General features: G+C 40.8%; 2 protein-coding genes across 3 annotated transcripts; one reads left to right on the plus strand and one right to left on the minus strand.

The window, feature by feature from the left end:
• Positions 1-1,697: 1,697 nt before the first annotated feature.
• On the plus strand, positions 1,698-15,709 carry tspan3b (tetraspanin 3b). 2 transcript variants are annotated; one of them, XM_080729620.1, is made up of 7 exons: positions 1,698-1,834; positions 6,517-6,708; positions 7,506-7,580; positions 7,878-7,979; positions 8,532-8,684; positions 10,513-10,596; positions 11,984-15,709. In XM_080729620.1, the coding sequence occupies exons 1-7, from the start codon at positions 1,772-1,774 to the stop codon at positions 12,020-12,022; spliced, it is 708 nt and encodes a 235-aa protein (XP_080585746.1). In that variant the 5' UTR covers positions 1,698-1,771; the 3' UTR covers positions 12,023-15,709. The 2 variants fall into 2 exon arrangements, with proteins under 2 accessions (XP_080585746.1, XP_080585747.1); XM_080729621.1 differs by having other exon boundaries at positions 14,035-15,709.
• Positions 15,710-18,723: 3,014 nt separating this feature from the next.
• On the minus strand, positions 18,724-41,869 carry pstpip1b (proline-serine-threonine phosphatase interacting protein 1b; the record flags this gene model as incomplete). The annotated part of the gene is made up of 15 exons (XM_080730235.1): positions 41,832-41,869; positions 40,483-40,583; positions 38,633-38,707; positions 37,828-37,862; positions 37,581-37,687; positions 36,688-36,750; positions 34,836-34,928; positions 32,477-32,522; positions 31,177-31,256; positions 29,235-29,333; positions 21,819-21,915; positions 21,548-21,641; positions 20,259-20,371; positions 19,654-19,790; positions 18,724-18,870 (listed from the first exon to the last, which is right to left on the minus strand). Exons 1-15 carry the CDS (start codon positions 41,862-41,864, stop codon positions 18,724-18,726), a joined length of 1,320 nt encoding a protein of 439 aa, XP_080586361.1. The 5' UTR covers positions 41,865-41,869.
• Positions 41,870-72,089: the final 30,220 nt, after the last annotated feature.

A 72,089-nucleotide genomic window follows, 5' to 3' on the forward strand; every position in this document is an offset into this window, starting at 1 on the left:
TTATCATGCAAGCACCAGTTAAAGTTACTTTCCATCCCTCATATACTGTATGCACAGTGCACATCCCATAACCCACACACTGCACATCATTTTGGAGCTCATATCTTTGAACGGGTAAGGGCTAGTCTATTATAAATCCTTGTTTTGAGTGGTCTTGTGTAATATTGTAATATTTTGAAATATGGACTTTTGATATTCCATTCCATCCATATGCCATAAAAATTCAAAATATTAACAAAAAAGGTTTGGAATAATTCACTACATGCAATGTATCTAATTATATTTACATTAAAGAAGACAATTTTACACAGTAGTAGGCCTATTCTACTTGTTTTTAGATGGATCTGTATTTGAGGCCAGGAACATTCTCATACAGAACTTAGTTAAATTCCAAAAAGTCAGAAAAGGAAAATCACCTTTTATTTATAGGATGTGTAAACAGCCTTGTGAAGTGGTGAATGGTATTTTCTTAGCGATTATTCTATTGATTAATCGAATACTCAATTAATCGATTAATTAATTACTACTTAATTAATCGAATACTCAAGAAGCGTGAATTAAATGTTTTACTAAACACATTTCTTGTTTTCTTTTTTTTCCCTTCTATTTTGACCATTGATTATTTTATTTAAATCAAATAGTTTAAATAATTGTTTAAATCAATTGATTCGGTTTACAACCATGAATGCATGCTTTATGCTACAAGGTTTGATTGATTGATTGAAGACTTTATTAGAAGTTTGCATAGGAAAAAGTACAGTTTCATGACGGTACAGTTCACTGGTACAAGGTCTACTAAAAGGAGATCCATGAAAAGACTAAGCTTATTTCCACAGGAAACCATTAAAGTATCTCATATAACATTGAATGACAGACAAATAGAACACAGTCTAACAGGTCTAACTTATATGCAAAGGATTCCATGTTGAAGGATGATATCATCATCATCATCATCATCATCATCATCATCATGCATCATCATCATCGTCGTCGTCGTCACCTGTTTGTTTTGAATGATGACCTCAACCGGCTAGCGAGGTGGACACAGAGCAATTGTTTGAGCTACAGACGTCAGATTTAAAAAATAAAGTGCTTACCCAAGTCTCATTTCGGTCAGAAATGATGCCGTTTAACCAGAATTACATGCCGCTCCCGGATTGTTTAATTAAAAGCATTTCTATCCTGTTTTCCCTAGTATTTCCTGGTTTTTCTTGGTTTTCCCCTTGGTTTTCCCAGAGCCCTCTAGTGGATCGAGTCTCTCCACCATAGAGTTATAATAAGAAGCTCTCCACTAGAGGGCTCTGTGAAAACCAGGAAATACAATTGAAAGCAGAAATATGTCGGATAAAAATGCATTTTATTAAACAATCCGGGAGCGGCATTTAATTCTGTTTGAACGGCATCATTTCTGACCAAAATGAGACTTGGGTAAGCACTTTATTTTTGAAATCTGTCGTTTGTAACTCAAACCGTTGCTCTTTGTCCACTTCGCTAAAAGCCAGGTTGAGGTGGAAACACGACGGTCATATCTATGGCCCGATATGGCCGTCATGTATTCAGGGCTACGGGGACACGTGACTCCATGGCAGCGCTCTGGTTGGTTCGACGCGAGCAGAACAGGTCAGAAGGGGGCGGGGCCACGCCGGGGCCATTTTATTATGAATATTAATATTATTATTATTCTAAGAACAGAGAGAGGCTGCAGGTGCATCGGTCATTTTTGTTGTTTTTTGTTTTGTTTTTGCCATTCCCAGCCCTGACGCAACGCACCATGGGGCAGTGTGGGATTACGTCATCTAAAACCGTGCTGGTGTTTCTAAATCTTATATTTTGGGTAAGTATTATTTTGTTTTTCCTCCAATGAAAATGGATTCATTTGATATAACGGTATGGATGCTAGTGGCGAAATGCGCCACAGAGCTGCTGGCTGCATGGGGATCTGCAGAGATCCAGCTGTCATTAAAACACAAACCATCTGTTTTCTTTTTGTATTTGCAGTTATCAATGCTGTCTGATTATAGCAGAATGACAGATCTATATTGTGAACATGCGGCCTATATGAAAACAGTGGTTCTCAAACAAAGGAAACCAAAATGATTTGGCCGCGGACCCCTACCCGGGACAACCAGGGACCCTCTTATAAGAGGATTTGTATTTAAAATGTTCTAAATTATTATTCCATATTTGTAATAAAATAATAATAATAATTGATAATAGCCTATTTCAAGATGCAGATGGTTGAGATGGCTTGGTGATGGCTGCCTGCTGCGCACACAGCCCTGCACCTAGTGACGTTATGCCAGTTCATGGCTGGCATTGATGCAGGCAGAGTGCAGACAGTTGTGTAAAGCAGTGCTTCTCAAACCTTGTCATGTCCAGGAATTTACATTTACTCAAGCACTGTACTTAACTTTACTATAGCCTACTCCAAATTTCAGTAGCCTATTTTATAGCCTATAGGCTAATAGCCTACTAGGCTACTCCACATATAGGTCTACATCCCAGGCAAATATTGTAGGCTAAGCTACTTTTACTCCACTACAATTATTTGAAAACTTTAGTTACTAGTTACTTTGTAGATTTGTATTATTATTACAACACATAGGCCTACATTACCCACTTCAGCCCTGGCCCCTATCGTCTACATTTCGGCCATTTGAAAATAGATCTACAAGCTCGCAATGCGACTCATTGAAATGGGTCATTCTGCATAATGAGCACTTTATATCTATTTTTATACCAATATTCTTATACTTTAACTCAAGTAAATTTTGAATATACCACACTTGGACTTGCACAGATGATTTACAACATACAATAGGGCATTACTACATTTACTTAAGTAAAACATGTGAGTACTTCATCACTGCATGCAGGCTAGAATCTTCACCTACCTTTTGTATTTTATGTGTATTTTATTTGATTTTTGTGCATGTTTATTTGTCTGTTTGTCTATCGTTTAAGGATTTCATGAATTGAGTACAAAAGGACCCCAATGCAAACAAGCCATTGCGCTTTCTTGTGGTTTAAATCCTTTTAGTAGACCTTGCATCTGAACTGTACTGTCCTGTACTATTCCTATGCAAAGCAAACTTATAATAAAGTATTCAATCAATAATCAACCATGCAGGCTATAGAATCTGCACCTGCCTATAGTTGCCACGCAGTGATGATACTAGACCTTTTTTTATTGTTATATCAAGGACTCCAGTTTGTTATACATTTGATTAGACCAGTGTTTCTCAAACCTTTCTTTTAATGTCAAGGACCTCTAAATGTATGTATTTTGAACATGGACCCCCATCTGGAAATATGTTGTACCAGGGACCTCCATGCAAGATTTGTGTTAAAAACTTTCAAAAAGATTCAAAATGTATCAAATTTCTTTCAAGTTTAAAAAAAGAAAAGAAAACTAATACAAAAAAATCTACAAGCTCAAAACGCATTACGCATCACTTGTAGATCTGCTATTTTCAAATAGCCAATGTATATATAGGGTTAAAGTGGTTAACCCCCTGGAACCCTCAGGCTAGCTAGCTGCACAGCCCTGTCTGCTTATTCACGTAAACCCTCTAGACCAGGGGTCTTCAACAGGGGGTCCGGGACCCCTAGGGGGTCCTCAGAGTTACTACAGGGAGTCCTCCAATTCTTTGTGTGATAGAAACTTGTTTTTTCCCCCCTTTTTTATATTAAACATTTGAACCCTAGCTTCCATATTCGCAGAACTTTAGCTGCGAGGCGTTGTGAGCTTGTAGATTGGCTATTTTTGGCAAAGAGCTTTGGAGTGGGAAAAGAGCAGACTAAGTACAGTGAAAGGTCAAGTTTATTAAGTATTGACGGTTCAAGTGGTTAAATATCTGAAAACACAAATTGACATGAATCCAAAATATACTGATGATTGTGCTGTCAAACAATGAAACTATATGGAATCTATGAAAAGGTTGTGGGGGGTCCCTGCTTCATCTCTCTCTCAACTATTGGGGTCCTTGGCCAGAAAACATTGAAGACCCCTGCTCTAGACTTCGTAAACTGGACCTGAGTTGTCCCTGTAGCTGCTGGACCCCTTCTTTCTGTAAATCTCGTTGCCAAAAATAACAGGACCTATAGCTCACAAGAGCTTGTAGATCTGCAGGGTTCCCACGGTCATGACATTCCTGGAAATATTTTGAAATTAGAATTGTTTTTCCAGTACTGGAAAAGTTTTGGAATTGATCAAGGGTCCTGGAAAGTCATAGGAAAATATTTAGCTATGCATAGCTTTTGGCTATTGATTTGTTACAAACATTTTCTAAAACATGTATAACATTACACAAAATATGTAACATATACTAGTTTCTTGCCGAACGGGCTGCGTGATTGCAGCCGAATGTATGCAACTAGAAGTTCTATAGGCTCGCATCCTTTGGGTGCTGGCAGCTGTCGCTTGATGCAAACATGCACGGCTGCCATAACTGTCTGTACAGTTCCATTTGATCCCATTCTATGCTTTATTTTATCCATAATACCATTCTATACTTTATTTTTGCTACAATGCCTGTCTTTGGGCATTACTCAAAGGAGTAAGAGACTCATTTATTGCGCTGAATGACTTATATAGGCCTGGAAATTTGTTTAAATATTCTGGAAAAGTTTTGGAAATTCATTGGTAAAAATATGTGGGAACTAGGCCTGGGGCGGTATGGACATTTTGTTACCGCGATTACCGTCTTCCCATTTACCGTCGGTACTGCGGTAATTACCGCACCCCCGTATCTATTAATTAAGGTTCGGCGATAAGCCAAAATATTGCAATCATCTTCCCAAAAGTCGCCTCTCCACAGCATAGAGTATAGCTCCACAGCCTGACTGCCCGAGTTATACTTCTCCGTACAGCACAGCGGGTATGGCTTTCAAAGGAGCAGATCTACAAGCTCACAACACATCGCATCCGCGACGTGTTCTGAGCTTTTAGATCTGCACTGTCGGGTTACCATAGTAACGTAGGCTAGCTACTTGGGCTTTTCAGACACAAACAGCTGTGTGAACAAACCAGAGGAGACGGGTAGTCAGATCGTGTACAGTGATTCTGTAAACTCACGTCACGTCTCAACTCTCAAATCGCAGTGATTGAGTGCTGCTATATACAGGTTTTAGTTACAAGACTTGACAGAAAAGGTTATAAAATCGCCGACGCGACGGACGGGGGCACAACGTGCGACGCATGGAAAAAGTAAAATTGTTTCATTTTCGGTTTTAGTCCACGCGGCCCGCGCTCAGCCAGTAATCCGTATGAATAAAAAAATATATGCCACAACACAAGATATGTATTAACATCCTTGTGTCGAGTGGATTACAGAAAGTTTATGCTGCTCCGTCATAAGAGTTGTGCTCCGTACTCTCCTGCCCTGCATGTGCACTGTGTGCAGGGTCTGTGACTGAGTGACGTATGTGGCTTCCAACGTGTGGTACACGGCCCAGAGCAGAGCGGCATGGAGCGCATGCGGTCCTCGCTTCTCCCCCGTTTTAAAACTCGCTTGTTTTCCAATAAAAAATATACTTTTTTTTTTGTCTTTTTACCGCGGTAAGCACACTGACACCGCGGTAGACCTCGGTATACCGCGGTACGGCGGTTACCGCCTCCAACCCTAGTGGGAACCCTGGATCTGCTATGTTTGGCCAATGTTCCCCCCAGAATATGGATGCTGGGGTTCAGCTGATTAATGTTGTTGTCAGTGAATGCATCAAAACAACTGTTTTTAATGCATACAGTATGTCATGCATTAATTAATGCATTTAATACATGATGCATTAAAACAATTTGTTTTTGTCAGCGAATGCATCATTGCATGCAGCACTTTTTGGTAAACATAGGGTCAAAACGGGCATGACATTTATTTTTAACCTGTCCTTCAATATGTATTTCTATTTTGTTGTATCTATTTTCTTAAAAAAAGAATCGGAAAAATTAAAAACATTTTCAGATCCACCCTAAAAAAAATAGGGCTCAAGTGATTCATTCATAACGCTTTCTTGGGTGTTTAAGTCCCAGGGAGACACCACATTTCTGATTTGGTTCTCAAGCTGAAAAATCACACCCGTGTGAACTGAGCGGTGGTTTACCCCCCCCCCCCCCCCCCCCCCCTTCCCCCCTGTGTGTGTGTGTGTGTGTGTGTGTGTGTGTGTGTGTGTGTGTGTGTGTGTGTGTGTGTGTGTGCGCGTGTGTGTGTGTGTGCCTGGTCTGGCCTGGCCTGAACAACAGCGCCCCTCCCTTAACATGTGTGGTCATAAAAGGTACTGCAGGCCTGCAGGCTACATACAGACACACACGCACACACACACGCACACACACACACACGCATACACACACGGCCACGTATAGGAGACGGTGTAACCACCGCTCAAAAATTGCTCTACTGGGAAGAAATATAGCCTACTGTATATTAACATCTGTCTCTGTCTCTGTCTCTCTCTCTCTCTCTCTCTCTCTCTCTCTCTCTCTCTCTCTCTCTCTCTCTCTCTCTCTCTCTGTGTGTACAGGCAGCAGCAGGTATTCTGTGTTACATCGGGGCATATGTTTTCATCACCTATGATGACTATGAGCATTTCTTTGAGGACGTGTACACGCTGGTCCCCGCAGTGGTCATCATCGCAGCGGGGACGCTGCTCTTCATCATCGGGGTGATCGGATGCTGCGCCACCATACGTGAAAGCTCCTGTGGACTAGCAACGGTTAGTATGACCATGATGTCACCTGCATCTATGAAATACGCTGCATTTTATGACTGATGCTGCTTGTTATGGGGAACCAGAGGCGGACAGGTTAATAAACCAAACTGGTGCTAATACACCCATTATGAATTGATAATAAGCCTGCTATAAAGAACAGTCCACATCAATGATTCGCAATCTAACTAAATTAGTCACAACTTGCAGCCACTTGCAAGTTGAAACAAAACCGTTTGCAACTGGACAGTCCACACCCAGGCACAGAGCTATGACGTTTCCAAAGCAATACTGTATGTGATAAACAACAGATCCCCTCTCGGCAGAGGCAAGTGGCGTTAGTACCGTTAGTTTGGGCAAGAACCGGTAAGGATGCGCTGCGATTGGCCTGCAGTCGTTGTGATTGACAGCAACTATGCCTAACCCAAACTTTTTTCCTAACCATAACCTCTGTAAAACTATGCTTAACCCTAACCTTATTCCTAAACGTACAGTAACCTCACAAAAAGTAGTGTTCTATCTGAGAAAATAAATAGTTTGTGGCGAGATTCGAACCCGAGGCCTGTGAATTGAATGTGACGCCGATCTGTCTGGGAAGTGACGCGAGTGACATGTTTTCAATCTGCTGCAGTTTTGAACCTGAACTGGAAAAAAAACTACAAAGTCAGCCTAATGACAGTGTTACATGCTAAAAATAGCCAATCTTCAAGGTCACAACGCGCTGAGCAGCTTCTAATGTCACGCGGCACTGCCGTACAACAGAGTCTAAACAAGGTGACAAGGTGCATGTGTTTTCATTTCAGTTTGCAGCCATCCTTCTGCTGGTGTTTGTAACGGAGTGTGTGGTGGTGGTGCTGGGATACATATACAGAGCAAAGGTAACACACACAACACACATACTGTACACATGCACACATACGCACGCATGCACACACACAAACCTATGTGGTGGTGGTTCAAGCCAGACCCATTTAAGGAGAGTTGCGTCACCCCCGTTCATTTCATCTGGCTATGTATTGTACATAGACGATGTTGATAGCAACATGTTAATGTGTTCACAGATTATGTATTGTACATAGAAAATGTTAATGTGTTCACAGAGTATGTATTGTACATAGAAGATGTTAATGTATTGTACATAGATGTTAATAGCAACATGTTGATGTGTATTTAAGGTGGAGGATGAGGTGAATCACTCCATTCAGAAGGTTTATGATGAATACAACGGCACCAACACTGATGCTCCCAGCCGTGCTATTGACTATGTGCAGAGACAGGTGAGAAGTGAACACACGCTAATACTGTGTGTGTGTGTGTGTGTGTGTGTGTGTGTGTGTGTGTGTGTGTGTGTGTGTGTGTGTGTGTGTGTGTGTGTGTGTGTGTGTGTGTGTGTAAAATAAGTATAGTACCTGAAGTGTGTAACATAGATAGATTTAACATGAGTGTTTTAAATTTGTTGATGATATTGGTATGCTATAATACTATGTTGATGAATTGAATACTTAGGACCACAATGGAAACAAGTCCTCAGGACTTGTGTTATCCTTTTATCTCAAATATCTGTACCTCGTGCTGTTTACATTTCTGTCTATTAAAATATTTACTTGTGACCCATAAAAGTGGGTCCTGACCCATCTTGTTTGGGAAACACTGACATAGAGTGTGTTTTCCATGGTGTGTGTGTGCGCGTGATGTGTGTGTGTGTGTGTGTGTGTGTGTGTGTGTGTGTGTGTGTGTTTGTGTGTGTGTGTGTGTGTGTGTGTGTGTGTGTGTGTGTGTGTGTGTGTGCGTGTGCGTGTGTGTGCGTGTGTGTGTGCGTGTCCTTGCAGCTTCATTGCTGTGGCATTCACAACTACTCTGACTGGAGGAACACGCGCTGGTTCAAACAGGCCAGGAACGGCAGCGTCCCGCTCAGCTGCTGTCTGCCTGACATCAGCAACTGTACCGGCACCCTGACCCGACCCCACGACCTCTACCAGGAGGTAACCCTAATCCTAACCCAACCACCTCTACCAGGAGCTAACCCTAATCCTAACCCAACCACATCTATCAGGAGCTAACCCTAATCCTAACCCAACCACCTCTATCAGGAGCTAACCCTAATCCTAACCCAACCACCTCTATCAGGAGCTAACTCTAATCCTAACCCAACCACCTCTATCAGGAGCTAATCCTAACCCAACAACCTCTATCAGGAGCTAACCCTAATCCTAACCCAACCACCTCTATCAGGAGCTAACTCTAATCCTAACCCAACCACCTCTACCAGGAGCTAATCCTAACCCAACCACCTCTATCAGGAGCTAACCCTAATCCTAACCCAACCACCTCTATCAGGAGCTAATCCTAATCCTAACCCAACCACCTCTATCAGGAGCTAATCCTAATCCTAACCCAACCACCTCTATCAGGAGCTAACCCTAACCCTATAGTCTAATCGAGCACTGTGCATTCCATGGAGGTAAATGGCCATGTCCCTCCCCCCAAACACTTTATACCAGTAAGACTCCCTAATCGGGAGATAAGCGACCGTCAGGTCGCAGCGTGATTTTAGGGCAAAATGTGTAGGAGCAGTGTCCAAAAATGTGTTTGAAAAAATTGGCCAGATGGTGGCGCTATATGGGACAGATCCATGTTGATGACATGAGTGTAGACATACTATGTACCGATTTGCATGATTTTACGGCAAAATCTGTAGGAGCAGTGTCCAAAAATGTTTTTTGAAAAAAATGGGACAGATTCATGTTGATGGCTCTCTTGGCGCCGCAGAGGCGGACGCGTGGGTACCGGCCCGGCTCTCCCGGTCGCTCCTAGCCCAAGTTACAGCATTTTATGTGCGCTGCAGTGGCGGGGGTCCTCCACTAGGGGCATCCATGCTGGAGCACCAGGAGTCGGTGGTCCCTTGGAATTCCCCGTGAACAGCCCCGTTTGGGTGGTCATTTGGTAATTTTTGCAGTTTTTGGTGGTGGCAGAAGGGGGTCCCTGGGGGTCCCTGGAGCTCGGGGGGTCCCTGGTGGGGTGGAGGTTGTGGTCTGGCAGGCAAGGAGTGTGTGTGCAAAGTTTGGCATGGATTGGGGCAACGGTGGCGGAGATATGAGTTGGGGAAAAGTGTGACACGACGGACAGACTGACAGACTGACTGACAGACAGCCGGTGGAGGTTTTGGTAGTAACTGCGACCTGACAGTCGCAATTATTATTTATTTATTTGATTGGTTCAGGCTATGTAGCAACACAATGACTGGCGCTCCAAATGCGGACAGTATTTTGCGTTGTGACGCTCGCTCGCGCGCAGTGCGGATGAGGTGTAACCCTGACCCGACCCAACCAGGCAACGACCTCTATCAGGAGGTAATCCTAACCATAACCCTGCCCAGACCCAACAACCTCATCCCACCAGAGCCCCTTTGATTGGCTCAGAAGCAGATTTGAACCGGAAACACATTGTGAAGGTTTTCTTGTAACATACATTTTTGTAACCCCAAAACCCCATTGAGTTCAATGGACTTTTTCTGTCCCTTTTTTGATTGGACAATATAATATAAAGGATTGGTCAAGCGGATTCCTTGCGACTCGTGTCAATGCAAACACACTTGCAATTTCCCAGAATTGCATCTTTCTACTTTAAATCTGATCAAATGAAGCTATATGGAAAACTGACATGGAACAGGAAATTTGTATACTGTATGCCACCTTCTGGAAAAGGAACAACAATTATACACAGAGCGGGCCCATATCAAACTGCTGTATGTATTTTTTCAAATGTGAAATAACTAGTGTCAGTAAATGGCTTTGTGTTTGATTCCATCAGGGCTGTGAGGCTCTGGTTGTGAAGAAGTTGAAGGAGATCATGATGTACGTCATCTGGGCTGCTCTGACCTTCGCATCCATCCAGGTAAACACAATGTCAACACGATGCACATGCATGATCTGTGTACGCTTAAAATATGACATAGATCAGCGGTTCTCAACCTGTGGACCGGGGCCCACTGGCGGGCCGTGAGGATATTGCCAGTCGGCCCCCAAACACCTGGCTAAAACAATAAGATGATGATGATAATATAACATATTTCATGGTATTTTGTCTTATAACCTTGGAATAAATAGAGTTTTCATGTTGTCATTGTTATAACGATAAATAGGAACTTAAAGTATACTACATTGACCCAAGCCCGGACACAATTGATTGATCATTAAAATAAACATGATCTACAAAAATGCACTTTCAAGATTTTCAAGCGAGCCCGGATCCAGAAGAGGTTGTGAACCACTGGCGTAGACTTACAGTAAATGGTTAATGTCTGTAATACTGTATGCATGCTGTTGATAATACTGTCATTCTAAAACCAAAAGGATTGAATTAACCACATATTAGAGACAGGGACAGGGAGACCCCTGTTACTCTATTGCAATGATTACTATCAGAATATCATTAACAAAGCCTTAACGATATACGCTATACTTTTTCAAGGATATTCTTTTCAGGGCTTTTCAACATCTGTATTAGATAGGACAGTGTAGTGATACAGGAAAGGGATAGAGAGATGGAGAAACACGGCAGTCATGACAGGAACCTCGCGAGAGTTGCGACACACAAGGAGTTCTTGTACTGGCAGCGCGGCCAGGCACCCCATCATACGAAACACTCTTGGTATGTTCTGTATTTATTTTGCTGCAGCAGGTGCATTCAGTCTAAGAGACCGTATAAGGGTTTGAAGGGTTAAAGGGATACTTCACAGCAAAAACCCCACCCCGTGGAGCCTTGAATCCGTAAAGAATTTGTGTTTTTTGCCCCAGACAAACAGACAGACAGACAGACAGAGAAACAAGTGTCTGTCTGAGGCTGTAAAAAGTCATTGTATCTTGTTTGTCATTGTCTAACTACAATGCTGTGTGTCTAAAATGCAATTAACGTCTTGCTGGGTTTAAATACTTATGACCCATAGAACAGTGGTTCTCAAACTTGGGGTCGGGACCCCAAGTGGGGCCCCCAAATTATTTTGTGGGGTCCCCAGATGATTAGTGTAATGCTTAATACCAAACTGGCCAAACTGTCAAATATTAAGTAAGCAAGAGGAGGACATTGTGAAAATAGCCGTTGCGAGGCGTTGTGAGCATGTAGATCTGCTATTTTCACAATATTCATCTGTGGAACCGAGTCACATTAAATGCAATACCTACAATTCCAAGTGCTTATATGTTCATTTTGGGGGTCACGGCCTAAAAAGTTTTGAGAACCCCTGCCATAGAACAGTGGGTAATGAAGCGCCCTTCTTCCATAGATTCAGCAGCATACTGTGCCTTGCTGGATGACCCGATGAGTGACAGCCGATGACATGCCGACACATCAGTGGGCAGAGCAGAGATGATGACGTGCGGGTGCTGGTGACAGTTGAATAAAAACCACATCTGCTTCTGTAGCTGGAACACGTCATCTCAAGATAGTTCTGTGTGGCGATGTTTTCATGATGCTGTGCATTACATCACCTCAGCTTCTCTGTGTCCCTTTTAATGGGACGAGGAGTGTGTGTTTTTTGGTGGTATTGAAAGCTTCAGGAATTCTGAATACCCTAGTGTACCGTAATAACCTTTATAGCCTACCTACTGTAGCCCCATCTGTTACCTTACCCACAATCTGGGTACCCATTGGCAAAAAAAAATCTTTGGCTGCCAAATCTTTGTGTGATAGGAATCATAGGATCATGTTTTTACATTAACCATGTGAACCCTAGCATCCCTATTCTGGAGTGGAACATTAGCCAAAAATAGCAGATCTACAAGCTTACAACGCCTCACGCTGCAAGGCGTTGTAAGCTCGTAGATCGGCTATTTTTGGCAAAGAGGTTTGTAGAGTATTTGTATTTGCCGGTTCAAGTATTTGCCGGTTCAAGTATTTGACGGTTCAAGCGGTTAAATGTCTGAAGTGCTGTCAAACAAGCCTAAGCTGTCTAAGAAATCTATGAACATTTTTAATCTGCAACACAATTTTATACAATATGTAGTGGGGGTCCCTGCTTCATCTCTCTCTCAGCTAAGGGGTCCTTGGCCGGAAAACGTTGAAGACCCCTGGTTTACATTCCTAACATCCCTAACTCTACACATTTTAACTGGAGCTGCTGACAGATTCAGATGCGGAGCTCTGAATCTGTCTTGAGAGATTACCTTACCCATCACTGTACTTTAGCTCAGGACTCATCACTCGTCACATAGCGTTGCCATCCAGGACTGGGGGTGCCGGGCGAATAAGTGTATTTCTTTACCTATTTTCCAAAGTTGTGTCGCAAATTTGAAGGTATTGACATGTTCCTACAGCTGTCTGTAGTAAAGAAGGAGGGCAAAATACCATTCCGCTGTGAAATAACTGTTTAAATCAGGGTTTTTGACAGCCTGTGCAGAATTTCACTTTCAAAAATACAGACACAAGCTCGTCCTCACTGGCTGGACGCTGCTGCTGATCGGGATTTCACTGCTTGTGTGCAATTCTGCACTGGCTGTCAGTAAACCACATTTATTGTTCTGTTGTTTCACAACGGAATATCATTTTACCAGGCCGGGAGGTTGCAAGTACCTGTACTCCTACTATACACTATACAGCCTTGGGAATGTTGAACGGAAGGAGTAGGACGGAGGTGCTACTGTACGTCCTCCCGGTGGGGGCTCCTCACCGGCAGGTGAGCCAGTAATGACAACACAGGAATGTGTGGGGAGGAAATTAATTGGCATAACGACACAGATGGTCACAGACGGGGCTAGGTGGAATATACAGCTAACCACGTGATATTGTGATGATAGTGCTACTGTCTGTTAATCCATATTAACCATGTTTTGTACTTAATCATATTGTACTTGCGTGTTGTTGAGTGCTGTAAATAGCCAATCTACAAGCTCGGCTGTTACAGTACTGGTGCGTGACATCGTTGTACGACAAAGTATAAGTCAAGCAAGGTGTCTGACTGTCTGTTTAGCAGTGCACTGTATGTGCTGGATACATACTGTACACTTCAACCAAAAAGGTTATGTATCCAGAAATCATGAAATGCAATTCAAGCAGTTTTATGATTTCCCAACATTGTGACATTTCCCATCAATGTGGGTGAATGAGCTTCGATATACTGTAGATGCTCTTCACAGGCACATTCTGCGTTTCAGTTGCCAACGAGAGAGTGTGTGTGTGTGCGTGCGTGCGTGCGTGCGTGCGTTTGTGTCACGAATAGAAAAAGCTTTAACATCTGTTGCACTTTTCAGTCGAAATGTTGAGCGTTTCTCTGTCCTATGCGTGTGCTTGTGTGTTTGTGCGTGTGTGTGTGTGTGCGTGCGTGCGTGCGTCTTGCAGATGCTGGGGATGATATGTGCGTGTGTGGTGTTGTGCAGAAGGACTCACGACCCGGCGTACGAGCTACTGGTCACATCCAACAGTTACGCATGAGGACCGCCTCACCAGCCACCAACCAACCAATCAGCTGAGCCTCACTGGGACATGTAGTTTTCAGCTGTAGTTCTTTAAAGCTCAATCACTCCTTGCACAGTTCATGATCCACTAAGTACTGGAGATGCTCCGAAAAGGGTGCAAATGGAACCAGGTGGACCTGTAATTCCAAAGAGAGTACAAGTGGAACCAGGTCCACTTTGTTCCATCTATACTCTCTTCAGAGTTAAATTAACACTGAGAATATTACTGTGTAGAAAGACAGGATACTTTTTGGGGGGTTTGCAGGGGAGGGGGGCAATATAAGTTATTTATTGACATGCTTTGTAAGTTATTTTAAAAGTTTTTAAACACACTAAAAAAAAAGGCCAAAGTTATATACTGTACGGCTGATTGATATTATTGATGTTACATTTTTAATTGTTGCAGTTCTTGAATGAAAACAGGCTTTTCTCCATATGAGGAACGTGGAGGTTCATTTAGTGAAAATCAAGGATCATTCGTGTGTGAGTTTGCACTATGCTGGAAGACTAGAGAAATCTTGGGAGACAATTAAAAGGAGAATCAAAGCTAAAATACATCACAATATGCTACTCTTGGTTGGTTTGGTTTATATTCGAGAATGTGAGCGATTGAGACTCCCGCATACACAATCTGTGGCCATTTTGCTAATTGTGAGTTTGGAGAATAATTCTGTTTTAGCACCGCAGTACAGTAAACCTCTTTGACTCAAACTAAACACTACGTGTCCGCCTAGACAGTTTCCAAGTTCTCCTCCTTGTACTGTATCTTGTTCACAAAATTGCCATTGGTAATTTTTCCCTTTGTTACTCACAAATGTTAGATTTGTACAATCTCAGAGTTAAATTTACTCTTGTATTCAGTATTTTACTTGAGTAACAGTGCAAAAGTATTGGCATCAAAACATTCTTAGCTTACCAAAGTAAAAGTGTTTGTGATGCAAAATTAAAAATGAATCGAGTTTTCAAAGTTAAAAGTATTTTGAAAATAGCAGATCTAGAAGTTTACATTGCGCATATGCTTTGTGAGCTTGTAGATGTGATATTTTTAAATAGCCAAAATATAAACCAGAGCTAAGTTCATTGTTTAATGTATCTTTTGTAATAAAGTTGTAACTAAAGTTTTGAAATAATTGTAGTGGAGTAAAAAGTACAATATTTGTCTCTGAGATAGTAGTGGAGTATAGCAGTATTTAAACTATTGAAAAATGTACATACTCAATTAAAGTTAAAGTACCTCAAAATTTTACTTATGTTACTTTCCACCACTGCATAGAAGTGCTATGCGAATATTATCAGTGTTACTTAAAGAGTGTGTATGTGTGTGCGTGCGTGTGTGCGTGCGTGCGTGTGTGCGTGCGTGTGTGTGTGTGTGTGTGAGTGAGAGAGAGAGATGTTTATACAGCAATGTTTCCATGCGAACAATTTCTTTACCATTTTGTTTAAATGTAATACTTGCTATAAACGGTTTTGAGTTACCGCTTTTGTGGCATCATGTACTGTTTTTTTATTTTGTATTTTTTTAGATGTTAAGTTGATTAAGTTGATGGTATTTAGCTACAGTAGCACAGCTGAAGAAGTACATGGAAATAAATCATGTAAGTACGTATGTACGGGGGAGCACACAAAAGTCTGATTGAAATAAACTACATTTCAACTGCAACTGAAGTGTTGTATTTCTGTCATCTGTTATTAAATGAAGTACAATGCTCCCACACAGAATGAATCATAAAATAATATTGATTGATTGATTGATTGATTGATTGATTGATTGGCTGTACAGTGATGTTCATAGATAGATAGATAGATAGATAGATAGAGGTTTTTATTAAAGTGTCCTGCACCAGACGATGCCCAGCCCGCAAGGGCTTACAAGACACTCACAAACATAGTACATACATACACCAAGATAAACCACAAACAAAAACGTAATGGTTGTCCATGCTGTTATTTACGGATACAATGTTCTCCAACGCAACTGCCATGCCTTCTCTATGAATTTTGCTAAAACAAAAACTTCCTTAGTGAACAACCAGCGTAACATGGAACATTCAGACATCCAAAACAAATCTGGATTTTTGGCTTGCATTTTTTCAAATAACACATTTCTTAAGTCATGATACAGTGGACAGTGAAAAACAAAATGAAAATCAACTGGCACCAGTTCTACCAATTTAACCTTAAATGTGAAACGTCAGAATAGCTTTGGTGGTCAAACATTTATCGTAATTACAACTACACAGAAAAAACATGAAATAATAAATAAAATCATATGAATATATACATAATGATATACTGTATGCCAAATAAATTAAGTTAATTTGCATTAAAAATACTTTATTTCTATTGATTACTCATGCCATGGAGACTTGAGATCAATAATATGTTTAGTTTTTTTGTGCCACTGTTAATTTAAAAAATATTATAATAAATGTACCCCCATTGATTACGGATGGGGACCCAAATGCATTCGGGTCCCCATCCGGAATCAATGCGGGTACATTTATTGTAATCAAAAAGATATAATTGAACTCAAGTCTCCATGGCATGAGTAATCAATAGAAATAAAGTCATTTTGGGGGTGAACTACTCCTTTAACCACTTGGGCATGTAACTACAGGAATACTGTGGCAAACACTTAAATTTACAAAAATATCCGATCTGCAAGCTCACAACACTACTTTTGCCGTGTAGACAGACAGACAGAGTTCCATGATAAAGCAGGAAATGTTCGATATTCTATCCCAGTGGTTCTCAAAGTGGGGTCCGGGGGTTCCAGAGGGAGTTCCGGAGGGTCCCCAGCTAAATTAGTTACCGGTAATATAGCATCAAAATCAGTTCACAAGCCCAAATTAATTTGAGGGTCCTTGACATGAAGATATTGGAGAACCGCTGTTCTATCCATCATAATGCAATGGATGCTGTGAAAATGTGAGCAGAGTAACACAGGGTGACATGTTCATGCCATGCTGTGACTCATCGTCACATGAGTCACAGTGTCCGGCAGTCTATTTCTGGAAAGCCTTACAATTAATGATTGAATCTATATTTAAAAGTATGTGTCACATATCTGTGTCAGTGCACACTCTCATTAGAAATACTAATCAGTGATTATATTAATGTAATATTTAACAGTCATTGGTTAAAGTTTAGTTTGAATTCTGGGCTGTTCTGAGGTTGCCAACATTGAAAAGAAAAGGGAAGGGCCACAAAGCATGACTAAAGATTACAGCAGCAAATACGGTTATTTCCTTAGTGATTATTCCTAGCGATTACTTCGAGAAGCCCAGTTTTTGTTACATATATTTTTAAAATGTATAACAAATCGATTAACCACTAGTACAGTAGATCTACACACAAGCTACACATAAGCTCTCAACGCGTTGCATTGTGACGCGTTGTGAGCTTGTAGGTGACCTTGTAGGTGAGCTCTTCACTTATAATGACAAGCCCAAAATAGGGATTGATTACTATTAGATTATTTACAAAAGTATCGATTATCTTTTATAATTGATGAAAACGACTGTCTTTGTAGTTATTTATATAGTAGTTTACATAGTTGGCCATCGGGTGGTCCACAGTCAAATATACAAATGAATTTAATTTGTTTGAGAACCACTGGTCTAATGCATATCAAACTGTGAGTCATTGAATTTGAAAAGGTTGAGAGTGAAAGGTTGGTTCTTCAGATAGTATGTTTGCCCAGGTAGGATCATTTTGAAATGTCAACACAATGGGACAATGTCAGACTCAAGCTCCAGCGCAGAGTCTGAAATTCAAACTCATTTGAAGCTCTAGTCAGCAAGCTCTGACATCACTGTGCTAATTACAACTCAACATCAACCAGCTGAGCTGTCTCCCCCATGCTTACTTGGCAGCAAATCTGTACTGTGTGTAACTATTCGCCCATATCTTAGTACCACTCCTTATATGACCATGTTAGAATAGCATCTCTGTTAATATGGACTATAAGAAGTGTCAGGAAGGGGACTGATGAGGGTTGTGCCCCGACAGGGCAGCCGGGAGCAGGCCAGGAGGCCTGGCTCTACTCATCTGTAATGCTGTTACTCTGCTCGACTCTCTAATCCAAGGGTCTTCGACAGGGGGTCCGGGACCCCTAGGGGGTCCTCAGAGTTACTACAGGGGGTCCTCCAAATCTTTGTGTGATAGAAGCTTTTTTTCCCTCCTTTTTTATATTAACCACTTGAACCCTAGCATCCATATTCTGAGAACTTTAGTCGAAAATAGCCGATCTACAAGCTCACAACGCCTCGCAGCGTTGTGAGCTTGTAGATCGGCTATTTTTTGGTATAAAAAGAGAGTGAAAGGTCAAGTTTATTAAGTATTGACGGTTCAAGTGGTTAAATATCTGAAAACACAAATTGACATGAATCCAAAATACACTGATGATTGTGCTGTCGAACGATGAAACTATATGGAATCTAAGAAAAGGTTGTGGGGGTCCCTGCTTCATCTCTCTCTGAGTCTGAACTAAGGGGTCCTTGGCCTGAAACGTTGAAGACCCCTGCTTTAATCTTTAAATAAAACTTTGTCAATCCTTCATCCCTGTGGAACATCACAGGGTCAGACCAGCATGTTTCTCCAGGTAGGATCCGGGCACCAGGCCGGTCTGTCCGTCCCGGTCCACGGTCCACCAGCCATCACCCCCCTGCTCCAGGACCACCACCATCTCTCCCACCAGCACAGACAGCTCCTCTGGGTCCTAGTGCACACACACACAAAGAGTCAGCTTTATTGTCACACATCACAGTCCACAGGTGTAAACAAAAAGTGTGTGGAGTTTGTTTTCATTGCTTTTGTTACTTTCATAAAGAAGAAAAGAAAATAATAGGGGGGGGGGGAACAGACAGTTTAAGGAAGTATGTCAAGGAGAGAAAAAACACGTAAAATATCCCCATTTATGCACATAGATCAGTGGTTCTCAAGCTGTGGGTCGGGACCCCCAGGGGGGTCCCCAAATTATTTTGGGGGGGTCCCCGGATGATCAGCTTAATGTGCAACATTGTTTTCTCACTCAACAGTAAACAAACTAACATAAAGTTTAAGTGCATAGAGCGTATCTGCAGATTCTGCACATTTGACAATTTAAGGACATTTTAATACTTCTGAAATGACAAATTAAACATTGGCCAAATTGTCAAATATTAGAGGCAGAAATTGCGAGGCGTTGTGAGCATGTAGATCTGCTATTTTCACAATAGAAACAAAATGTAATGCCTCAAATCTTGGTGCTCCTCAGGGTGGGGGGTCCCCAGTAAAAATATGATTATTGTGGGGGTCGCGGCCTGAAAAGGTTGAGAACCACTGGCATAGACCAGCAGGTACAGTATGTACATGAGGAGAGAGGTGGTAACAACGAGGCGACAATGAGAGTGAGTAGACAGAAATTGTGCCATCTTATAATGAGATATGCTTAGAAATGGGTGAAGTGCTCCTTTAAGCATGATGTATCATTTATAACCAGAGGTTATAACAGTGTTATTACCTGTGTATAGTAGTCATAAAGAACCACATAGCTGTTGTCCTCTTCAGGTACAATAGTGCCCCCTGTGGCTGTTTGCTGGAATTCAACTATGTTTGCATATCCTCCACCTGCATTCTCCACTGAGCTCAGCAGTGATACTGTAGATAGGAAAATTATAATAATATATATCATATAAGATAATTTTACAGCTGTAAGTCAAACATTTTCATTTAATAAAATGTAAATTCCCATCGAAAGGAGGTATCATTCACTACCATTCTTTTTCCTTTTCCTCCTTTGTACATTGTTTATGACATGTATTATTGTCTTCTTTTTGTATGCTATGTTGATTAATTGAATACATACTGTAGGACAAGTCCCCAGGTCTTATATCAATCAATCAATCAATAAATCAAACAATCAATCAATCACATTAACCCTTGGCTGGCATATATATTTTGGGAATGTTATTGTGGGCGACAATTAAAAAATGTAAAAAAAAGTATTTTTAACATTTAAAAATAAATGGTAAAAAATGGCCAGTCTACATGCTCACAACATGTTGTGATGCAATATCTTGTGAGCTTGTTGATCTGCTATTTTTGCTCAAATGTTTTATGACTTACATTGACCAGTAGATGATGTCTGTGATTGTGTTACTGTTGAGTGTGAATATGGAGAAATGTCGTTAACATTGATGGTTGAACCTCCACAGCTTCCTTGTAGTAGCAGAGAGAACCTGTGTGCATCCATGGCATGAATGAGTTAAAACAACAACAACAACAACAACAGTGTTTGTACAAACATTAAAGCACTATATTATAATAGTAATAATTGCTATAAAGTAACAGGGGTCTCTCCGTTTCTCCAGCTCTTTAGAAAACGAAAAAATACATTTTCAGCTGGGTTTCCAATTTGATCCAATTAGGAGAGTACCGATCATGTTAGTGTCAGTGTCAGTGTGTCTGCTCAGTTTTTTTGGTTTAAACACTTCCAAATTCTCTTGTTTATCGTGTATCCTATATGAGTTCTCTCTGGGTCCTGATTGTAAAAATGCATTTTCTGTTTACTAAAGACAAAGAGGTGGAGACACAGGGAGACCCTTGTTGTTACTGAACAAACACTGAGTCTATGGTCTATACCAGCGCTATTCAACCTGCGGCCCCAGAAGCATGTCTATGCGGCCCGCCATGGTCATACCAATAAAAAAATATTTTGTCTACTTTCAGTGTGGACAAATAATTTCGGATAGTTTTTCTCTCCAAAACCACTAAGAAACATTCTTCATACTTCATTAATCATTTCTTCTTTTTGTTCTTTGAGGTTTGTCCTTACAGATGGAAATGTGGCTGTTTTCTAGTGCATTTCCTTATTTTTTAGACCACTCATGCAATGTGTTACAAAATCTTTGTCTAGACTAAATGTCCAAAATATGACCGTCATTTTTATCTTGCAGCCCTCTGACCTTTTGTATTTTGCTGAGTGGCCCCTGAGCCATCTTAAGTTGAGTAGCCCTGGTCTATACTCTACAGCAATGGTTATCAGACTATCAGACTGATTTGAACCAAAAGATATCTCTGCATGTTTAATGAGAGGCAGCCTGGGAAACAGGAGGTCCCACGTTTGATTCCAGGCCCTAGCAATGTGTCGAGGTGTCACTGAACAAGACTCTTAACTTAACACCAAAAATGATTGTGAATGTTGTGTCTCAGATCCTGACATGTCATAACTATTTTACAATGCTTAAGGTTTTGTGTAAATCCTTGTTGTTGAAATGTGCTATAGGTATACAAATCTGTTGTATTGCTTAGTGAGGCAAATACACTTCATGAAGGACATTATTGAGTGTTGTCCTGTTTCTCTTTTCATAACGATATGATACCACTAGGTGGTGCTGTGTGCAGTGTTTTCTGACCTCCTCATGACATTTCCTGCCCCAATGGAGTTAGTGCTTCCATTTCTGTCTGCAGGTGATTCCCGTTGGTAGTAGTTTTTAAATACAATGGGTTCTGTGAGCAGGAGAGAACACACACACACGCACACGCACACACACGCACACGCACACACACACACACACACACACACACACACACACACACACATATATATATATATATATATAGGCTATATATATATATACTGTATATATCAGAGCTGGAATTAAGTAAAGTTAACTGATGAATTACCAGGTGGACTGGAGCCTGTAGTTTTCATCTCAATGAAACAGTTGTTGTCTGTGTCAATGTCACACTTTTCCAGAATCTTCCTCACCTCCTCGTAAACCTGATGACAAAAGAAAGGAGAATGGGTTAGGGTTGTATTTTGACAGTGTTTTCTCATTCTGCACTCCAACAGTGGAAGTACAGTAGTGATGACCATTCTCAGTCAGAATGGGTTTGAGGAACAGACAAACAAAAAACGGAAGCAACTGATGTTTTATGAAAACGGAAACAGTAATGACCAAAAACCAGTCCTTCCTTGTAAGACATCATTTCTGTCCAAACTACCAAATGTGTCTTTATCACATGTTCATTGCATTTCTGATTAATGTATTGCCTCCACCTTGGGCCCTAGTAACCCAGTCCCACTTTTCCCCCCTCTTATTGGAGGACAACAAATGATTTTCCTACAAAAATATGGACTGTGGGCTTCCTCTATAGAACTGCCTTTCTATCTGTATTTTTGATATGATGAAGTCACATATTAATGTGAAATTTAGCACACTACTATTTATGTGCAACTCTGTGATTATATACAATGGTATGTTTGTCTGAATGAGTTCATCTTAAAAGATTAATGAATGAATGTAATTCATAATGAGTGAACATTATTAGCCTATCTGTATTTCTGTTCTTTCTGCAGCCTACATTATTTTGAAGCGTGTTCTTAATCTTGTGTTTCCTGTCTTCCCTTGATTGTTAAATGTAATCACCTGTGTCCTGTTTGCCTCAGACTACCCTGTGCTGATGATTGTCCTTTTAAGTTCACCTGTGTCTAGTTGTTTTTTTCTGAACTACAAATCTTTATAAATCAGTATACCTTGTCTGTCTGTTTCTATGTCTGTCAGATCATTGTGTAGCCTAGTTGCTTGTGTGTGTGCTGCCAGCCTGCCACCTGACCTTATGTGAGTAATGGATAATAAAACATTGATTTTCAACAACTCCTGATAGTCAGGGGATAGCTTAAAGGAGCTATAGTCAACTTTTTCTTGAAAAACGGATGCTAAAATAAAAATGTTTCGAAAATATTTTATAAAAAATAAGCTTCATATATGTGTTTCAATTAAAATATGACCACAAAAAGCGTAAAATAACGATAAAATAATAATTTTGGCCATTGTCGGGCAGACACTTTGTTTACATCCTAGTCTAACACTATCAAAAAATAGACTAGAATGTAAACAGTGTCGGTCTGACAATGGCCAAAATTATTATTTTATCATTTTACGTGGTCATTTTTTGAATAGAAACACATGTATGAAGCTTATTTTTTTATAAAATATTTTCAAAACATTATTTTTATTTTGGCATCCGTTTTTCTAGAAAAAGTTGACTATAGCTCCTTTAAGAAGTCCAGGAATAAATTCCTTAACAAAAACTTTCTTCACCAATGTGTTTGTAAAGGTGTCTTGTAACGCATCTCACAAAGACAGAAATTCCGTTTCCCTGCCTAGGATAATCCATTACAGCTGCTGAAAGTTTGACCCCTCACATGCTACTTAAAGCATTTATTTTGGTTTTATCCTGTATAGTTAAGTTAATGGGACCCCAACTTTCAGCAGCTGTCAAGGATTCTCCTAGGGAAACTGAATTTCAGTCTTTGTGAGATGTGTTAGACACCTTTACAAACATATTGGTGAAGACATTTTTTGGTAAGGAATTTATTCCAGGATTTGACACTATTTCTGAAGATATTCCCTGACTATGAGAACTTGCGACATGTTGAACTTGCGACAAGTTGAACAATATCTTTCCAATACATGCATTAAGTGTTCTCCCATTTGATTTGAAAGAGAAACATTTTCATTACATAAAATATATCAAACTTTTAAATTGTTTGAAATGTTAAGTAGCACATTAGTTTGAGCATATTACATACATTCATGTAAAGAAGCAAAATTCTATGCTCACACTGGCATGTTGCCAAGTGGCTGTTTGATTGTCATTTTAAGCCCTTTTTGGAGGTGCCAGTTCAATAGGTTTATCTTAAGTTCTATTTCTGGTTTCAATTTTATTACAGTGTCAAATCACAAGTTTTCTCAAGACAACTTTACATGTAGAGCAGAGACCCCACATTGTCCCACCCTGAGAAGGCCAGAGATCTGTATGGGTTGTTACTACATGTCATCTGTTCGACACCCAACTCTAACCCTTACCCTAAACCTAACCTCCGTGGGGTGAGTCGCTAACCCTCCCGACGCTCCTTTGTCGAACTGGCGGTCGTTCGAAAGAGCGAGATTTCCCCGTATGGTTTATTTGTTTGCATTTCAATACATAAATACAGGGGTGTCGCACCAAATTCTGGGCCTTGGGTGCAAGGATTCACTGCGAGCCCCCCATGAATGTTCTTCATAGGGGGAGGGGGTTTAACCCATTTAGACATTATTACGCATTATTTTGTACTTTAACTTTTGAAAAATAGCAGATATACAAGCTCACAGCGCGCTGCAAGCTTGTAGATCTGCTATTTTAGAAAAATCTTGAAAATTTGTGCAAGTCTTTGAATATATCAAATCTTACTATGTTTCTATATCAGTGGTGCTCAAACTTTTTCATGTGAAGGACCCCAAAATGATATGAATTTGGCCACGGACCCCCATCTCAAAATATTTAGTTCCAGGGACCCCCCAGAAGCAAAATTTCAGTTACAAATGTTCTCTTAAAAAATACATATATTCAAAGATTTGCACACATTTTCACGACTTTTCAAAAATAGCAGATCTTCAAGCTCGCAGGACAGCACTCGCGCTGTGAGCTTACAGTATATCTGCAATTTTCAATAGCTAAAGTGTAAAATAATTAAGCCCCCTCCACCTTCTGCTCTAGTAACTCAGTCCCATTTCCCCCCCCTTTTGACGCCCCTGCAAAAATGTGTGTGGTCAATCTGTACTGGTTGTTCCCTAGGTTGGTGGTGACCAGGCCTATGCCCCAAGACTGGAACGACCTGCCGGGGGACTTCAGGTTGGCAAGCTCAGTAAGCAAGCCTTAATTTGTTATAATGACTAGCTTGGCGGAATTGGTGGTGCGCATATATTTATAGTCTATTTTGTACAATTCCAGTCCTTTCTTGCTTGTTTAAAAACTGTTATTTGTTTTGGTGTAACTAGCTTTTGATTTCTCTTTGTTCCCAATTTCTTTCAAAAAGGAAAAAGCTTTTTTTGGAAGAGCAATATTTGCTTCTTATTGAACATACAATTTATACTAAGATCCCCAAACCCGATCAACCCCAAATTTCAATAATGCATTGAGGGGCCTCTACACAATGCAACGCATGATTTTGTGCAGCACACAGCTTACACAGCACTGGGTAGGCCAACTGGCCTGGTGAAGATATGTTCTAGTTTTGTTTCATTTTACTTGTACAAGTGCCATGTAACATTGTTGAAAAGTGCTATTCAACAGTGGTGGAAAAAGTACTCAACTCTTTTACTTGAGTAAAAGTATCAATACTGCAATGTAGAAATACTCCGTTAGGGTGCCCTCACACCAAAATACCTATGAGAGTGGAATCTGCGTTCTGCCAATGCATTTCAATGAGAGTGAAGCGGTTTCATGCCAGCAGAGGATTTATGCAAAAAACGCTCCCTTCTCATTGAAATGCATTGGTGGAACGCGGATTCCACTCTCATAGGTATTTTGGTCTGAGGGCCCTCACACCAAAATACCTAGAGTGGAATCCGCCAATGCATTTCAATGAGAATGGAGCGTTTTTTTTTTTTTGCCAGTAGAGGATTTCTGCAAAAAAACACTCATTTCTCATTGAAATGCATTGGCGGATTCCACTCTAGGTATTTTAGTGTGAGGGCACCCTTACAATTAGAAGTCCAGAATCCAAAATGTACTTGTAAAAGTATGAAAGTATTGGCATCAAAATATAAAGTACCAAAAGTAAAAGTACAAAATGTTTGAAAATAGCCTAGGTATAGAATAGGGTTAAAGTGGATTAATGTATGTTTTATAATCAATTTATACGTATCTGTAAAGTAACTAAATTAGTAACTAAAGTTTTCAAATAATTGTAGTGGAGTAAAAGTACAATATTTGCCTTTGTAGTGGAGTAGAAGTAAAAGTACTGAAATCTAGAAATACTCAAGTAAAGTAAAAATGCCTCAAAATTGTACTTAAGTAAATGTACTTAGTTACTTTACACCACTACTATTCAAATACATGTATATCATTGCTTTTGTCCTCTTCCAGTATTCCTGCTGGGACAAACTGATCATTTCACTGAGAATGTCAGACAGAATGACTTCCCGATGGCTTGGTCAGGAGCTGGAGCTGACCTGTCCAATGTGCTGTGACATCTTCAAAGACCCTGTGGTGCTGACGTGTGGACACAGCTTCTGTAAAGACTGTCTGCAGGCATGGTGGACGTCCAGACCAACAAAAGAATGCTCTATTTGTCAAAGAAGATCCTCCAGGGACCGACCTCCTCCCAACATGGTGTTGAAGAACCTGTGTGAGAATCTTACGGAAGGGAAACGCCTGCAGAGCGCATTGAAACGGGAAATCCAGGAATCACTGAACGCCTTAAAGGATAAACTGCATGTTTTTCTTAAAGTCGAAGACCATTATATACAGACGGAAATTCACGTCAAGGTTCAGGCCCAAAACACGGAGACACAGATTAAGAAACAGTTTAAGAAACTTCGCCAGTTCCTAAAACATGAAGAGGATGCCAGGATCACCGCTCTGAAGGTGGATGCGTCGCATAAGAGTCAGAAGATAAAGGAGCAGATTGAGGGCCTGGCCAGAGAGAGGGTGACCTTCATGAATACAATTCAAGCTGCCGAGGACCAACTCAAAGCCGATGACATCTCCTTCCTGCAGGACTGCAAGGCCACCTTGGAAAGAGTCCAGCTGCCCATTCAGGAGCCGGTCTCAGGATCGCTGATAGACGAGACCAAACATCTAGGCAACCTAGCCTTCAGAGTCTGGAACAAGATGAAGTTGATTGTCTCTTACAGTCCCGTGATCCTGGACCCAAACACTGCCTGTACAGAACTGGTCCTGAATGAGGATCTAACCGGTGTGAGATGGGTCGAGGAACGGCAACTTCCTGACAACCCAGAGCGGTTCAGCCGGTGTGTCTATGTCCTGGGTTCTGAGGGCTTTAACTCTGGCTCTCACAGCTGGGACGTTGAGGTTGGACACAACAGACACTGGGCACTGGGTGTGTTGGCAGACTCTTCCAAGAGGAACGGGGACATTATTAAGGATCGTTGCTGGGAGATTGATTGCTATTATGGTAAATATGAAGCAAGCGGATCAGTGCCAGTCACAGTGAAGCGGAAACCCAAGAGGATCAGGGTCCACCTGGACTGGGACGGAGGAAGACTCTCCTTCTCTGATCTCGATTCTAAAATAAACCTATACACCTTCACGCACACTTTCACTGAGAAAGTCTTTCCATGCATTCTTAATTGCGACTATACTCCTACAGGTATATCTCCACTGAAGGTGTTGCCAGGGAAGATCTCTGTCACTCAGGAAAACGACATTTAAAATGTCTAGCATTCAATAAAACCATGGTTATCAAAGTGGGGTCCCAGGACCCTAACGGGTCGTTGAGGAGTTTAAAGGCCAACTTGTTCATAGTTAGGAACCAAACGTATCCTTACGGATCTGTACAAGTAGAACAAAAGGGTCCATTTGTGCACTCTCAGGGTCTGAATCGTGACCAAAAGGTTTGATAACCACTGCAATAAAAGCAGATTAAATCTATTGATCAGGGATATTGATGTATGTGCATTGTATTAGGCTAGTTATTCTGTGTAACTGTAAAGCTTTCCACAATCGAACTGGTTCTGCAACGACTTAAATGTGAACTAAGTGAAGTATGTATTGAAGAGAAGCAGTGTACTGTATATGGATGGCTGTAATGTTAATCCCCAATTGGAAATCACAAAAACAAAAAAGTAATTGATCTGTTTATTAGGGGCTCTAGAAGGGATTTGTTTGTCTGGTTATGGAATTATGGTGACATGCTTCATATTATTGATGACATGGTGTTATTCTGTGGTGGACACAATTTTGTTTGTGGATATTAAAACATGGTGATAAATCACATGGCATGTGTTGTTCAGTTTGTGGTTTGAATTCCTTTTGTTGCAGGACTTCCTGCTCTACTGTGTTCATCTTGTGTTTAGTAATGTATTTGTAATGTTTCATGATAGATTACTCTCTTTATTAGATCATGGGGTGAATTGGAACTCTTGACGTGGTTTGTTTATGAAACCAACTTGTATTGAATGGAGGAATCCACTGTCTAAAAAACACCCCTATAGCTGTTCTAACATGCCAGGATCTGTAAACTATGGCTTCTTAGCTTATTGCTTTAGCACAGTTAATGCACATGTTTCATTAAGGCAAAGTAAACTTTACTTTGGCTCAAGTGTCTGATACAAGGAAGTGCTGGATAGATAGACCTTAATCATAGACGGACATTCAGTTGTCATGTCCCTCTCAGAACAAAAGGGTAACACTATCATAGCAGACAGTATATAAAGAAAATGTGACTTAACGCTCTGACCTTGCCTTATTTGTTTCAAACCCTTATTTCTCATGTGAGAAGGGACACTAGCATCTTGAAGGGGAGAACCACCCATTTTCAACATTGAACTATGTCATTAATATACCGAGTTATGTGGAAATGAGAAAAGTCCACTTCTGTGTTGTATTTCCACATAACTCAAAGGTATATTAATGACATAGTTCAGTGTTGAAAATCGGTTCTCCCCTTTAACTACTAGCTTAAGAGGGAATCTCCCCTTGGGTGGGGGCAATATTAGGCTTTTGGTCTTCGGGCACATGTAACATTTCAAGCCTTGAGGGGACCAAGTTGATTCAATACACAAGCAAACTTATGAGCCATGAACCTCAGCAGAATGGAGATATATGCTAATTGCAATAAACATAGTGCTCACTGAAAAAAAAGAAAGAATTGCAATTCATTGAAAATAACTTTGTCATTAATTTCACCATAGCCATTTGTTTGTGACAAACCCACTACCACTGTCCAGTCTTCTCTCCCAATATTCAAAGAAAGAATCACACCTTGTGTGAAGTGAGCAGTGCTATTGCTATTTATGAGTTAATTTCATCAAGCGCCCCGCTGGCCAATCACAGCGCATCCTGTGAAGCTTGGCCAATGGAACCCTGGGCATACACCAAACGTTGAGCTGTTTATGCCAAGATGTTGGCCATATCTAGGCGCAATGGCGCATCACATTTTTTGGGGCCCTGACATTTTTTGGGAACCGAACAAAGCCAGATGTTGGAGCTTAGCTCCTTCCAGGAGCACTGCTCAAAAACAACTCGTTCCAGGCTAGGATTGGATAGAAATAAATGTCCAACTAAAACAGACTAAACTTGTGTTCTCACCTCATCATCTGTCACACACTGCATGGAGAACAGGTTGCAGTGGTCCCACAGGGCACACCTCAGGGTGCTGATGCGGGTTCCCTCCAGTTGTTGGAACACCTGAAAACATGGAACATGAATATGATGTAATATGCATGATGCTTACAACTGTAACCGGAACGCTCACTCCCCCCAAAACACACTCGCGCCCATTTGCAGTTCTTGTATTTGTTTTACTGAGGTTAAGGTTAGGTTTAAGCATAGTTTTATTGATGTTAGTTACGTTTAGGAATACGGTTAGGTTTAGGCATAGTTTTACTGAGGATACTTTTTTAATGAGGTTACCTTTAGAAATATCTGGTGGCGACCGTTGCGAGGTCGCCGGATTTGACCCAGGGCAAGCATGTTTTGGGGGGAGCGTGTATGTGTGTGTGTGTGTGTGTGTGTGTGCGTGCGTGCGTGCGTGCGTGCGTGCGCGTGCGCATCTTGGTGTTTGCTAAGGCACATTATTTTACCTTGATTAATGCTGAAAATCTACAAAGAATGATGCATTACTTGCATTATGGGTTAACAACAGAGACACATCATTATGTGTACTGTTTGCAAATACTACCAATGGTCATAGGTGGAAGACTGTATTGCATTTTATTATGTTACCGTTTGCTTGTTTCATGTGTTTTTGTGTAGTGTTGATCTCTTTTCAATGAAAAGGCATACTAACTAGAATATTTAGGGTGCAGTCACACAGAACATTAATTCTGCCTATGCAGAATGGGAACAGAGCGGTCTGTTGCCATTTGAGGATTTCTGCCAAAAAACATTGAAAGGCATTGGCATAATGCGCCTGCATAGGCTGAATTAAAGTTTGGTGGGACTAAGACTAAATAAAACTAAATAATAAAACTAAATACTAAAACTAAAACTAAGCTTTTTTCAAAAACGAAAAACTTAACTAGCAACCCCCCTCCCCCCCCCCCCCCCTCAAAAAAAAGGGGAAAAAAAGAAAAGAAAAACTAAATTGGAATTGAAAACAAAACAAAAAGTCAGAATGAAACAAAAACTAACACATAGACATTCATAAAACTAACATGGTGTTTCTGTGTTCAACAAGATGTCAGAAGCTGTTTCTGGGAGTCATAGTGTTAAGCAGATAAAGGGGATGTGGTGAGTGTGGTGGTGTGGTTTGCAGAGCCCCTTGTTCTGGGCTGCTGAGAAACAAGTCATTGTTGCTGTCGGGCAGAAACCTTGTATCTCCATATTCCATCAACATCTGTGTTTAGGTCAAACAGTGTCACGCAAAAGGTGGAAAAAATAGGTGATCTAAAAAGCTGTGAGCTCATAAATCGCCTATTTATGTCAATTTCATATAATGTAAAAGTTTGAAAGTGAGAAGTGAAAGTGGTTAAGTGTGTCTGTTTTGAAACAATTGAACCAATGAAATGTAGGCTTGTGACTAAATTCAAAATGTACTTGAGTAAAAGTATGAAGGTTTTGGCATTAAAATGTACTTAAAGTAACAAAAGTAAAAGTACAAAATGTTTGAAAATAGCAGATCTACAAGATCACAACGACGCGTTGTGAGCTTGTAGATCGGCTATCTTCAAATAGCCAAGGTATACAATAGGGCTAAAGTGGTTCATGTATGTTTTATAATATTATAATTTAGATCTGCAAAGTAACTAGTAACTGAAATACTAATAGTTTTCAAATAAATGCAGTGGAGTAAAAGTACAATATTTCGATCCGAGATGTAGTGGAGTAGAAGTAAAAGTATTGGAAATTGGAATTACTCAAGTAACGTACAAATAATCCAAAAATGTACTTAAGTACAGTACTTAAGTATATCTAATTAGTTACTTTACACCACTGGACTACATACTGTAATCCCTCAAGAAAAAAGGAGTTGACAGATTGGGACATACAAGGTTGTGTTAATGTACAGCAGCCAGCAGGCCTACCCTACCTCACACGTGCTTCTGTGCGTCTCTTCCCAGTCCTGTCGAGCATTCTCTAGCTCACTGAAGCTGTCCACGCAGAGCTTCTCTGTCAGACAATGGAAACAGACAAACATATTATTGAATGTGAGACCCATGTCCTATTACACTGTGATCTTTACAATGACATCTGTTCTGAGCTATTCCTTTCAATATCACAACAGGTAGAACTTTTTAATGATCTTGATGACCATAATAAACTGAATGTAATTGTATCTGGTAAACACTGACTGTACAATCGAATGTGCCATCTCATCTTAAAAAGAAGATTAGCTTTTCTAAGTACCGGTCCATAAACTGCCCCACTGTTTATTTAGTTTACTCTGTGTATATGGATTTGGATTTTAATTTTGTATTACTTGATTCCTTTTTAAATGTGTAACTGTTTTTCATAAGCTAGTACTCAGGCCGGGAACACATTTTAGTGTATGGGAGGGGCTTACAGTACATGAACAGTATGTAGCAACATATTTTTTTTGTAGGTTAATTTCTGATATAGTTAGGCCTAAATGGGTTAAAGTACGTTTTAATTCATTTTTTGTCAACTAAAAGGTGTCTCACAACTCCTAGTGAGTGGTCCTCAAACTGTGATAAATGAAATATGCTGTTTTAAATGTATTGTCTGAGGAGTGACACTATAATAACGTTTTCTATCTATGGAACTTGAGGCTGTGTGACTGCAGTGTGAAACGGTCAATCGCAGGTACAGTAGAAGTGTGATTTAAAGGTTTTCCATGAGTCTAAAATGGAGTTTGAAGTTCAATGGGCTTATGTAGGAATGGGGGGGGGGGGGGGGTTCTGATCAAATGAATATCAAATATCAAGTAACTTAAAAACTGTCTTGGGCGCACACAAAAGCCTGAGTATGTTAAAATGACCCCTGACGTGTTTTAAAGAAGCTTCATCATGCAACCCTGTTCAACAAAGTGTTGCTCACTTCAGCTGGAAATGTCTGGTTAATGAAAACGTGTCATTTTTTAAGTGCAACATGTTCAGCAGAATTTTTCCTGTAATGACATCATGCCATGATCTCTGTTTCCATCATCTCTGTTTTTGACTCATAGCTACAGTATACAAGTTAAAGAATATAGAATCAAGAAGTGATACTAATAACCATTTGAGCACGTTCTACAATTCTCTACATGGGGACTGTTAAAATGTAGCCTAATGTAAGCCAAACCATGTGTTTAAATACTGTACAAATATTTACCAATAAATCTCAAAGTTTTTTTTTTCTTTTACAAAAAATGAGTAAATAGAATCACACACCTGCTTCATTTGCAGCCTGTCTGCAATGTTTGGCTCTGTGTTGAATCTGGGGGGAAAAACACACAAAACACATGTTTGTGAGGACATTTTAGGACGGCGATTTGAAGCTTATTTGAGCATTTTTAACTCTAAACCCGAAGCCAAAAATAGCAGATGTTCAAAGTCAAACACATCGCAATGTGATGCATTGTGAGCTTGTAGCTCAGCCCCTAAACCTAACCTCTAAATATGCCTAATCCTAATCCTAATCCTAACCACAACCTGAATCTCTTCCTAATCATACATAAAATAACTCTTGTGAGGACCAGGAAAATTGTCCTCCCAACGTATTATTGTTTGTCTCTAATTCTACTATAAATTTGTCCCACTCACAAATACAGTAATACAAGTACATAATACAGTATGCTCACACATGAACGCCCCACACACTAGAGGGGAAGTGACACTCAGTAAGTGAATCAAAATGTGAGTAGTTTGATTAAGTTCAGCTCAGTTCTCATATTTTTGGATGAGGGATACAGGTAGAGTGGTCACCTCCATGTTAAAATGTCAATATTGTTCCTAAATGGATAATATAAGTATACATCAAATACATGTAAATATAACGCTAATACTTTTAAAAAGGTTGGTGTACCAGTTAATCACAGAAGTATAGAGAACCAACACTGCTGTTGCCATTCTATGTGAGAGGGCTTAACCACTTTAACCCTGGCATCCCAATTGTGGGCATGTCATTATAAGCAAAGGATTTATAGAAAACAAAATAAAACAAATACAATAAATACATAATTTAATAAATAGTGAATAGCCAATATACAGGCTTGTAGATTGCTTGGTTTTGACACCACTTCAGCATAATGACGTGTACATTATAATCAGGGAATTATTGGTACAAAAATAGTGGTTCACAGTTACACTACCAAGTCTCTGAGCAAGACACTTTAAGGACGACTTCAGCACTTTTCAGCCTGTCTTCATGTAATTGGTCCTCACTAATGTTCATGATAAATAGCAATAACAAAATCGACTCAGTCTGTGTCTCATAGGAGGGCTGTGGGCAGTTCAGAAACCCGTCTGCCAGTGACATCACCGATGGGGAATCCAAGCTAATAGATACTGCAGGCTTTCTATTCCTGGAAAGTTGCCATGCTATAATGGAAGCCATTTTGTTCACAATAATAAAAACCTAAATATGAAAAGAATAAAAGAAAAAAGAAGCCTAACAATGATGTCACTGGTAGATGGGTTTCTGAACTACCTACAGTCTTCCTAAGACACACAGGGTAGAAATAAAGTGTGCTATTTCATTGTGAACATTAGTCAGGACCACTTATGAAGAGTGGGGAAGCCGTATTATAACCCCTAATCCCTATTAGAGTATTTCTGAGTATTTCTGAGCAACCATTTCCCACAGGATTAATAAAGGTCTTCTACCCTGCCTGTAGATGAGATGATTTAGGAGACAGACAGTTTGGGGCAGGTCAGTAATTTTCTGTGAACCTTTCGGGGAAGCAGGCAGTTGAGGTTTTCAGTTCCTCTGTGCAGACTTTACTTTGACCTACAGCACCATGTGAATAACATTTTGCTTTGTGTGTGTGTGTGTGTGTGTGTGTGTGTGTGTGTGTGTGTGTGTGTGTGTGTGTGTGTGTGTGTGTGTGTGTGTGTGTGTGTGTGTGTGTGTGTGTGTGTGTGTGTGTGTGTGTGTTTGTAGCCGACCTTATGTCTAATCTCATGCAAATACATGGTGCTTGTGGACATACCAACGTATTACCAATTTGGCACCTTACTGTATGGGCTGATGCATATTCCACTTTTATAGCCCAGTTTAAATCGGTTCGGCTCTGTCCAAACTACAATATGACGTCATTCAGAGGTTTGGGGGGTGGGTACCCACATAAAGTCGGCTGTTCGGTGCTGCCGAGATGTTGTGACACCCCGAACCGATTTAAACATGGCTCTAAAAGTGGAGTATGGATCGTCCCTAAGTTTAACCTCATGTACAGTACAGTACTGTAACTGCTGGTCTTAAGCTGTGTACATAGAGTTATAATAAGTAGGGCGGTGTACTGTATATATACAGTATGTAGATATCTTGTTTGTTTGTTTTTTTGTTCTCTTTGGCATACATACAGTACTTCTTTAATGTTTGATTTTCTTTCTCTCCCTACTCTCCCTACCCCCCCCCCCCCCCCCCCCCTTTCTTTTCTCCTTTTTTGGGAAAATACAATAAAAGAAAATAAAAAAAGAAAATGATGGAGCTTAGGCAAAAGATAATTCCACCCACTTCTTTACCTTAAGGCTGCGTTGTGACAATAAAGGTGACTGTGGATAGTTGAGTTGGTACATTGTTCTACTGTACCTTTTCTGAGTGTTTGGGTGTAGCGTTGTTCCTCTCAGCGGCCTGCTCTGCGTCGTCAGCATCCCTGCATCGATGCTCGTACGTCTTCTTACACTGCAACACACCCAGGCACGGGGGCGTCACAAGGGGGGGAAAGTGGGACTGAGTTACTAGGGCCCAAGGTGGAGGGGCCTTAATTATTTTATACTTTAGCTATTGATAAATAGCAGATATACTGTACAAGATCACAGCACGGCACAGAGTGCCACGCTGCGAGCTATATTTGAATATATGGGTGCGTTCGGAAATGTGCACTCAACGCACTGGTGTGCCATGTTGTTGTTTGTTTATTCGGTGCACTTGGTGCGTTGTCGTTCGGAAATCCACTGACCGACCCTACTCAGAAGTTGGGGTTTGGCAGTGTGGTGCGTCGGTGTGGAGTTTTGATTGGTTGGTTTTCATGGCAGTGGTCTCGAGCGCTTCTCAATGTTGAACAATGGAGGAAATGAAAGCAAATCCAGCATTTGCAGCTTAATTGGTCGTTTGGGCTTGATAGTTTCACACACATCAATGTATAAAGAAAGTAAGAGAAAGCTAAGCTAGCCAAGGTTTTATGGTTTCAACCATAGAGTTATAAAAAGTAGGTAGTGGACAATAAGGTTTCAACTGGTCGTTCGGAAATAAGCCACACTGAGTGCACCGTACAACGTTACCGCCCACTGCACTCACTACACTGAGCACACACCCGGTGCGCATTTCCGAACGCACCTTATGTATTTTTTAAGCAAACTCAAATTTTGCTTCTGGGGGGTCCCTGGAACTAAATATTTTGAGATGGGGGTCCGTGGCCAGATACATATTATTTTGGGGGTCCTTCACATGAAAAGGTTTGAGCACCACTGACATTGAAACATAGGTTTTTCAAAAAATTGTGCCACGCTGTGAGCTTGTATATCTGCTATTTTTCAATAGTTAAGTACCCAGGGCCCAGAATTTGGTGCGACACCCCTAACTGCAACACACACAAGGATATCCGTTTGATCTCTGGACAAACGGATATCCTCTATGATGTGATGGCTACCGCAACTGTAATTTATTATCAGACCGCTGACATGCTCATCAGATGAAGGGAGGGATTCTTCAGAGGTGTCAAATTGGTGTTATTTTTTGCATGCTTTCTTCTTCTTTTTTTGTTGTTGCAGATTTTAGATCACCACTGAGTGGCATCCGGTGAAAGCCACAGACGCGATTAAAACACTTCTTTATTGAAAAAAATGGACTAATACATATTGCATATTTGTGGAAAGCGGTGTCAGCATATATCTTGCATTTGTAAAACCAAAAATCTATTTTTAGAAGTGTGGGAGTGTTGCTCCCTTGCGCTCCCCACTACACTACACCTCTGCACAACGTGTCGCCGATCTACAAGCGCTGTGAGCTTGTAGATCTGCTATTTTCTGTACACAACCCTGCCATATGACGAAGTATAAACCAGGCATAAGAGCAAGAGAGAGAGGGGGGCTGCATTGGGGCGATCAAGTCAAAGTGAAAGCAAGACCGATGTGAGTGAGTCAGTTTCAGAGTAGACATGTTTCTCACATCACAACGACCCTTGTTCCTGTATTGTACAATGAACACTATAGGCTACTTCCTTCCCTCCTGCTGCCTTCACTGTGTGAGAGAGAGTGTGTGTGTGTGTGTGTGTGTGTGTGTGTGTGTGTGTGTGTGTGTGTGTGTGTGTGTGTGTGTGTGTGTGCGCGCGCGCGCGTGTTACAGCCCAGTTTGTGCCTTTTTTCTGTCGTGTTATTCTATTTGTTTCATATATGGATGTCAAACCCTTGAGTGGTTTTACAGTTTTAAATAAATAACCTACCTCCATGGTCTTCTTGAACAGGGACACCTTCATTTTCTGGACCTTCTCCATAATCGCCTCAAACTATGTCAAGAGAAACATCACATATTAATATTAATATAGCACATTGTAGGCTCTTTTTTGTCTGTTTATTGGTTTTTATGCAAGAGATAATTTACAGCCAGCCGCTCATTGTTGAAAAACAGGGTGATTAGGCACAGAAGCGGTGGAGGTGTCATGAAGGCTGGCTGTAAAGTATCCCGCTTATTTCACGGCTACTTAATACATTAATTAATAAATTGACCCAAAAGTAACAACAAAACAAAGTATTTCCTTGCTTAGGGTAATGAAAGTATTCCATAAGTGTTCCACTGGGCAAACACGGTCGCCTCGGACAACAAGGAAGTGTTGGTCAAATAGAATAATTGTTGAGAGCAAGATTTAGTTGTGAATGGCATTGTTAACATGGCTGTCGGATACAGCAGCGCAGCCAGGTGCTCTGAGGCTTTGATTAGACAGCGGTGTGTTATAGAGCTCTTAGGTCATTATGTAAAGGATAATGACTGGCTCATCCCTTGGCTCATCCAATAGTTTTTCTAATTTAACAATTTAGGCCTTTTTAACCAGTGCCCCCATATGGGTCTGAAACAGGTCTGCCATTATTTCTCTCTAAACCAAATCTCCCCTGAAAACAGCTGATCTACAAGCTAACAACACGACGCAAAGATATGCGTTTTGAGCTTGTGGAGCTGTAAGTAAGTACATTTACTTAAGTACAATTTTACAACACTTTCATACTTTTACTTAACTGATTCACTTGAATTCCAGACTTTTACTTGTAATATAAGTAAAATATGTGAGTACTTTTCCCACCACTGGATTCATGTCCTGCAGGTACATATATAAACAACTACCTGTTTTCTCTGCTCCTTCTGCTTCTCTCTGAACACCTCCATCTTCTTCACCTCCTCTCTCAACATCCCAGACAGCTGGATGTGACTGTTCCCAACGTTCTCAATGTCTGGGGCAGCAAATACAACAGCAGGGATAACAGATGAGTGCATGTACGAATAACAAAAATAGATGCGGTGAGTTAGGTAATAACTCTAATAGAGGTACAGTTAATAACTCTGTACATTCCAGTTGAACAGAAAAACTTACGTGCTTTGAGCTGATCAAATGACGCCTTCAATGTGCTGAAAATATATATTACAGAATCATCAGTGAGAGAGTGTGTTTTTTTTTACTCATTTTGAAATATATAGAAAGTATAAATTAAGGCAGAAGTGACTAACACCTAGCCTGATTTCAGACTCAGCTGAAGCTTGAGTCTGACATTGTGCCCTGTTTGAGGGATTTCTGGAGGGGAGGGACTTTGACAGCACGGATTGGTTATTTGTTAAACCCACCCCCACCCCCTGCGCTAATTGGAGGAGCCGTCATTTCGGCTCCAGAAATCATTATGAACACAATTCCAGACCAGAGAAACAGTCCACTCTGAGAGTGGGTGGGTCTATGGGCTGGAACCAGGATAACTAACACCAGTAAAAGACAACACTTATGCCATCACAAAATTACCAAAATCCCAGAAAATATCTATATGTCAATACAATATCAACATATTTCCCAGCTATACTATATCATGTTTTGCATGCGTGGGCACAGCATGCAACGGGAAAAGGACATTTCAAAGATGTGTGCAAATTAATCCAAATACAAAGCTTGTATGTGTCTCCAACTCTCCATAGAACAACAATAAGCTTATTTTAGAACGAATGCAGCTCTGAATACACACACACACACACACACACACACACACACACACACACACACACACACACACACACACGTGACTCATTGACACACTGCTTCAGTGCGTCAGTGGAAGCTGCCAACATGTACAGTATCCAATACAAACATGTTAATTTGTGTTCATGTCTAAAAAGATGACTAGCAATAAGTTTACCTGATCTCTGTGTTAGCTCCGGCTTTATGAGCAATAGTCACCAGTTCCCTTCCATACTTCTCCTCTGCTAGAGCCCTGTAGTAGTGGACATTGTGGAGAGAATTATAAAGCTCTCTTAGGGCACACAACCTCATTAGGCACACAACATACATCCTTAAAGGAGAGTTTCACTTTAAAACACTTCAGTGGGGTCATTTTGATGTCTACTCATGCTTGAGTAGACCCCCAGAAAAGTATTTGTCAGTCACGTCATCAGACACGCCCCCCTCCTAAATAAGCCTATTCAACTTCAAACCCCATGTTAACCATGTTAGACTCATTGAAAAGTTAAACAAATCCCTGCTTCTGGTGACTGATACAGTATTCTATTCGAAAGAATTGGAAGACCTTCATTTTTGAGCGGAACTCCTGGAAGGAGCTAAGCTCAAACATCTGGCTTTGTCCGGGCTCTGAAGCGTGGCCTACATCTGGCCTACATCTTGGCACAAAGCGCCAGGGACGTGCTGGGCCCCTGATTCAGCCCGGGAAAAAGAGTTGGAGAGGCCCTCATTGCGCGCTATAGAGAGAGATCTCTCTCCATAGCGCCGCTGCTACTCAAAGATTTGCCATTTCAGATCATGACAAGTGACAAGCGAGTGGGGCCAATTACATGAGTTATATTTCGTCGGGTGGAAACCTTGTATGTCCAAAACTGTTTGTTTTGTATTTATCATTTTAAAAATGATTTAAACTAGTGAAAACAGCCGATCTACAAGCACACAACGCCTCGCACGCGAGGCGTTGTGTGCTTATAGATCTGCTGTTTTCACTACTTTTGTGCGACGGCCTTGTATGATGAAGCAGGGCTTTGCGAAAAAATGTACAAATTTGAAACTTTGAGATACAAGGTTTCTGCCCGACAGTGACGATTTACTTTGTTGGCCGCCCAGCCCCCAAAATGGAACGAAGGCCGACATTTTATTTTTATTTTTTTCCTAATGGCCGGCCTGGACCGGCCGGAAATGAACCGGCCGTTCGGGAGTTTTCCCGCTTTTCCCAATGGCCAGCACGTCCCTGCAAAGCGCTCAAAGTTTGTTGTACGCTCAAGCTTCACAGGGCTCTTAATGAAATTAACTCATAAATAGCACCATTACAACCCTTACCATATACTGTACTTTAATCTTTCTCTCTCACTAAGATCAGCTAACACAGGAATGCTGTATTTTGATGTCAGCTACACTATGGCAATGTGCATACATGTGCTTTCCCCACTGCAATGGTTACATTGTATCTAACTCTGCATTCAGGACCCATCAGATCATTGTACTTGTATGCTCTAGTCGGGTGGTCATCTTTAGCTTTTACAAAGTAAAGCGCTTTGAGTTCGCAACTTGCTTAGAAAAGCGCTATAAAAATGCAATCCATTATTATTACAAAGCCATCCTTGGAAACCTCCCCTCTTACGTTTTCTCAAAGTTTGTTTTGATCAATAATTCCCTTAACCTCAGATCAAACACCTGGCTGGCTACTTTGTGCTCCCTTTGCGTGCTGTGGCTGACAAAAGAATTCTATTTATTTTGGACCGTGGGCTCGGAATGACCTTCTATTCAAACTGCCTTCTTTGAGCTCGTAATGGGGTTGCTTGTCAATAGCTGTACCTACTTTGATGTTTGGTTTTACATAATGTTTCTAAATTATTCCAAATTGTTCACATTTAAAGTTGATCTAGCCTAAGTATAGAGTCAGTTATATAAAGTGGTTAAGCTGATTGTGATGTAAAAGATATTAACACATTTTGCTGGGGACCCCCATAACCTTTAGGGGTCCCTGGACCTGTCTTTTTTAGAACCACTGGCCTACATAGAAGCTACCTCATCTTGAACAGTTCCTCCACATCTTTGCACGTCCGCCTGCCGTCTCGCAGCCTCTGTATCAGAGCGTTGTATCCAGGGTGACTGGTGAAGTCTGTCCCCTGTAAGAGGGAGAGGAAACAGAGTGACTGGTGAAGTCTGTGCCCTGTAAGAGGCAGAGGAAACGTAGTGACATTTATTTGTAACTGGCGGCGTTGCACAACAGCTTCCATTCTGTTACAACACTGGTTCTCAACGTCACGCCAAATCTCGGTGGCCCCCGGACCCGACATTGAGCTACACGTTACAACATGCTTTTAACTCCTGGGAAGTAAGATGTATAGCCAGCAGTAAAAATGCAGAACTTGCACTAAGATAAACTTGTGGGGTGGGTGTGATATGGCAACATTTCCTTCTCTATAACAGTGGTTCTCAAACGTTTTCATGTAGATGCAGACACAGGCCTCATTCTGAAAATATGTTGTGCTAGGGTACTCCCCGTACCATTTTTCTTTTTTGTAATTAAAGTTTTTATTTCTACAAACATATATTATCTGGCACATGGTACTCACATAAACAATAAACAACCACAGGTAATGGCACATGACAGAACATCTTTTCTTAAAATGTTTCAAAAAGGGTTTTGATATTTTATTCAAGATTCTTTTGAAAATAGCCAATAGGGTTAAAGTGGTTCAAGATTTTGATGTTATTTTAACTTTTCTGGGGACCTTCCCATCGGTTGACAGACAGGTTAGCACAGGGTTGGTTTGCTGGGAGGGATTGATGCCTCTGCATATCAATGTAAACCTATGTTTTCTCATGCCAATGCCTTTGAATTGAATTTATCCCGTCTCTGTCATTATCTGTTTTTGGCTGGTTGGGATACGTTTAATCCCTGCTTCTGGTTACACTGAATTTTAATTCACTGAACTTTAATTCAGTGTAACTACATTTCCTTTTCAGAAATGTAGAGTGTGTGTTTGATATAATATCACAATTTAACAATTGTATAAATGTGTTATAAACCCTGTGAACCATATTAACCCCTGGCATCCTTATTAGCAATAAGTGTCTCAATGTATTTTATTTTTGCAAAAATAGACAAAAATAAATGCTGATTTTGGGAGCTTGTAGATCAACTATTTGTCATACAATGAACATAGGCTTAATATCCCCTTTTATCTATAAAACAACACATGTACAACTACAAACTACCGGTATACTAACTGCTTTTCAAGTATTTCAGATAATCCATTCAAATAAAATGTTATACAGCAGTATAAACTTTGATTGGGCATTAAGTACAACCTCTTCTGCCATCATCCATTAGTAGCAAGTAGCAGAACAGTAGAACAGACCACACTTACCCAAAAAGCATCTTTGAACAACAAGCGTGTCATTCTGATTGTTGTTACTTCCTTAAACTTATAGTTTCCCCTCAGTGCTGTTTTAAGTCAACACGACTATTTAAACTAAATGATTTCTCCTCACATGTAAGCCCTAGATACTGTAGAAGCACTTGTGTGTGTGGCTGTGGGTGAACTAATCCATGCAGTGACTACAGCTGAAGGCAGTGGGTTTGGTTTGTCCAGTGCTTGAACTGACTCATGTGAATAAGGAAGAACATATCAACCCTGTGGTGAAGTGATGTCACTCACAAGCAACACACACAACAATGCATAAATGCAAGGCTTTGTGAGCTTGAAAACTACTGTTTTCACTGTTATTTATTTATTTATATTTTTGATTGATAAACTTTGATTGATACATTTCTAAAATGATTTTATATTAAGCTATTATAAAAGCAATAGGCCTACTCCAATACTTAACTCAAGTTCACATTTGACCGAGCAACTTTCACTAGTAGTAATATATAGGAATATTTGACCAGGCAGGAGTATAGATAGCCTACTTCTTTGACTCAAGTAGTCTGCAGGTTGAGTAGGCTACTTTACTGAATTTCCCCCGTGGGATAATAAAGGTATCTATCTACTTTGTCCATACACCACTGGTTATTATTTGAAAGGTGATGAATGAGAACAAAACAAAACAAAACAAGTGTCTAGGTTTAGGTAGGTATATTATGAAAGTGTGCTGGACAAATGTACAGGTGAGGATACTCAAGGTTGGCCTATTCATAATAAATGAATAAATAAGCTAATAGAATAATAAATATGGCTTGTTTAAACCTACTTACTTGGTAATACACCGCCATCTTGTGGACAATCCACAAAGGAAATACTTTAAACAAAAATTGTTAACACATTTTCAATTAAATTACCGATTATTATTATTTGTATTATTATAATTTTGATGTAATTATATTTTTCTTCTTTTTTCCCGTGTGGTTTATTGCAGTTTGTGTTTTGCCATAATAATAATCCATCAATGGACTACGGTGCACCAGGAGAAAAGACGGCACACAATACAACATGAATGTTTATTTATTAAGACAAACTGCCTGGTGATGTAAGTAGCCTAGCATGCTAGCAGGTGTGTGCTCCAACCATAGAGTATATATAAAGCTCCAACTCCAAAGTTTATCAACCCTCTGAAGACAACTATAATGACGTTTATTTACAATGAGACAGTTGGGAACTTTCTGGATAACTAACCTCTGCAGCTCGCTGCGTCACCATGCTTTTCCACACAAACCATGCAAACGACACTCTGCAGGAAGTTTCAATTCATAAGGTAAGCCTCATTTGTTTATTGGTTGGTTGGTTGGTTGGTTGAAGCATTATTAATTTAGTTAAAATGCTGTTCCAATTAATATGATAGGCTAAGCCTATTGCTATGCTTGGCAAAAAAAGAAAAAACTCCTGGTGTAATGGAAGAAGGTTATTGTTTGATGCATTGATTCTGCATATTTGTTTACATTGTTTCTTGCCTTGCCTTTTGTTGGCTTACATTTTACATTCCATTATTGTAAATAATTTAAAAAGTGTTTTTTAACTCTCTCTCTCACCCCAAACTACACTGTATAATCCTCAGGTGTTTTAACTCTAACACAGTACAAATGGAACCAAATAAGTGTCCATTTGGATCCTATACTTATCAATCATTTAGCTGTGGATCCCCTGGGGGGGTCCCCCCTCCCCTCCCCAGACCCCACATTGAGAAGTGAGTTAGACATCAGAATTGCGTCATCGACTGATAACAAAGTTATACAATTCTCTCTCAACTTCAACATACCTTGGCTTTTGTGATGTCAAAAAATATGAGTTTGTTAGCTTCAAGCTTACCCATCTTCTCAACTGCATTTGAAAGATTGTCTCTGTTGATGTGAAGAAAGGATGATTGCAGAGAGCATTTTAAATTATGGCACATTTTTAATTTATGATGGGTGCAGTGTTGTAAAGTAAGTGCATTACTTTACTGGAGTATTTCCAATTGTCAGTACTTTTACTTCTACTCCACATTCTAGATCCAAAAAATGTTCTTTTACTCCATTAACCACCTTTAGCCCTATTTTATACATAGGATATTTGAAAATAGCTGATCTACAAGCTCACATGCTACACGTTGTGAGCTTGTAGATCTGCTATTTTCAAACATTTTGTACTTTCATTTTTGGTACTTTAAGTACTTATTGATGCCAATACTTTTATAGTTTTACTCAAGTACATTTTGAATTCCTTAGTTACTTCTACTTGTAACAGAGTGTTTATACATTGCAGTATTGATGATTAAGTAAAACATTTGAGTATTTTTCCACAACTGGATGGGTGCCATTTAGGGTAAGGGAATGGCAATTCCCTTACCCTAAATGAACCTCAGATTCTGTTATTTTAATTTATACATATTTTCCTCAACTAAGTTTTGGCGGATTCATCTGATTTCAGATCAACGCTGTTGCTGAGTGCATCTCACTGTGATGTGACACATATAGACCTGGGAGAGCCCTGTTACTGAACAAGCGTTTGATAGCAATGATTACTATCAGCCTTAAAGGGCCAGTTCACCTCTGGGACAACCAGATCTTATTTTATTGTTGTTTGGGACAAGATCATCACGATCCTGAGTTATTTTTTGTGTTCAGTCTGTGTTTTGAGATATTTTAGTATTTCAGCATGAATGATGATGCATTTTGCATAGTATGATGCTGCATGATGACTCATGGATCTGGTTGCCCCAGAGGTGAAGTGGCCCTTTAACAATGGCAGTCGGATTGGGCTGAAACCTTGCCCAAATAATGGAGTCATAGACCGTCTTGTTTGTATTTGTTTGCTCTTGCATTGATTTCAACAAGCAACTGCAGCATGCATACTATGTTCCTTACAGAAGGGGTTTTGGAACCTTTTCAAGTCAAGGACCCCCAAATTAATATATATTTTGCTGCGGGACAGGGACCCACACACAATATTTATTTAGAATATAGCTATCCTATTAAGGGTCCACGGTAGAAGGTCCTGGGTTTAATTCTCGCCGGGGGACGGTTGGGGCGTGTTCCCTCCTTCGCGTCATCAGCGCCCACACCCTAGGTGGGGTTGGTGAAAGGGCCTTTCTGTGTGGAGTTTACATGTTCACCCTGTGTCTCATAGGGTAGATACCCTCACAAAAACATGCAGTAACCAGGATAGGCAATTGGCACTGGGTGAAAAAATATAAAAAAATATAATATATAAATATAAAAAAATAATGATATAGCCTATTCAGAACAATTCAAGAAAGTGGTTAAACTGATTTATTATATTGTTAACTAATTTTGTTGGGGACACTTAAGGGGACCCTGAGCGTTTCCGGACCCCACTTTGAGAGCCACTGTCTGCCGTACAGTGCATCAGGTTCTACTGTGCTCTCTTTACTTGTACCACACTGGATATGACTTTGTAATCTTATGTGATGCCCAGAAGAGGGAGACACAGACCTCTCTAAGGCACACTTCACCATTTTCTGCATACAACATCTTTCCTGAGTCAAGAGCCCACACAACAACACAGGTCTCTCAGATCACCATGGGGTGGCCCACAAATGACAGGCCGAAAAATAAATCTCAGAATTCTGTCATGGCTGTTGTCTTTCACATTGTGCCTCGGGCACCTCTGGGGGGAAGACATGCAGACACATGAACGAGCACATGAAAGCATATTGATTTTCGGAGTGAGAAGGGAATAAGTCTCACCAATCGCTCAATAGCATATGTGTGAAAATGTGAAGGTGCTCTCTCTCAGTTCATCCAGGGATCACTCTATCACACACCTAAATACAGTTTAACACAGCTGCTTCAGATCAATACAGACGTCCCAGGCTTAAGGGAATTTAGTTTGATAAAAGGAAAAGTCATATTTGGGGATTGGTTGGGGGCAGATTTGAGTGGTTTCACATGCAGGGGTGTCGCACGGTCTCGCACCAAATTCTGGGTCCTGGGTACAAGGATTCACTGCGGGCCCCCCATGAATGTTCTTCATAGGGGGAGGCGGTTTAACCCATTTAGAAGGAAGGAACGCATTATGTTGTGCTTTAACTATTGAAAGATAGCAGATATACAAGCTTGTAGATCTGCTAATTGTTTTAAATTGTGAAAATTTGTGCAAGTCTTTGAAAAACCTATGTTTCTATGTCAGTGGTGCTCAAACCTTTTCACGTGAAGGACCCCCAACATGATATGTATTTAGCCACAAACCAACCCCCATCTCAAAATATTTAGTTCCAGGGACCCCCCCAGAAGCAAAATTTGATGTTCGCTTAAAAAATACCTATATTCAAAGATTTGCACACATTTTCACGTCTGTCACGCTAATTATGTGATTTAACCTCTTGCTGTGTAACAGTATGCCAATGTTCATAATGTATTCTTGAAACAAGCACCTCACACGTGTTGCTACTATGAGTGTGCTGGAGTTTTACTTTTTGTATTCCATTACATTAATAGATTAATAGAATGCAATTTCACCATTGTTCCATGCACTTATAGTGTACCCAGAATGCCTCTTATCAAAAGAGATCTACATTGATAGGTTGTCAGATCATGTGAGCACTATAGATTGGATTCTCTTCTTGTCAACTGTATCCATTCCTTATTGTCGCCTAGTGTGATTTGTTATTTAGATTTTTTTTATAATTGACCACAAATGCATGTTGGTATTGTATAGAGATGCTATATTTGTTGTTTACTTTCTTGGAAGCACGTTCTGTCGACTATAGGGTTCATGGCATTTACTCTGATCTTGCACTTAAGGGACAGCCATAGCTGGATGAGTAGAGAGCTTGTTTGGGCAGCAGAAGGTCCCCCTGAGAAGCACTCAGCTGGGTGAAGTTCCCCTGTGGGATGTAATACGTCTAATTATTTGTTGCTCGTAGGTCGCGCTGGATTAGAGTGTTTGCTAAATGCCTTAAATCAGGGGTCTTCAACAGGGGGTCCGGAACCCCTAGGGGGTCCTCAGAGTTACTACAAGGGGGCTGCCAAATCTTTGTGTGATAGGATTTCATTTTTTACATTAACCATGTGAACCCTAGCATCCCTATTTTGAGTGGAACATTAGCCAAAAATAGACGATCTAGATCGGCTGTTTTTGGCAAAGAGGTTTGTAGAGGGAAAAGAAGATTAGACTAAAGTATTTGACCGTTCAAGTGGTTGAATGTCTGAAAATACACATTAGCCTACTCCTTGAACATAACAGTGCTGTCAAACAAGTCTATACACTGTCTAAAAAAATCTATGAACATTTTTAATCTGCGACACAATTTTATGCAATATGCAATGGGGGGCCCTGATTCACCTCTCTCTCAGCTAAAGGGTCCTTGGCCTGAAAATGTTGAAGACCCCTGCCTTAAATGGTAATTGATTCCATCTCAGTTCAGGTGCATCATCATCATTGTGCCACAGTGGAAGGCTGCAGGCTGAGCTAGATGTGGGGCTGTTCAGGGCTCCTGCTAGTGCTTCTGGTGACTCTGACACCCAGGGGCCTTTTCCACCGGCAAAGAACCGGTTCTGGTTCTTTCTCCCGCCTATGGGATGAACCAGAGGTGAACTTTTCCACCGAGAACCGGAGTTGGTTCCGAACCGTAAAAGTTGGTTCCTAACGGGAACCACAAAATCCTTGGTTCCTCTGGTTCAACCATGGTTAAATCTGGTGGAAACGCAAGCCGGTTCGCAAGAACGAACCAAGGTTCCAAGAAAGTTGAACCGGCACTGGTTCTGGAACCAAGGTTCTTTTGGTGGAAAAGGCCCCCCAGAGTCTTATTGGAGGGTTCTGCTGCCTGGTGGAGAAAGGATTTGGGAATCAGCTGTGTGATCATCAGGGTGTGGGTGGGACCACCAGCAAAGAGACACACAGGCAGGCACGCGTGCACGTCACACGCACGCACACACTCCCTTATTCCATTTTCTCTCTCTCTTTCACACAGAACACATATTCACACACACACACACACACACACACACACACACACACACACACACACACACACACACACACACACACACACACACACACACACACACACACACACACACTCCCCTATTCCATTTTCTCTCTGTCTCTTTCATGCAAAAACACACACACACACACACACACACACACACACACACACACACACACACACACACACACACACACACACACCCTCCCTGGGGTGGCAGTTATTGAACTGTGACAAACGAGCCATGTCAGGCCGGCCCTCCTACCTGGGGGATTGGCTAAATGACCTTTCCATTACCCAGCCATGGCTGTACACCCCCCACCCCCTACTCCCCCCTCACAGATAGAGTTACCCCACACACACACACACACACGCACGCACGCACGCACGCACGCACGCACGCACGCACGCACGCGCGCGCACATCCACACAGCGCATGTGGCAGCAGGTCTGGTGTCACCACACACACAGCACATGTGGCTACGGCTGCAACTATCGATTAAATGTGATTATTATGTTGATTTATTTCTGGATTAAACATACGGTAATTTAGTTTTGTTCTTTCTTTTATATAGTAACTAATCAACAGGAGGACATGCAGTTTTTGTTCCAATTGATTTGTCTGATTAAAAGCCTTATGTAATACTTTGCTGTACAGTATTGTAAATGGACTGCATTTATATAGCGCTTTTCTCCAAAGCGCTTTACAATGTATTTCACATTCACCCATTCACACACCGATGGCGGAGGAAACCATGCAAGTAACAACCTGCTCATAGCGCTGCGAGAATGGACGCCCAGTGAGCTTGTAGATCTGCTATCTGCTAGATCTTTAATCGTGAAACATTTGTGCAAATCTTCTATTCTTAAAGCAAATATTTTTAACTCAAATATTTGCACACTAACAGAATCCATATATGGCCAAGACAGCCCATATCTGGGTGGCTGGTTCTACAGACGGGGATATCCATGAATGGGCATAAAAGGGTATGATTGTCAGATGTCATAGACATCATAGGCTTCATAGACTTTCACATAACGAATAACTGAGTAAGCTGTTTGGGCTCTCACAGCATATCTCCATATACAGTACATGGATCTCCATATATGGGTACCAGGTAACTGGTCCGATATACATCACTGGCCAGATGGCCAAGACATAGCGCGACCTTGCGGTCGCTTGTCTGTCGCCCTGAGGCGTATACTAGTAATAAATGTAGTTTAAAAAAAGAAAGTTCATAGCCTACTTGTTGTACTTTAAGTTAATTAATATAATGTAAAACATTCACTTGTAGTCGAGTAATATTTGACCAGGAGTACTTTGACTCAAGTACTCGGGTTGAGTACTTTGACCACCACTGAGGAGGACTGAATGCTGCTGGTTGGTGAGGAATGCAGTGCAGTGAATGGAGCCTCTTGGCCACATTAGTGGGAACCTGTTAGCAGGCTGACAGATGGACACCTAATGATGTGGAGGCTGGAGGGCCTAGAACTGCTAGTGAGATGATCCGTAGTGGCTGTCATAATAACAGCTGAGAGAGAGAGCGAGAGAGGCCAATAAGAATTAGAGCCTGACAGATGCCAGATTTTTGGGTCCAATGCGATTCCGAATTTGGAGTTTCCTAGACCACTGGGTGTTTTTTGACTGAAGTTTTGTAAAAACAATTGCAACGTTTTCTAATGAATTTGTTAAAACTTAGATTTGATGTGTTGTGAGCTTGTTGACCATCTCTTTTAGAAAAGGTTTGAAGTTCTTCATTCGATGTGTGAGCAATAGATCTGCAATTCTTACAATTTATTTTATTAGTAAGTGGCGTGTTGTTGCAGCTTAGATCTGCTATTTTTGAAACATTTGGAAAATGTTTGATTATTTTGCCAAAAATAGTGATGCCAGGTTGAAAGTGGTTAAAAATCAGAACACAATTGAGCTGCATAATTGCACAATGGTATAAACAGAATATGTGTGTTTGCAAGTCTTTGAATATTTCAACCCGATTCTATGTCTTCAAAATCCTCCTAAGGTTTTTGAAAAACGCATGTTTCTACGTCAGTGGTAAGTCAAGGACCACCTAGAATTATATGTATTTGGCCACCGACCACCGGTGAAAATATGTCAAAATATGTATCAGAAGCAAATATTTGAGTTACAAATGTTCACTTTAAAATATATACAGGGTATGTATATTCAAAGATTTGCACAAATGTTCATGATTTTTCAAAAATAGCAGAACTACAAGCTCGCAGCGTGGCACGAGTGCTGTGCTGTGAGCTTTTAAATCTGCTATTTTTCAATAGCGAAAGTAGAAAATAATTCCAGGTATTAAAGGAGTAGTTCACCCCAAAAATTACTTTTTTTTCCTATTGATTACTCATTCCATGGAGACTTGAGTTCAATAATATTTTTAGTTTTTTGTCGCATTCCTAAGACAATAATTTGATTACAATAAATTTGCCCCCATTGATTCCGGATGGGGACCCAAATGCATTTGGGTCCCCATCTGGAATCAATGGGGGCAAAGTTACTGTTTTGTTTTATTTTTCTTAGGAATGCGACCAAAAAATATTATTGAACTCAAGTCTCCATGGCACGAGTAATTAATAGGGGGGAAACAAATCCTTTTGGGGTGAACTACAACTCCTTTAATGGTCTTAAGGAGAATGAGGCTGATCCCTCAGAGAGCAGGGCCATCTAGGAGCCGTTCTCACAGTTTGATCCACGTCTGGCTCCAACTGAAACATTTATTAGCTAAAGCCTAATCCTCCACATCACTGAGCTAGGAGCAGCAGGCCTTAATCAATGTGATCCTCCGTGTGTGGCTCTGCTGTTCCCCTGCACACTGGACTGTTATGGCTGCTCGCAGGGGTGTCGCACCATATTCTGGGCCCTGGGAACAAGGATTCACTGCGGGTCCCCCATGAATGTTCTGCATAGGGGGCTTGTTTATAATTATTTATTAAGCTTTTTATTGGTTAAAAATATGTATAAAACCCACAGAAACACCTTCACTGTACCCCCTTTTTTACTACTTCAAAATTTGCTAAAGATGTTGCTACTATTGCTTGAGCACAAAGATGAAGTAGGATTTTCATTTATGGAAAAATATAAAAGAGTTGAAGGAGATATGAGGTTTCTTCCCAACAGCGATGATATGCAAACTGGAATGCAAGGAAGAACATGCATGCAATACATACACAGTACACACACACGCACACACACATATGCGTCCTTGTATGCATGTACATATGTTGATATGGATTTTGTGTTCCATAAATATTTGATCAACACTGATGTCACATACGATCAACACGGCCATGAAATGCGGCTGAGAATTTTACTGTGCTGCTTTATTCTGCCCTCTTCAGAAGAGGGTCAGTCAGAGCTTCACAGAAAGGAAGAGGACAAAAGTGTGTGTGTGTGTGTGTGTGTGTGTGTGTGTGTGTGTGTGTGTGTGTGTGTGTGTGTGTGTGTGTGTGTGTGTGTGTGTGTGTGTGTGTGTGTGTGTGTGTGTGTGTGTGTGTGTGTGTGTGTGTGCGCGCACTGTGTGTGTTTATGTGTATGTTTGGACTGTGTGTACTGTGTATGTGCGCGTGCCACGTGCGCAGAAGGATGCACTTTCATGCTTGGTTGGTGTTGGTGTATGTGCAGTTGTGCACTCATGTGCGTGTGTGTGTGTCTGTCTTCAAGTACATGGCTTGGTGTGGAGTGGCAGGAGGTGACCCTGCTAAGAGTCCCCCCCTCCCCACACACTCCCCCCCCCCCCCCCCTCCCTGCATGGTTCCTCTGGTGGTCTGCAGGCTGCTGCTGGACCAATTTGCCCAGCGGCCATCCTTCTCCCCAGGGATCCAAGCTGTCCTCCTAAAACCCAGCTTCCTCTCCTCTCCTCTCCTCTCCTCTCCTCTCCTCTCCTCTCCTCTCCTCCTATACTCTCTTCCTTTCCCCTGCCATGCTTCAAGACCCCCTGGTGTTTCTCTCATGCCCTGACTTTTTACTGTCCATTTCTCTCTCTCTCTCTCTCTCTCTCTCTCTCTCTCTCTCTCTCTCTCTCTCTCTCTCTCTGTGGTAAAGAGGTGAGTGGCTGCTAATTTGCTAAGTGGTTTCATCCAGTGGACGGTGAACAGAACAGTCACGTGCACACATAGACATCAAAGGGGGCTTGAGCCCCTGCCCCTTTTACCTGTCTGTAAAAAGTGCCCTCTCCAGACTAGGCCTGTCCTCTAAAAATCGACGAATCGACGCGTCGCTTTAAGCCCCGGGAATCGACGCCAATTGTTTGAGTCGAGGAGTCGAAAATATATATTTTTTTATATCACTAGTTAGCCTATACTGCGGTGCACTGTTGGACTGGTATCATGTACTTCCAATTGAGAGATGTAGCAATTGGCGAACAGTTATTTATTGTCTCGCACCAGCGTAGGGGTGAAAGTGAGACGGAACGGCCAGAATCGCTGCATCATTAAAACATTCGGAGCCGGGACGGTGTTCCGGAGGAGGAGGAGAAGCACTGTCAAAATCCCATATTAAATAACCTGCCACAGCACAAACGCACGTCCACAAAGTAATTAAACAATCTACTAAAGTCAAATTAACATACTCAAGTGTAGGCTACTAGTTACATATTCTAATTAACTCATATGCTGCCAAAAAAATACCCCTTTGTACCCACTTCTCTGCCATGCCCGTAGAACCCGTAAATGTAATAAAAATTAATAAAAAAAATGTTTTTATCGAAGCGGAACTAAAATTCCGGAACTAATGTTCCGTGATCATCGTTTCTACACGGACACATTATTGAGCGGACCAGTTTAACATTGAGCCCTAAACCGGAAGCGGGTGGTCCGTCCTCTATTTTGGCCCGTCAGCTTACTGTGTGAACTCCGCGGCTTACAGATGGAGAACGGATTGATCAATTTTCAAAATTTCAACGGATTTGAGAAGCTGATGGAATACGCGAACACACGATGCATAGCAGTGTCCGATCGCGCACGATGGGAATTGGATGAGCGCCCGCGTTAACAGGTAGGAGAAGCCAGCAGTGAAAGACATAGAGAAATCTGCGGGATTTACGGGCGAAAACTACGAATGAGTTAAAGTGCTTCTGAATTGTTCCAGTGTTGTAAGTAATCCACGATGATGTTTGTTTCGCTGTGTTTGCGTCCATGACATGTCCACACTGCTGGCTCTAGCGGGAGCTGTGCCTCCCGCTGTTTATGATCCGTTTCTGAAATGAATCCGTTCTCGACACCGACTCATTACTCTGTCAGTGATCGGTGTGTCCCGCGACCTCGGACTGAATCCAATCGCTCATTTAAAAGAGCCGTTCAAGAGAGCGGAATCGTTCGCGAATGTCTCATCTCTACTGCACGCTGCAGAGAGACGGGGCAGGGTTGAACAGCGGAGATGTTTTATTTGTTTTAACGGTACATTGCTATGCAGATAACGTTTTTGCTCGCGCACCGATATCACCGAAAACACTGTGTATTCAATCATCTTAATGTATTATTGTGTTATGTTGATGTGGACGTTTAAAGCAACCCTTTTTTTTTTTTTTTTCTTTTTTTTTTCTACTTTATTTTTTTTATTTTTTACACAAAGTAGACTATAAAACGATTCGTCGACGCGTCGGAATGAACCCCACGACTCGAATCGACTTCAAAAATCCCGAGTCGAGGACAGCCCTACTCCAGACCATGAATGCAGTTTTTACTATGGTGAAAGAAAGAAATGCAAATGCCCTCTTTCCATGCCATACCTGAAGGCAGCATTCAAGAGAATTGCCTTGTCCAAATGCTCCTGAACTTGAATGCAGCATCTTATGTTGAAAGAATTGCCCTCTCTGTGTATAAATCCATGCCGTTATGCCACATCTCCAGTATTGACTTGATTATGCTTAGTTTAGTGTGCTATCACACGCTGCGACGCGTTGTGAGCTTGGAGGTCTGGTATTTTAGATATTTCCACCCAAAAGGCCCTTTTAGAAATGTCAGCCCCTGCCTCTCTAACATTCTCTGGACGTCCCTGGAACAAACCTCTGGTCTCTGACCACCAGGAGAGCACAGAGCCTGACACACACACACACACACACACACACACACACACACACACACACACACACACACACACACACACACACACACACACACACACACACTCATATTGTTGCTGTTGGGGCAAAAACCTTGCAACTCCGTATTTCTTTTTTTTTTTTTTTCCAACTTAAACAACCAACCAAGTCTGTACATTTTTTTGGTCAAAGTTGATCCCATGCCAAAGCACCAGCGCTCGACCAGCAGTCTGCTGTCACCCAGGCGACCTCGCCCTTCTCGCCCTTAGGGCGTCTAACTGGTAGTTATAACTACATGTCTACCTAGTAATCATTTCCATTTACTTGTTAAATGTTGCTAGTTAATCATTCACATGTTCAATTCCTCACTCTGTCTGGCACACTCAAGTTTGAGAGACACGCACGCACACACACACACTATTATATCAGATGTTTATCCAATACCTGTACTATGATTTGGCATAGACACAGATACACATGTTTACCTACAGATAGAAACGGATGCTGTAGGGCAGCTATACATTTATGATACTTGATCTGAACTCTTGCTTCAACTTTCACAGCACAGCATTTGAGACGGTGCCAGTTATTTTCTCAAGTGTTTCAATGCCAGGCCTGTGCCAGTTATAAATTCATCTGGTCTCTCGAATGCAGCTGAAAGCAGAGGCCAACCCACCAGCAGGTGGGGCTGTTGAGGTAGTGTTGTGTGAGTGTTTTGAGGTTTCTTAACATCCACATTCCTTTTGTTTTCTGCTTAGTGTCACGGCCAGACGGCGGGGCTCCGGGGCTCCGTGCTGAGAGACTTAACAAGGGGCCACTCCCCTCCCCCTCCCCTCCCCTGCCCTGCCCGTCCACCACACACACACACACTGATGAGTGACGCGCTCCGGACCAAGACAAAGGGAGAAATGTGTGGTGAGTAGTCCAGTCGCCCTGCCTGAGCACCCACAACACCAATATAACCCCTTGGTCAAGGGGGATTCCCCTTTGGATGAGTGCTAGATCAGGGGTCTTCAACATTTTCAGGCCAAGGACCCCTTAGATGAGAGAGCGATGAAGCAGGGACCCCCACAACCTGTTCATAGATTCCATATACAGTAGTTTCATTGTTTGACAGCACGATCATCAGTGTATTTTGGATTCATGTCAATTTGTGTTTTCAGATATTTAACCACTTGAGCCATCATTACCTAATAAACTTGACCTTTCACTCTGTACTTAGTCTGCTCTTTTTCCCCTCTACACCAAACCTCTTTGCCGAAAATAGGCGCGAGGCGTTGTGAGCTTGTAGATCTGCTATTTTTGGCTACGGTTCTCAGAATATGGACACTAGGGTTCAAGTTGTTAATATAAAAAAGGATTGGAAGATTTGGAGGACCCCCTGTAGTAACTCTGAGGACCCCCTAGGGGTCCCGGACCCCCTGTTGAAGACCCCTGTGCTAGATGATTGGTTTCCCATACAGGAGACCCGGGTTCGAAGTGGAGCCCACGTTGATTACACGCTGTCGGAGGTGTCAATCAAGTTTAGGTCTGGTAAAAGTCATGTTAACACCCTTCAACCTGGTGTCCCTTTTTTGGGCATGTCATTATAGACGAAAATTTGCAGGAATTGTCAAAATTAGGAATAAAATTAGCTTACCATGCAATTTTGTGAGCTTGTGCAGTAGTTCAGCTATTTTGGCTTTGGTGTACGAATTGTAAGTATTTAGGGCTTAAAGGGATATTTTCAAAAACATTTTGAATAATACCCATTTTGGTAACCCTTTACTTTCCGGTACAGTAATTACATGGTAGTTACCACGTAATTACAAGGTAATTACTTGGTAACCACCCCGTATTTACTGAGTAATAACTAGGTAATTACAAGGTAATTACAATGTATTTTACATAGTAATTACCTGGTGTTACCTGGTAATTCCCAGATACATTCCTGAGAACTACCAGGTAATTACTAGGTAATTTAAAGCATGTACCTGGTAATTCCATAGTAACTACCTGGTAATACACTTAGCAATTACTTAGTTTATTACCCGGTAGTTCCCTGGTATTTTCTTAGATACTACAAGGTAATTATTAGGTAATTATAAGTATTTTATTATGTATTTAGCATGTAATTATAGTGTAACTACCTGGTAATACACTTAGCAATTACTAGGTTTATTACCCGGTAGTTACCTGGTATTTTCTTGTATACTACAAGGTAACTATTAGGTAATTATAAGTATTTTATTATGTATTTAGCATGTAATTATAGTGTAACTACCTGGTAATACACATAGTAATTACAAGGTATATTGCCTGGTATTTACCAGGTATTTTCTTTGATAATACCAGGAATTTATGAGTAGTTGCTTATGCAATTACTATATAATTACATGGTAACTACCATGTAATATACCTATTAATGTCTAGGTAATTCCTATGTATTTTCTTAGAAATTACTAGGTAATTACCGTTTAATTTCATGTTAACTATCATGTTATTTACCTGGTCCTTACCTTGATAGGTAACCCATTATAATCTGTGCATATACAAAGGTACTTACCTGGTATTTACCCAATAACTCCAAAAAGTATTTACAGGGAAATTACCCAGTAGTTACTGTTGGTTTGTACTGTAAAGTAAAGCGTGATCAATTCCATGACCTTACCTGGTAATTACTCAGTATTAACCCAATAACTACAAAAGGTATTTACATGGAAATTACCCAGTAGTTACTGTTGGTTTGTACTGTAAAGTAAAGCGTGATCAATTCCATGACCTTACCTGGTAATTACTCAGTATTAACCCAATAACTATAAAAAGTATTTACAGGGAAATTACCCAGTAGTTACTGTTGGTTTGTACTGTAAAGTAAAGCGTGATCAATTCCATGACCTTACCTGGTAATTACTAAGTGTTTACCCTGTAACCAGAATAATTATGTGCCTTGCATTTAGCCAGTGTAAGTGCAACTACTGAAAAATAAGTACTTTTTTTTTGGGGACCAAATGGCATCATGGCCATGGGTGGATAAAATAACCAGGCCTCAAAAATGACCAGTGTCGTTCATTTGTGTTCAGTGCATGCTTCTCCGGTGTCCGTGAGTCTGCTTCTCCCCTGGACAGCACACTGCATCTGAAATCCAGTTCCCACCCCAAGCACCAACCCCACCATAACCAAGGCATGATACAACACAAAAATAAATTCATTACATTAACACCTCCTCAACCACCACCAACCTTGACATAACACACAAAAAAACAGGTGAGCTGGCAAAGAGATTTCTTTATAAAATGCTGTAATGCTTTTCAATAAACAAACAAAAAAAAAATCACATGTTCGACAGTGCAATACTATAAAAAAACTATTTACAAGAAGTACACAAAATGACAGTTGATTCTTCACACATTGGTTGCCAACCCCGAGTTCCCCGAGTTTATAATGGTACCCCCCAATTGCCAACCCCGAGTTCCCCGACCAAAAAAGAAAAAAACATTTTTGGACCTCTAGAAATGTATTAGGCATGATCGCGATTTTGCATGTTTAACCCCCATACAACCCCCATACAACTCAGGTAGCAGACCTCCAAGCTCACAACAGTGTAAAACATAATGGCTGCTATCTCATGAATGCCTGAACGGATTTCCAATCGGATTCTTTTGTTTGAAAGCTGGGAGCATTGTGCACACACATGGTGCATGATCTAGGCATGGGCGTGCATGATCCGTGCACTATGAATTACATGGAGTCTATGGAGACCTTGGCAACTTGGACCCTCAAGAGATTTTTTTTTTTAAGGCAACAAATGTGTTCATATACATATGAGTCGAACCGCTGAGATAATTTTAACACAGTTCTTATATGAAATATATGAAAAGGGTCTAGGGGTATTCAGAATGGGGGAAGAAAATGATGAACCAGCTAGGATGGGTAAATTACGTCACGCTTTACTGTTTTAAGGTTTAAGGCGCTTTCCCACTGCGCCCGATAACGATAGTTTTCAATTGAAGTGGATGGCAGCGTCCACAACACAACGATATAGCCGTCATAATTGACGTGAATGCCATCGCCGACATGTCGCTATCGTTATCGGGCGCAGTGGGAAAGGGCCATTACACTTGGTAACATGCTCTGACATCCTTGAACAATCGTCCAAGAATGCCCTCCCTGTGTTCCCTCCCCAGCCAGTAATGCCACTCGATGAACTTCAGTGCCTTCTCAGTGAGGTTCCCCCTGTACCTATAGATGTCTTCCTTGCAACTATTTTAGAGTATAAACTAATTTGAGTAAACTAGTCTGTATCTATTTTGTTTCTATGTTCAAATATCCTGAGTTAACTCTTTTTCCTTTTCTTTCCTTCCACAGGTAAAAACCCAAACCAAGAATGGATGATCACAGGTAGAGGTAAGTATCAAAAATCAAAATAGAACAATGAATTACAATTACTTGGAATGTAATGAAAATAATAAAATACAAAAATAAATGTACTTCAATGCTCAATGTTCAATTCAAAATCAAATGTCCTCTTATTCAAAAATCAAATATATCTAATATGGCTCAGTCTTTTTCAGTTAGATCCAAAAAGAAAAATATGACACTTTAATACTGTCCTTTTTCAGCTCAGTGTGTCTAAACCCGAAGGCACTTTGACTCAGTGCTTAAGTTGTGCCTTAATACTGTAAGTTCAGTCCAAAAAATAAAATAAAACTGGTGTCTCAATTATCTCAGTCCAAAAAATGAAATAAAGTAATCCGTTCGAAATTGTACTCCGATACTCCTACCAGTCTGGCAGTGAGTGACTCTGTTGGTTGGTTGTGCAAAGTGGACCCTTTGCACTGCTTGTAGATCAGCTATCTAATGTCCGTGGGCCTCCTCGCTCGCCATCCTGTATCTCCAGGAAATATCATGGGGTGTTTCCCAGCAAGGGAAAAAACCTGACCTGTACAACAGGCCATAAAGAAAATAACATCACTATAAGTAACTCAAATCAAAACATCAAAGTGTTTCAGGCACTGTGTGACTGTGGGCCAATTAACACTAGCTGCAGTAGACAACTAGACCCAAATTGATGGCTGATTGCTGTCAGCTGGCTGCCCAGCTCAGTTACTCTGATTACATAAATCCGTTTTTTACCATGGATAAATCTTCACATTTAACACCAGAAACATGCACAATACCCTTGTATTCCTTAAATAATGCAAAACGTTTTCATTACAAGTGCAAAAACAATGATTTAGTGCAATTATTCCGTTTTCAACTCACCAAAACAATTGGCTGTACAAACACAAACAAACAGCTTCTTCCTGTACAAGGGCTGCTCCCAGGTTTGACCAAACGTTCCCCCAAAAGGTGGCTTGCTTGTCACACTTTTAGGCTTGTAATCAACAGTTTCTGGTAGTTTTCTTATCATAAATCAATTCACTTTTCAGTTCAGTTCTGACATTCACTCCTCCTTCTCTCTCTCTCCTCTCCAGGTAATGACAGGCTGCACACACACTCTGCCCTTAAAGGGGAAGTACGTCATCTGCCACTTAAAGGCATATGTTGTGTTTTCTGTACATGTACAGTTTTAAAGTAGCTTCTTAACATAATAAAACCATTCCCATTTTAAACCAACGTATGAATTCTGTATTTATTAATCACTTGAGTGTCTTAATGAATTATTCATGCACAGAAAACACAACATATGCCTTTAAGTGGCAGATGACGTACTTCCCCTTTAAGGGCAGAGTGTGTGTGCAGCCTGTCATTACCTGGAGAGGAGAGAGAGAGAAGGAGGAGTGAACGTCAGAACTGAACTGAAAAGTGAATTGATTTATGATAAGAAAACTATTAGAAACTGTTTGATTACAAGCCTAAAAGTGTGACAAGCAAGCCACCTTTTGGGGGAACGTTTGGTCAAACCTGGGAGCAGCCCTTGTACAGGAAGAAGCTGTTTGTTTGTGTTTGTACAGCCAATTGTTTTGGTGAGTTGAAAACGGAATAATTGCACTAAATCATTGTTTTTGCACTTGTAATGACAACTTTTTGCATTATTTAAGGAATACAAGGGTATTGTGCATGTTTCTGGTGTTAAATGTGAAGATTTATCCATGGTAAAAAACGGATTTATGTAATCAGAGTAACTGAGCTGGGCAGCCAGCTGACAGCAATCAGCCATCAATTTGGGTCTAGTTGTCTACTGCAGCTAGTGTTAATTGGCCCACAGTCACACAGTGCCTGAAACACTTTGATGTTTTGATTTGAGTTACTTATAGTGATGTTATTTTCTTTATGGCCTGTTGTACAGGTCAGGTTTTTTCCCTTGCTGGGAAACACCCCATGATATTTCCTGGAGATACAGGATGGCGAGCGAGGAGGCCCACGGACATTAGATAGCTGATCTACAAGCAGTGCAAAGGGTCCACTTTGCACAACCAACCAACAGAGTCACTCACTGCCAGACTGGTAGGAGTATCGGAGTACAATTTCGAACGGATTACTTTATTTCATTTTTTGGACTGAGATAATTGAGACACCAGTTTTATTTTATTTTTTGGACTGAACTTACAGTATTAAGGCACAACTTAAGCACTGAGTCAAAGTGCCTTCGGATTTAGACACACTGAGCTGAAAAAGGACAGTATTAAAGTGTCATATTTTTCTTTTTGGATCTAACTGAAAAAGACTGAAGGCCTCTCCATACTTCGACCGAAATGTTCGGTGAGTTGTGTTTTCCGACGTGCAAATTTCCGAACTCTCGTTCGGTCCAATGCTTTTCAGAAGTCCTGAGGGATATAATTTTATGGTAGAAAAGGACCTTTTGACCGAAAACGGCGGTTTCGGTCGAAGTATAGACAGGCCATTAGATATATTTGATTTTTGAATAAGAGGACATTTGATTTTGAATTGAACATTGAGCATTGAAGTACATTTATTTTTGTATTTTATTATTTTCATTACATTCCAAGTAATTGAAATTCATTGTTCTATTTTGATTTTTGATACTTACCTCTACCTGTGATCATCCATTCTTGGTTTGGGTTTTTACCTGTGGAAGGAAAGAAAAGGAAAAAGAGTTAACTCAGGATATTTGAACATAGAAACAAAATAGATACAGACTAGTTTACTCAAATTAGTTTATACTCTAAAATAGTTGCAAGGAAGACATCTATAGGTACAGGGGGAACCTCACTGAGAAGGCACTGAAGATGAACCTACGGTTCATCGAGTGGCATTACTGGCTGGGGAGGGAACACAGGGAGGGCATTCTTGGACGATTGTTCAAGGATGTCAGAGCATGTTACCAAGTGTAATGGCCCTTTCCCACTGCGCCCGATAACGATAGCGACATGTCGGCGATGGCGTTCACGTCAATTATGACGGCTATATCGTTGTGTTGTGGACGCTGCCATCCACTTCAATTGAAAACTATCGTTATCGGGCGCAGTGGGAAAGCGCCTTAAACCTTAAAACAGTAAAGCGTGACGTAATTTACCCATCCTAGCTGGTTCATCATTTTCTTCCCCCATTCTGAATACCCCTAGACCCTTTTCATATATTTCATATAAGAACTGTGTTAAAATTATCTCAGCGGTTCGACTCATATGTATATGAACACATTTGTTGCCTTAAAAAAAAATCTCTTGAGGGTCCAAGTTGCCAAGGTCTCCATAGACTCCATGTAATTCATAGTGCACGGATCATGCACGCCCATGCCTAGATCATGCACCATGTGTGTGCACAATGCTCCCAGCTTTCAAACAAAAGAATCCGATTGGAAATCCGTTCAGGCATTCATGAGATAGCAGCCATTATGTTTTACACTGTTGTGAGCTTGGAGGTCTGCTACCTGAGTTGTATGGGGGTTGTATGGGGGTTAAACATGCAAAATCGCGATCATGCCTAATTCATTTCTAGAGGTCCAAAAATGTTTTTTTCTTTTTTGGTCGGGGAACTCGGGGTTGGCAATTGGGGGGTACCATTATAAACTCGGGGAACTCGGGGTTGGCAACCAATGTGTGAAGAATCAACTGTCATTTTGTGTACTTCTTGTAAATAGTTTTTTATAGTATTGCACTGTCGAACATGTGATTTTTTTTTTGTTTGTTTATTGAAAAGCATTACAGCATTTTATAAAGAAATCTCTTTGCCAGCTCACCTGTTTTTTTGTGTGTTATGTCAAGGTTGGTGGTGGTTGAGGAGGTGTTAATGTAATGAATATATATTTGTGTTGTATCATGCCTTGGTTATGGTGGGGTTGCTTGCTGGTGCTTGGGGTGGGAACTGGATTTCAGATGCAGTGTGCTGTCCAGGGGAGAAGCAGACTCACGGACACCGGAGAAGCATGCACTGAACACAAATGAACGACACTGGTCATTTTTGAGGCCTGGTTATTTTATCCACCCATGGCCATGATGCCATTTGGTCCCCAAAAAAAAGTACTTATTTTTCAGTAGTTGCACTTACACTGGCTAAATGCAAGGCACATAATTATTCTGGTTACAGGGTAAACACTTAGTAATTACCAGGTAAGGTCATGGAATTGATCACGCTTTACTTTACAGTACAAACCAACAGTAACTACTGGGTAATTTCCCTGTAAATACTTTTTGTAGTTATTGGGTTAATACTGAGTAATTACCAGGTAAGGTCATGGAATTGATCACGCTTTACTTTACAGTACAAACCAACAGTAACTACTGGGTAATTTCCATGTAAATACCTTTTGTAGTTATTGGGTTAATACTGAGTAATTACCAGGTAAGGTCATGGAATTGATCACGCTTTACTTTACAGTACAAACCAACAGTAACTACTGGGTAATTTCCCTGTAAATACTTTTTGGAGTTATTGGGTAAATACCAGGTAAGTACCTTTGTATATGCACAGATTATAATGGGTTACCTATCAAGGTAAGGACCAGGTAAATAACATGATAGTTAACATGAAATTAAACGGTAATTACCTAGTAATTTCTAAGAAAATACATAGGAATTACCTAGACATTAATAGGTATATTACATGGTAGTTACCATGTAATTATATAGTAATTGCATAAGCAACTACTCATAAATTCCTGGTAGTATCAAAGAAAATACCTGGTAAATACCAGGCAATATACCTTGTAATTACTATGTGTATTACCAGGTAGTTACACTATAATTACATGCTAAATACATAATAAAATACTTATAATTACCTAATAATTACCTTGTAGTATACAAGAAAATACCAGGTAACTACCGGGTAATAAACCTAGTAATTGCTAAGTGTATTACCAGGTAGTTACACTATAATTACATGCTAAATACATAATAAAATACTTATAATTACCTAATAATTACCTTGTAGTATACAAGAAAATACCAGGTAACTACCGGGTAATAAACCTAGTAATTGCTAAGTGTATTACCAGGTAGTTACAGTATAATTACATGCTAAATACATAATAAAATACTTATAATTACCTAATAATTACCTTGAAGTATCTAAGAAAATACCAGGGAACTACCGGGTAATAAACTAAGTAATTGCTAAGTGTATTACCAGGTAGTTACTATGGAATTACCAGGTACATGCTTTAAATTACCTAGTAATTACCTGGTAGTTCTCAGGAATGTATCTGGGAATTACCAGGTAACACAAGGTAATTAGTATGTAAAATACATTGTAATTACCTTGTAATTACCTAGTTATTACTCAGTAAATACGGGGTGGTTACCAAGTAATTACCTTGTAATTACGTGGTAACTACCATGTAATTACTGTACCGGAAAGTAAAGGGTTACCCATATTTTTTATTACAATAACATACAATAAAGAAATAAAATAAAATAAAATGAAATAGTAATAAAAAAGAACACAGCCCCCTCACATATTAGAACAGTATGGACAGTATGAGTTTTCGATGAATCTAACTTAAATGGAGTTTGATATTTGAAGTGAAATATTCCTTTAATCCCGCACAACAATGGTTGTCACATACCCATTGTTTTTCGAAAAACTAAATGTAAAGAATTCAGAATTTGACTGAATACAGCGCCATACCGTTATATATTTCTTACCTATTGGGGCCATTGCCTCATGAAGAAATGACACTCAACATATCACCAGTAACATGTCACATGCTCTGTAAAGAATGTCCTACACTTCCCTTAAAGTTTGTGGATTATACATGTATTGTACTGTTAGATGTCTCACTTACTGGTACCTTATTTTAAAGCATTTGCTTTTTTACTTCAATACTAAGCCATTAAGGGCAAATCCTTAGATCATAATTTAGTAGAATTTTATAGTAAAAGAAGAGGCTCTCCGATGACACAAATGGGTGCAAATCACAAACTTGCAGTCTTGGGGTCACAGCAATAGAACTGTACTGTAGCTGTTCCAGTAATGCAGCGTTGCATGCGACGCCTGTATAAACGTACAGGACTTGTTACGTCATGTTGGATTTATGTGACAGTTTGTCTTTGATGCCGTGGGTTTGTGTGCTTTGCAGGGTTCTATGTTGTATATACAGTAAGGGTGGATGGACGGTCCATCAGAACTTTTATTACAGTGGTAAAACTCAGCGCAGCGATCCATATACGCTACGCAGGTCATGGTTGTTTGACTTGGATCACGAAATGTAATGATAGCAGAGCAGGGTGGTGGCATTTTGGTTCTGGAACTCCAACACACGGTTGCCCTGTCGCTGCACGCATAACCTTATAAGGGACGGTATCAGTCTCATTCCTATGCTCATTGTATTTGTCTGTCTTGTCATTGGTCTAATTGTATCAGTGGTGGAAAGTTCATTTTCCTTGATGAACTTTACTTAACTTTATAGCTGCCGTTGGCATGTCAGCTCGTCGATGAAAGGGTTAATACCATGACGCCGTTGACGGGTCAGCTCGTCACTCTTACTGTAAACGAATGACTTACTGTACGTCTTGGCTGTCCATTCTGCATCGGCGATGTCCGCGATTTGTTTACAACGCACGCTGGGCGTGCACGCGAAGTGAAGCTCCTCCATTAGAAATCCATTGATCTTCCCATAAAGAGACTTCATTTACTCAAAAAAATACATTTTGATCCCAAGGCTGGCATGTTTACAGCTCAATCTGCTATCGCATGGGGGCCACCATGACACCCTCACGTCTACAAACTGTCACGTGACTAGATGGGGTAAACGTTGAAGAAAAACATTTGAAAAGAAATCGGCCCAAATTCCCGCCCGGCCCTTCAAAATAAGAGCGGCGGCCTATGGAGGAAGCGGCGCGGGAGCATGGAAAATTCTTCCCTTCAAAGTAAGGGGCAGCAAAAGTGTTAATCAATGATTCCCTGAACATGTACAGTACTGTATATGAACATATCAATTGAATGATATGAATATACATGACGTGAACTCTCATATTCAGGGAGTGTTTAATAGAAGACTACAGATGACTAAAGAAGGATGTTATATTAATGACAAATAATCCATAAAATACATAGCCTACAAATTGAGGAGATAATCAATTTTCCAACATAAATGGGAAAATCTTTATTTCGGCCACTGGCTGACTGGATGTTGGCGGCGGTGCGCAGCATATGCGTGCGTCCAGGCGTGTTTGTTTATGCGGTGGGGCAGGCCCAGGTATCATGGTTACAGCGGTGTTGTGCTGTGCGCTGGTGTGCATGGTTATCGACCGGCGTGTCATGCAGGATAAGGCCCAGCATGCCTCTGTTGACTGCTTTGCGGTCAGCGCTGCAGGGAGAAGGCTTGTGGTTAGCCTACAGACACACAGCCTGGGTAAGGGGATCAGCTGTGTGTGTGGACTCGGATTACTGTACTTCTGAGGGACAAATGTCCCCACTAGTATAGTTAAAAGCAAAGGCGACCAAACGAGGTCCAACGCACTGAAAAAGAAAAACTTTTAAAAAACGATTTATAGTTAATTGCGTGGGTCACAAACAAAAATCTCACAGCACGTTGTGATTTTGTAGATCAGCTATTTTTGGCTTTCGATTTAGGGTTACAAAATTGCAAATAACCTGTAAAAATTTCATTTTTAAAAATGCCTTGCTAAAATGACAAGTATAGTAATACATACGTGTGTGAGTGTATTGTTAGGTTTCCATCTCTCCCCCTTCCCTATCTGTTTTGTTCCCGTTTCATATTCTCAGCCTCCATTTTTCTTCTTCTGACCTTTATTTAAAATCAGTGTTTGCAATGATTGCAATTATTATTTTGTATCAATAATAGTAATTGTATTATTATTATTTTTTTCGCATGATTGTAAAAATCACCAGAATCGTTTGTGTTGCAAAATGTTCATACTGTACATTTTAAAACCTTTAAAATAAAAATAGCAGATCTCCAAGCTCAGTGAGATTTTGTAGTTGGGCTCTATTTGCTATTCAGTGCATGAGAAGTACTGTATGGGGCTGCTGTACTCTGTGTGTGTGTGTGTGTGTGTGTGTGTGTGTGTGTGTGTGTGTGTGTGTGTGTGTGTGTGTGTGTGTGTGCATGCACTGCACGTGCACATGCATGTGGGGGTCTTAGCTTAAGTCAGGTAGGTACTAGGAAGAGCTCCAAAGAAGAAGAGGAAAAACAAGTTGGGAACCACTTGTTTAAATCGCTCTACCTCTACATCTCTTCTGTATCTTACCGAAAATAGCAGATCTACAAGCTCACAATGATGTGAGGGTTTGTTTATCCCATCCATTCTTCTACCTCCCCATCGTTATCTGAACCCCCAAACTGGGTTCCTTAAATGAACCCAGTTCATTGAATGTGAACACACACACACACACACACACACACACACACACACACACACACACACACACACACACACACACACACACACACACACACACACACACTCTCACTCTCACTCTCACTCTCACTCTCACTCTCTCTCTCTCTCTCTCAAGGTACTTGTTGTTTGTCATATCTTGTTTGAATTCTATGTTTAAACTTATTCTTGTTTATTATTATAGGTTAGAACCTTGTATAAGCCCTATATGGGTTTCCTTTCTCACCTGTACTTATTTCCATGCTTTTTAATAATGTTAACCTTGTACTGTTTTATTTTAGTGCTTAGCACTCCTATTGACTGCACCTTTCAACACCATGGATGGTGGTTATGGTGGTAATGCATGATGTGAGGGACTGATCATGATAAACATCTATAAGGGCAATTTGTTAAAGAATTTGAACCAGGAGACATTTGGTGTTTTAGACATATTTGTTGGATTGTGGGATACTCATAGTGAAACTAGTACAATTGTGGACATCTGGTAACTGCATTCATTCATAATTATTCATATATATTTTGGGGCTTTTATGCCTTTATTGGATAGTACAGTTGCGAATGACAGGAAACGGGGGGCGAGAGAGAGATGGGGCGTGACACGCAGCAAATATTCTTTCTTCCTTCCTTCCTTCCTTTCCTTTCCATCCACATACGACATACTGTACGTACATAGTAAGCACACATGCGTGTGAGCCCTGTGGCTGTAGCTAATGGGTGTCTGTTGTGTTGTGCACAGGGGACAGAGAGGCATGGTGCACAGGAGCTTCATCAATTCTGCATCAACACTAACATCATGGGACAGAAGTTTGCTGCAGGCATGCTCTGAGCTCCCTCCTGGCTCATGTCCCTGCTGGCTCTAAGCTGCTTGTACGCTATGTTCATGCAGTAGTGGTTCATTGTGGGGGACATCATTTTTATGTGATGCATTTGACCTTGGCTGTGTTTGATTCATGTCAAACTATTGATTGTGTCTCAGGTTAGACTATATTGATATTAAATTATATCGATATTGTGATATGAGTCTAGCTATCATCTAGGATTTTGGATATTGTAATATTGCAATATGTCAATAAGTGAGTGTTGTGGTTTCCTGATTTTATTCTCTTGTACGCCAAAGTGTAAGATACTGTAGGTGCTTAAGTTGTTAAGCTCCCACTGAACCTCAGTAATATTCAAAATACAGTTACAGTTCTGGGAGAGTTGTAAGCAAACATGGAACTAAAAGTTCCTATGATTGGCTGCTATTTGCACTGTTCTGGTACCAAAAGCAACATGTTCTCCATAGGATTCCATACATTTCCCCCGAACCTTTACTTTAGATTTTCTTACTTTAATAAACAATATTGTCATAAATACTCCATGGTTCCTGTCGCTAGTTTAAAGCCTTGTTTCAATCACCATAATATGCATTTTGTGAGAATATGGTCCAATTTCTGTTATAATTGATGCTAAAGCAGGGTATGCTGTAGGAGGGGCTTGTGATCATAGGCTTGTGATGATTCTTCTTCGTGTGCTTTATTTTCGGCAATCTCAAGACAATGTCCCTGCGGTGGCACGTGACCATTGGCAGCCAATTATAGCATTCCTTGGGTAGTAAAGGTTACCATGATGGCGACGGGCCAGTATTCCGACACTAAAACTAACCCTAACTCTAAGCCAAACCCTAAACTTAACCTCAGTAACCGTGACGAGTAACTAACATGCCAACACTAGGATATTGAGCAAAATAGTACAGTGTCCACAGAGATCCAGAGTCCAAAGAGACCCTAGCAGTCAATGCTAGTTAGTGCAACAAGTATCTCACTGTCATTGTTAAACAAAGCAAAATACTCAGAAACTACTAACACAACCTAATAGTGCAATATCAAAAATCTGTGCGAAAAAAACAAAACAGCTCAAAGAAGAAGAAACTAGGAATCGTGTCACAGCCAGACGCACATGAGCACCCTCCCTGGAAGGTCCTTAGAGGTCAAAGTCAATACAGCTATAGTTCCGTAAGTCTAGGTTAGGAAGGAAGTCCTTGTCAATCGTCCGTTATGTGTCTCGTTGTACAGCTTATGGGCAGCCGGTACAAAAGACTTTCCTAGTCTCTCGCATCTCCGACCTGGGTAGCCTGTGAGCACACATTTCCACACTCCTCATTCCGTACAAGGCATTCCAAGCCCTCCAGACTTTCAGATCCTGCTCCGTCGAGGCAGTCCAGCCACCAAGAAGTCCTTGACTACCACAAGTGCAGAGGTCTTGATTGTGATCAATGAGGGAAAATACAGAAAAAGAAAACACTATTTGTTATATATACTGTATAATATATATATTTTTTGCCTCTGATATTAAATAACACAAAGAAAGAACAGCGTAGGTTTAATTAATATCCATCCCAGTCAGTGCTTCTGGTCCCACTGATATGAATGTGGCTGATTTATGAGTTTATTTGACTAACACCAAGACCTCTTTAACCCAGAGCTTAAAGGCCTAATTAGTTTTTATCAAGCATTTGTCTCTATCTAAGTCCAGTCTTCCTTTGATTTATGTTGTCTGGTGCATTACAGGAGAATGTCCACGCCCTGTTCCCTTCTTATGAATGCCATTTGCATAATTTGTGGCAAAACACAACAGAGCAGACTGTAAAGTGTTTTTCTTTATATATATATTTTGAAGAGCCTTGATTTGTACAGCAAAGCAACCTGGCAATATAAGTAAAAACATTGTCCATCATCTTCATCAATCTTGCCTTAATTAACAATGATTCTAACATTTTAAGTAGTACCAATAGTTTGTGTATACCCTATGCTGGTTCTCAAAGTGGGGTCCTTGAGGGAGTTCCAGCCGGGTTAGTTTGGAACTAAAATGGACCCGTACTGTATCTCTGAGAGTGAACAAATGAAACCAAGTGGACCCATCAGGCTTTACTGTGTACTGGATATTGGGGTACCATATTACATTAAAAAAATCATATGAAATGGGGGTCCACAGACAAATGCATATAATGAAACTGCGGGCGATTGAAAGAATCTCTGGTCTACCGTAATAGTAGCCTGCAGTGCATGTGAAACCTAATCACCATATTGATTGCACTTCTCCCGTGGTGATATGATTAATCTGTCTCTGTTGTTGATGGTTGATGAGAAGTACAGTGACATCACAAGTGTTGTTCATCCGTTTTCCCAGATCAAGCCGTTGTTTCTTAGAACACGTGTTTTGAGTGCTCTTAGTCATCTCTCTGCTTGCTGATCGCTGCTGACAAAAGAATGACAATAGATAGAAATGGTCCTTACTGATTTGTTATCGTTTGCCTGATGATACGCCTGATTAGAGCTCGCTCAAACCAATCAATCGATCATTTAATGCAGGGGTCTTCAACGTTTTCAGTCCAAGGACCCCTTAGTTGAGAGATGAAGCAGGGACCCCCACAACCTGTTCATATATTCCATATAGTTTCATTATTTGACAGCTCAATCATCAGTGTATTTTGGATTCATGTCAATTTGTGTTTTCAGATATTTAACCACTTGAGCCATCATTACCTAATAAAGTTGACCTTTCACTTACTTAGTGTGCTCTTTTTCCCTCTACACCAAACCTCTTTGCCGAAAATAGCCGATCTACAAGCTCACAACGCCTCGTGAGCGTTGGCATAAATTAAAAAGTAGCTATGATAACTATAGTTCTTTAATTCCTCGACCACGAAATGTTGTTGTTGTTGTTTGACAGAATGTTGATGCTCTCCCACCGGCCTGGATGACAGCTAAATGCCTACGTTTAGACTGTAAATCATAATGCATGGTATTGGACAGTGACACAGATGTCATCAGTATTCTAGTTCTGTGGCCTGCCTGCATATCGTCGTTGGCGGCTGGCAACCTTGTCCCTCACATTTATTACCTAACCACCAGTTTTAAAAACACACAACGCCTCGCGATGTGTGCTTGCCTTGTACACATTGCATCTATTTTCACTATACTTTTGTGCGACACTTTTGTATTTTTCCCCTCTACACCAAACTTCTTTGCCGAAAATAGATAGATTTACAAGCTCACAACGCCTCGCAGCTGTGATCTTATAGATCTGCTATTTCTGGCTAAAGTTCTCAGAAGGAGGCTAGGGTTCAAGTGGTTAATATCGAAAATGAGGAAAAAAAGCTTCTATCACACAAAGATTTGGAGGACCCCCTGTAGTAACTCTGAGGACCCCCTAGGGTCCCGGACCCCCTGTTGAAGAACACTGATGTAAGGCTTTAATTTACGAAACAAACTTGGAGATAGGAGGTTTCTGAGTGACGACATGGAGGCCTGGACGCCCCATCCTTCCTCTAGGACGGCTTCTTTCCATTCATTACCTGATGAGTGTGGGCCTCTCCCGGCCCGTTAACCGGGCGACGCATCTTTCACTAGTTGACTTGTCATTAACTAAAAGCACCGCGGAGCTTTACTCCCAATTACCACTCCCCTCCACACTGGCATAAATCACACCCCATCACCAGACACGTGCACATACATCAAAGGGGGCTTGAGCCCCTGCCCTTTTACCCGTCTGTAAAAACTGCCCTCTCCAAACCATGAATGCCGTTTTTACAATGGTGAAAGAAATGCAAATGCCCTCTTTCCATGCCACACCTGACGGCAGCATTCAATAGAATTGCCTGGTCCAAATTCTCATGAACTTGAATCCAGCATCTCATGTTGAAAGAATTGCCCTTTCTGTGTGGAAATCAAGCATAGAAAATAGCCGACCTCCAAGCTCACAACGCGTTGCGCTGCGATGTGTTGTGAGCTTGGAGGTCTGCTATTTTCGATAACAATCAGAATCACTTTTATTTGTCACTTTCTCCATATACATGCATACATAAAGAAAATGAAATATCGTTCCCCCTCAGTCTCTTGCAGTGCAATATAAAAACATAAAAGGTCCTAAAACTAAAAACAGCATAAACAACATTTAGGAAGAAGTATGTATATTATAACGAGCAATTCCTCTAAAACGAATTAATCTAAACAGTTACCAATACACTCCTATACTGTAGGTAAAGTGCAATGGTGCAGTCCTATAAAAAGTTACTAGCACAGTAAAGTGCTGTTGTGCATTTTAAAAGTGCAATCATGTCCAGTCCATCTTCACCAAAATTCCCCTTTTAGAAATTTCAGCCCCTGCCTCTCTAACATTCTCTGCACGTCCCTGCCCATCACCTTTCACCATGCATGCAGTCCCGCTCTGTCTGAGTCCTGACGTGTTTCTCTCTCTCTGTCTTTATGCCCCCACCTCCCCATACACACACTCTTCCCCCAGTAGGCCACATCTCCACTGCCCGCTTCCACCCCCACCGCAATCACTCTCTGGTCCCACATGGGGCCGTTGACCACCTTGGCTCAGGAGGAGCCAGCCAGCGGAGGACGGGGAGGTAACGTTACCTCCCAGCCTTCCGCTCTGCCTTTTTATATTGAGTGCAAACGGTGGT

This window comes from Nannobrachium achirus (assembly GCF_963921795.1).
Source record: "Nannobrachium achirus genome assembly, chromosome: 7".
Lineage (NCBI taxonomy): Eukaryota > Metazoa > Chordata > Actinopteri > Myctophiformes > Myctophidae > Nannobrachium > Nannobrachium achirus.

Excerpts from the sequence above, each read along its gene's own strand:
- tspan3b (XM_080729621.1), top strand. The coding sequence starts at position 1,772 with ATGGGGCAGTGTGGGATTACGTCATCTAAAACCGTGCTGGTGTTTCTA. Across the intron at positions 8,685-10,512 it reads CCCACGACCTCTACCAGGAG|GGCTGTGAGGCTCTGGTTGT; the intron begins GTAACCCTAATC and ends TGATTCCATCAG. Across the intron at positions 10,597-14,034 it reads TGACCTTCGCATCCATCCAG|ATGCTGGGGATGATATGTGC; the intron begins GTAAACACAATG and ends TGCGTCTTGCAG.